At 38.3% G+C, this 72,089-nt stretch overlaps 3 protein-coding genes across 3 annotated transcripts; 1 reads left to right on the top strand and 2 right to left on the bottom strand.

Annotated features, from left to right (window-relative positions):
* Window positions 1-140: 140 nt before the first annotated feature.
* LOC140226580 (uncharacterized) lies at window positions 141-1,477 on the bottom strand. The gene has a single exon (XM_072307033.1). It carries the CDS (start codon window positions 1,475-1,477, stop codon window positions 158-160), a length of 1,320 nt encoding a protein of 439 aa, XP_072163134.1. The 3' UTR covers window positions 141-157.
* Window positions 1,478-31,407: 29,930 nt separating this feature from the next.
* LOC140226584 (sperm-activating peptides-like) lies at window positions 31,408-35,284 on the bottom strand. The gene is made up of 7 exons (XM_072307038.1): window positions 35,037-35,284; window positions 34,367-34,433; window positions 33,860-34,042; window positions 33,219-33,330; window positions 32,642-32,680; window positions 32,173-32,191; window positions 31,408-31,657 (listed from the first exon to the last, which is right to left on the bottom strand). The coding sequence occupies exons 1-7, from the start codon at window positions 35,208-35,210 to the stop codon at window positions 31,649-31,651; spliced, it is 603 nt and encodes a 200-aa protein (XP_072163139.1). The 5' UTR covers window positions 35,211-35,284; the 3' UTR covers window positions 31,408-31,648.
* A 4,385-nt stretch (window positions 35,285-39,669) lies between these two features.
* Window positions 39,670-44,267, top strand: LOC140226583 (sperm-activating peptides-like). Its single transcript, XM_072307037.1, has 7 exons — window positions 39,670-39,977; window positions 40,892-40,958; window positions 41,314-41,490; window positions 42,210-42,321; window positions 42,701-42,739; window positions 43,392-43,410; window positions 43,992-44,267. The coding sequence occupies exons 1-7, from the start codon at window positions 39,783-39,785 to the stop codon at window positions 43,998-44,000; spliced, it is 618 nt and encodes a 205-aa protein (XP_072163138.1). The 5' UTR covers window positions 39,670-39,782; the 3' UTR covers window positions 44,001-44,267.
* The last annotated feature ends 27,822 nt before the right edge of the window (window positions 44,268-72,089 follow it).

The raw sequence follows: 72,089 nt of genomic DNA, 5'->3' as shown, positions 1-72,089 counted from the left end.
ATGAATTGATCATGTGTCACTGTCCTCCAGTTATTTCTAAATAGCCTCAGTCGACCTCCAATAGGCCTATCATGTTTCAATGTACTACTAGATCTAGTGCCAAGTCTAGTGTGATTAGGTAAGCAGAGATTACTCACCGTTTCGGCGGTATCAGCTCCTACTTCCTCCGTTGGGAGTGCCCACCTCGCTGGGCTGTCTGTTGAGTTGCCTGGCTCGACGAGCTCAGCGTTTGTGTGTGAGGTGGCTGCCTGCCCCTCCTGTTGTAATTCTGGCCTAAAAAAGGTCCAGCAGTAGATCCAGCCACCGGTCTGTTATATGCAGCATGCTGGAAACCGCGTCCTCTCTGTGGGTACGGCCTACTGAGCGAGCGCTGATACGCCGCGATTGGTCTCGCCCTCCCTTGCGACTTCATGACTCCAGCTGCCGCTAGTTGTTGATCTTTTAAGTCCTTGACTTGCTTTCCTAGATCGTCTCCAAACAGTAGGCGGATAGCAGGGAGGGAAGGCTTACACAAATGTGCAAATCTGGAGTTAATGTCTGGTTTGATCAGCTCCTTACGGAGACAGTTGAGCTCGAAATTCGCGTTGCAAATCAGAGCGAGGGCATCTTGCTGCGTATCAGACATGCGACCTGCTGAGAGCGATCTTGTGAACGCATTTAATCCCTTTGTAAGTGATTTTTGCACCCGTTGTAGCTTTAGATCCCGACTCTTGGTCGCTGGTGGCAGAAAATCCCAGATAGGCGGATTCACTTTGGGCACATCGATGAGCTGACAATTGTTAGGAGAGGGATACTTTCCAACCACATCCTCCAGAACTTTCAGTTCGAGTTGGTGAGTCATGAGATAGGTAGTCGACTTTGCAACTTCATCGTCTATTGGATCCCCAATGTCAGTGGGCATCGCGAATTTAGCTGCTATGGTGGGGATCTCAAACTGTTCCACTTGGGACTGCGGGATCTGCTCTGCGTGGTCGAATCCGGACGCAGTATCATCGTCATGATCTATCATGTACATATCCAGTTGCCCAGTGGGCGAGTTATCCGGCAAGTTCATGTCCGCGTGTGGCGCGGTTGGATAGTATGCACCCCGGGTACTCATATCTTGCTCGCCACTGCCCGTTGCGGTCGCCATGTTGGCCGGCGAACGCGATGAAGTAGCGGTCGCTTGTGGGAGAGCTTCGATCACTTTGGAAAGCAAACTTTCCATCTTGTCAAGCCTTTCGGCGAATTCAGTCACATGAGCAGAAGTTTTTTGCTGTGAGGATCCCGCTACGGTTTTGGCAGTACCTTTCTTCACCTTCGTATTACTGACCGACGAAGCGATCGTCTTCTTCGCGGTGTTACTGATAGCTACTGCGGCCTTGCCGCTTGCGTGTTTTTCTACCGGGATACCGACCTTGCCGGTGCCCGGAACCAGCGAGCCAGCTTTAGCGGGCGCCGCTGGGGTTTTGGGAGAGGCAGCCGTGCTCGCCTCCATACCGATCGTTAATTTTTTGATAACAGAACGTGAAAAATAGTCTCTAAAGTGACTTACACTTCGACTGAGAGACTTTAAGTTTCAAAATTCCACTAAAGCGCTAACCTATTCTTGAGGATCGCGCCGATATTTTCAGGGGAAAAAACGGGCATCCGAAGCCGTGCTTCAGTGCAAGTGCGCCGTCAACGAATTGGGGAATCTGCGCATGCGTCAGCGGGTCTCTCTCTTGTCAGCGTAATCCCTGACGGAATTACGAAGTATAATTCTCCATGTGTTCAGATGGCTGGTGGACAATATGTAAACACGAAGCAGTGGGTATTAACAAACATAATAATTATGCTATCTCTCCACATATAATGTAAAGAAGATAATGTACATGATGTATATAAATGATAATGATAACTCTGAGTTTTGTAACAATATCAAAAAAGCATATCGTACATATGTATATTATATATATATATATATATATATATATATATATATACACTGAAGAGTATTTACTTGGGTGTGGTTTTATCATTTCCTGTCCAAAGGTAATCTGTCGCATTATGATGCCATAATGCTTTGAAGTTGTTTATGTTTCCCATAGATACTTTAGATTGCAGTTAATCAATATCGATAAACTCAATCTCATTTTAATATAATTAGAATATAAATGAAACAAAGCTATTTTTTATCACTAAAACAAAATGAATGCTGTTACTCACATTCATGTTCGTTGTGCTGTACTTTCAAAAGCTGTTAATAAATTTTATTCAGCGCCATTTGCTAAAATTGATATCTATACCTAGTTTTTACTATGTTTGTATTCCGGTATAGAGATATGAAGTAATACTATAATCGCAAACAAAGCAATTTCGCACTACCTAAGGAAAATACAAGACAACTCGAAACCGCTACTTACACGTTAGTCAACTTGTCGAGACATCTGAACACATTTTCCTCAATGCCTTCAATTTCGAAGTCGTTGTACTGAAAGTGTATCGTAGTCAGGCTTCTCAACGCACACAAATCCCCGTCGTTAATTCCTTTGATGTTGTTTTCTTGAAAGTACCTGTGACACAAAGGAAAAAAAATCGAAAAAGTCAACTGAAGGTCGCCGTAAACATGCCACACTGTGAATGACCGTCCTCTATAAGAAACAAACAAAACAACGCAATACTTCTAACATAATATCAGGATTGGTATTCATTTCTTCTTTATTTTCAATATGATATTAAGGTCAACAAACTATGCAAATTGATTTTAATGGAGGATATCATCTCATTAAGGGAAGACAAATAAGAAATATTGATCACAAAATAAGTTTGATGTCAAATGTAGAGACCCAAAACGGTTCATCTGTAGTACTTGTTTTAATTGATGGGTAATTGTTGTTGAGATTCTGCACATAACGGAGCTGACATTTAAACTGTTACCGTAAGATGAACGCAAATAAATACCGTAAACACTTCTCGAATGGCTGCTATCAATACGATCACGCAAAACAGCTTGGTCCTACTCACAAATATGTCACGTTGGCTAGTCCGGCGAATGGTACAAAGTGATCCTTTCGCCTGTTTATTTTCTCCGCGTTGAGGTTTACGTAGGAATCTCCGTCAAACTCCGTTAGATTTGTGATCATATTGTTACCCAGGTGCCTGTTTGTAATTTAAAATTGAAAAAAAAATCATTCTCGTCTTGTCAATCACGATTACTTATTTCCAAAGTCAGAAAGACAAAAAGAATGTGACAGTTCAGCACTGATGATTTCGACCTCAGTCTGTTACTGTTTAAATTCGATACCCCAGTCAATTTCCTGGGACACTCAAGAGTGTTCCCCTCCCCCCTTTTATTCGGAGGTTACGTACTGCTGCTGGCTGTTTCCCTGAACTATTTTCTTCTTTGTCTGTCCTCTTTTATTTTCATTCACTCAATATCTTCTTTTTTATTCTAATGAGCTCTCTCTCATTTCTCAATATCCCACTTTTTCTGACTAAGGTTGGAACTATTGAAAGTGTCATTTACCATTCGTAGCAGTGATCATAGTCTAGAAATACTTTTGTTATAATCTCTTATTCACCTTTTGTATATTCAACAATACTTATAAGGCTAACTTGGTTACACCGGTTAACTTGTTTTACATAAGTTACTTCTATCCCTAACTCATATTTCAGAACTATTTTAAAGCATTATAGTTGTTGTGTTTTTATAATTATGCAATTGGTAAATTATACCTTTTAGCACACAGGAAATTAAGCACTGCATACTACCCTAACTGACAAACATAATATGTGCAAATTAGGGTGCAGTGAGTGAATATAAAGGTTTGTTACACAATGGTATTATGAAGTGCAACATACGTTAACACGTGATATGACCTACTTCATACAAACATCTGCGTCTTGGTAATGTGATAATGTGTACAACGTTCCACAGCTGCAACCGTATTTGTTTGTTCTTTTCTTTATATACATCCTAACAGTGATTGACCTTTGATTGTCTGATTAGTTTCTTCTCCACTGATTTTTGTTTGAAATCTGTGCACATTCGACTCAGTGGCACAGAAAGGTTACAGAAATGAAATTGAATTGCGATGAGGGAACTCTAAAAAAGTGTGTTCTCACAGATAACGCAGGTTAGCACAATCCCCGTCTGAAAAGACTGCGTGTGGAAATGTGCGTAGCTGGTTCTTGCCGAGGAATCTATCGGAAATGTTCAAAAACACGCAATCGTAGTTGTTAGAACATGCGCTGGAAATGCAAAATGAAAAACAGTGGTCATGAAGATAATAATAAAGAGCAAAACGATCACGGATATACACTTTGGCCCGAATTCACGAAGGTGGTACAAATGAAACCATGGTTTAAACCATGGACTAAAACCATGGAGCGCCAAGTGTTGCATGGAATATTTCGTTAATGAAATGATTATTTTGTAACGAAATAACAACATGTTGTAACTAAATGAACATTTCGTTGACGAAACGATTATTTTGTCGACGAAATGACCATTTCGTAACGAAATATTCCGTGCGACACTTGGCGCTCCATGGTTTTTGTACATTGGTTTAAAAAAGGTTTCATTTATACCACCTTCGTGAATTCGGGCCTTTCTGATTACTTTCGGCTGGTGAGTCATGAATTACAATTTCGACGTAATTTGGATTGATGCTATTAGCGCCCTTTAAGACTTCGAGTTATATTTTTCTAGGTACCTGATCATGTTACTGCAATGAACATAAATAAGCTAAAAATCAAAGATTCCTGTGTCCATTAAAATAGATATTCACGCAAATCAAATAACTACCACTTCACTTCTTTATGTCTAACTAGTGTTAGTGAATATGGTGAAGACTTTGAGAGATAGGAACATCTAATTTCTGTACTTACATGCCTAAATACTTGTTTTGCTTGCTTGTGCACAAGTTTGTCAACCATATAAATGTCTATGATGAAATAAATGAAGGGTTTGTTTGCAAAAACCGATAAGTCCATTTTTGAAGATTTTGAAGTACGATCTCTGTCATAAAGTACAAAATAATACCTTTTAAATGATATATTGGTCACTACATATAAAGGTATATTTTTGAAGTTATGGTCAAAAGAAGCAAACATTTTCTTATTATTCTCTTTATTTTTCTTGACCTTTAATCGCAAATATCTCCATTTGGCAAATATTGACTTATCGGTTTTTGCAAACAAACTCTTCAAATATAGATCTATTATACTTTGGTAGAATTAACCATCCACAAGAAAAAAAAAACAACATTGACTTACTGAACTTTGGACAATTTTCAACTTTTGAAGTTAGACCTTACCCAACTGTTCATAGCACTGCACCTCCTATGTATTAAAGTCATAATACAATAAGCTGATACAGATCATTTAGCAAATGAGTATATGAATATAAGAACGACCCAAGTCCATGGAAGACCATTTCGAGTAAACTAAAAAAACAAACTTCATATTTTTTTTTTGTTTGTCCAATGATATTCTATTTAACTCTGATGGGAAGGCAACATTGTATATACAAATTAGAACATATATTATTATGACAATTAACATTAACATTAACTGTGGAGAGGCCATTTTGTGTGATGGACTTGGGTCGTTCTTTGATTCATATGGACTTGGGTCGTTCTTTGATTCATTATATGATATTCTGCTATAGAAATGAGAGAAGGACGAGAGAGGGCGCTATAATATGAATGTAAGAACGACTCAAGTCCTTCATTCTTACATTCATATAAGATTTAATTCATTTATTTCAGGCACTTCCGGGGTAGTTAGGATTTATCATCTATACACAAGATGAGTCCATGCATAAGCTACAATTTCCCATGTCAAACTGAATTTGGCCAAAAATTGGACTTGGATTGTTCTTATATTCATATACAGTCAAACCTGTCTATAGCGGCCACCCAAGGGATACGGAAAAAGTGGCCGTTATAGACAGGTGGCCGCTACAGACAGGTAATCCAACTGTGTGTGCATTGCCTACATGTACATGTATCATCGTTGTATATACATGTACATTTATGTGTGTACGTATGCACACGTGTGTATCATGCATAGAACAATGCCGGTGTTTATGAAATTGTTGCACAGTACACTAGATGTAGCATGTGCACAGTCATGAATTAGTGCATTATTGTGACTGAATAAGTGATGAATGCAACGGTGGCGATCACTGAATGTTGCCTAGAAATGACTGGCACAGCTAAAAAGCAGAAAAACACCCTGAATTATCAGCTCGGCTACGGCTCCATCGGGTTTTTGGCCGCTATAGACAGGTTAAAATCTACCGCGGGAAACAAAATTTGTGGCCGCTGGCCGCGTTAGACAGGTGGCCGCTATACACAGGGTCTTTAACATGGCTTTTCTCTCGGGGGATTTTTCAGTGGCCGCTATAGACAGGTGGCCGCTATAGAGAGGTGGCCGCTAAGGCAGGTTTGACTGTACTCAAATATATAATTGAGCACTACTTTTATGCTCATCAATGAAGGGTTGTTATTGAGTAATTTCTGACAATATTTCATCAAGTTCAGATTTCTAAACCTTTTTTTTTAATAAATTCATTTGAAAATGAATTCCTTTTGATCTTCTCTCTTTCAGTTTCATAATATCAAACCCTTAGCCACATTCATTGAAAATTCACTGAAATTATAAATAGAGGCGTGATATGAGTATGAACAAGTGGAAATATACAGATAAAGGCCTGCATAAGATTTTGTATAACAGAAAGAAAGCAACACAGGTCTGATCGGAACCTCATGTGAGGCAGAATTAATAGGCATTGAACATACAGCGATTTGAAATTTGGTCCAATGTTTTGAAATGCGTTGTACTCGATCACGGCCAAGGAATGGTGTTGCCTCTGGGACTGTAATACCCTTTTTAAAGGTAAACAAGAAAATCAAAACAAGTGGATTAATACATATGCAAATATCATAAAAAATACATTAAACGTAATCAAATAAAATATTTCCGTCCATTGTTAATCACGTACTTCACTGGACATGCCGTATTCCTTTCTGTTGATACTTTTCTGTCTCAATCTCTTTCACATGATTTCATTTCATACGCCTACCTATACGCGCAATGCACATATGGATGATAACATGAAAAATACAAATATGAGTATAGTTACTATTTAAAGAATGAGTGATGTAGGGCCTACCCTTTGAGAGCGCGTTGTTGGAATAAGCAGATTATTGTGTTATTTCTTATACCATAATTATGTCAGTCCTCCACGAGTGGTATATATGCATAAACAAAGTGAGATGAATTTTAACTGTTCTCAGTAAACTCACAGTGTCAGTAGTTTCGGCAGGTGGGTAAATGACTGTCCGGTTAGTCTTGACAATTTGTTGCCGCTGAGATCACTTGGAAAAAAAAATGAATCAGTGAAAGATAGAGGAAGATAAATGTTCAATTCGATTTCGATTTTGATTTACTTCCATACTGCTCGTAAGTCAATAATGTCACAAAATTGCCTAGAGCACCCCTCTCACTGTAATGGATCAGTCCAGGGCTGTGCACTGGAGTGTGCACTGGAGTGTGTACTGTACTGTAGGCATAGGTCATGTGTTAAAGTACACGGGTCATGAGTGTGTGTGTGCCTGACCCAGTGTCAGGTCAGTATAAAGTTTAGTGATGTGCACTTATCTTGGCAGTTGTTGATGAGTTTGTCCGGGGATTGCAGTGGGGTGAAGACTGAATCTTGCCACGGTGGTGCTGTTTTGGCTGCAAAACTCTGTTTACTGTACTTCTCTCTTGCTATGCTCTGTACTTGAATCCACATACACTGCAGCTGTAATGGAGTTGATCCTCCTCAATTAAACACATCGGAACGGTATGTACCCTGACTGTTGACTCATTTTGTGATGTCTTGGCCTACATAACAAGTGCATGTAGTGGGTGCTCATTGTTGGTGGTTGCTCTGATGAGCGAGGGTGTGAGGTGACCATGAATGAGTGAACGATGAGCTGAGGTGCCTGCCAGCCATATACTTTGGCGAGTATCCCGATTGAGTGGATGAAAATACTCAGTAATAACAAAGAGGCAAATTTGTTACATGGTGGCAGCGGTGGGATCTGGCCGGCATTTGAGTCGCTCTCACTCATGAGTCTATCCTCGCAATAAGAGCGGGCATATTTCAACTCAGATATGAAGCACTAGAACTAGTTGCTCAGAAGTGAAGTTGAAACGTAATTGAAAGCCTTCAATCAATGCATGTCATGATGTGATACAGGCTGTATAACAATGAGTTGCACTACGGTATAGTGAAAAGCAGGTGCTCAGAACTGATGTATCCAGAAATAGCTCAGACACTGAATGCTATACAAAATTCACAAGCAAGTGTGACCCGTAAGCATGTACCTGACAAGTACACGTAAAGCATAGCATATGCTCGTGTCGGTGAGTTAGTGTTGCTCATGAGTTAGTAATAGTATTGCTCATGAGTTAGTGTTGCTCATGAGTTATGAGTTACTAGTGTGCTCGTGAGTATAACCTGCTCGTGAGTTGGACTTGCTCGCAAGTTCGTTCGTGAGTGCACCATGCTCGTAGGCCTATGTGAGTCGTGAGCATGCACTGAATATGTTGTAGTACTTCAGGTGATACTGAGTAATTTAAAGGGAATGGTAGCCTGTATTGGGTTGTATCTGCAGAGATATCAGATCAGTTTACTGATACACAGATAGATGAAAAACAATGGCTCAATGAGGATGAACACATGAGAAAGTGTTGTTTGTGTTGAGTCTGGAAATAAGACCATAACAAATTCAGAGAACTGTGATAAGCTCAGACACTGATGCATTTCATCATGATTTATGGCTGTTTCCGCATGTAATAGTTTCTGACGAAATATTTCAATATTCTGACGATCTGCTGGTTTTGGGTTGAAATAAAGACTGACTCTGCAAACAACGAAAATGGAAAGTCCTGAAGAAAGGGTACTGGAGGTAGAGAGATTGCGAAACTGAGGGAGGCACTTAGCCGTTCTAGGATGGACAAGGAACTACTCGAGTGGGAAATGGCACAAGTAGAAGATCCAAGAATGGAACGACAGGAGGATGCTAGTAACTCTCAGGCAAATCTCTGCACAAGAGAAACTTCAACTCGAGCAAAGGAATTTCCACAGAAATTTCGTGAAGTCGATTCTGAAATTAGATTCAAGTTGCCTCAGCGTAAGCAGGTGAGTGAGACAGGCTACATGTCGATGGAACCACCAACCCAGACACCAATAAATCAGGGACCAAATTTTGCAACACACCCAAGGCCGAGCATGACATTTGGCATGTCGACACCGATAGTGGCAAACACAGTGAATGCAGGGCCCCTGATTCCAGGAAACAGGAACATGCCAGCTAACAATACAGCAGAACACACCCCAATGCAGAGACAGAGCAACCAGTCATCTCCAGTGGGTTATGGGCAAGCACATGGATACCATGTCAGTGATGTCGTCGTACCTCTACCCCACACAACATACCCAGGAGTGCATCAGAGACCATTACTAGTACCAGATAGATATAATGGTGAGTCATCATGGAACGAATGCAAGCAGCACTTTGAGGCTTGTATCAAAGTTAACGGCTGGAATGACTTCCAAGCGGCAACATTTCTGACAGCAAGTCTTCAAGGAAGGGCACTGAGAGCCAGCATGTAGTATATGACACCCTTCGTGTGCAGCATGACTCATACAGTGAGTTGGTAAGACTGCCGAGTAATCACTTCTTATTATGGAAGATTTGAAGAAAGACCTTACAAGAAAACGACAAGAATCCTGAAATAAATGCAACATAGCTGAGTATAACATTAGAGTGCAATTTTGACCTGGGAAGAACATGGCAATTTGGATGGGCTATCCAGTTAACACCAGAGACAGAGCGGCCAAGAGTAAATGGTAAAGCATACTAGAGATACTGACAGTCTTATATCACCGAGTAAAGGTGAGGAGGCAGATGGTCAGGGGTATAGCAGCCAAATTTTCTCTGTGGTGGCCGGATACAAGTGCTAAAGAGATGTTCAGGTAGAAGATGACATGGAGGGTGGCTTGTAGAAGCCAAGGAAGACAATCAGATGTGACCAGAGTGGTCAGGCATTTCGCACGTGTTGATGTCAGCCAAGACATATTGGTCCCGGCGGGAACAGTTGGAAGTGCATAAGGGCGTATTGCATGAGTAGACATTGGGAGGCAGAGTAAAGGAAATCTCTGTGGAGGCATGTTGTATTGCCATTGAAACTCCAGAACAATGCCTACATGTAGCCGAGGTGCATGCTGGTCCAAGGGATGGATAACAATATGGGCTTAAAAAGATGTTAGCTGAGTATATAGGCTAGGTTTTACTAGCCAGGAATTACAGCTGATGAGGTGCGTACAAGTATCGGAAGGTGTGAGCTGGGTGAGCAGAGCAAGTCTCCCCCAAAGAAGGAATTGGTACCTTTGGGGTATATCTCACAAGCTACATTCTGATCAAGGGACCAAGTTAAGTCACAGTTGTCTGCAGATAATTATGTCTCTTCTACTTTCAGCAAGAAGGCCAAGAGTGATGATTAATCCAAAGCCTCATTCTTCCCATCATGCCAAACAGATTTCCACCGGGCAAGAGGGCAAGGCACATCTGCTACATGGTCATGACAGAGGAGATCAGGAACATGATCTGAGTCAGCATGACCAGGTCGCAAACATGCAAATACAGATGGGCTATCACGCATGCAGTGTAAACAGTGTGGAAGAAAGGTAGAAGAGGTAGATACTGAAGTCCTGACTACGTCCCAAGTCACCTCTCCAAAAGATGACATAGATGGAAACGTCAGAGGTATTACTTCACAACCTGCCTTGACACTGTCAGACATACGAGACGCCCAGCTAGCAGATGAAGACTTCAGATGGATGATGCTCGGGAGACAGATGAGGATGCCTATTGACCTGACAACTTCATCACTAGACGACGAAGAAAATGTCGTAGACGACTACGCCCACATCTCGCCCCAGCGGAAAGCCTTTGGCTTTCCTACTACAAAGCTTGAATAACCAGTCGGCTAGCGGCAGCGACACAGATGAGGAAGATACACCCCCACCCCGATTGCGCCTACCACCCTTCTTGCAAGTGCGGTTGAGAAGAAGATTATCCGCTACTATTACAACGGACGCATCATCCGACAGTTCGATTCGACAATAACTTACACTGTAAAGGTCCCTAAGGACTGGGATAACAGTGTGGAGTGTAATCACGCTTTGTCGAAAAAATAATGGTTAATGCATGGTTTTGTTCGTATGTATGCATGTATCTATGTTTTATGACCGTTTATTTCTTTTCTGAACCTGTTTCTAACCTTACCTATTCTCCTCTTCTCTCTCTCTCTCTCTCTCTTGCTTGCTCTCTCTCTCTCCCAATCTCTTCCTCTCTCCCTCTCTGTATCTTTTCTGTTACAGGTTATATGCATTGATAAGGTTGATATGTTGTAAGTATTGTAAATATGGTACACCAGTATTCAAAAACATTTCTGTTTTGTTAAGTAATGCTGTAGTTATGCCTTGTGTTGACACATAGTAAAGGAAAACTTTACGAAAAGTTCGGTTTGTATGAGTTCTCTTTGCAGTAACAAAGAAATAGTTTGCCGATCATATAAATTTGTGTTTACATTTACGAAGCACACAGATCGAATGGAAATGATAATTGCCTTTACACCTTTTTTGTCTTTACACTAAAGTATACATGTGTTTTTATACAGACTTTCATTCTCTACTATGTGTTCATGTATTATTGTACACATAAAGGTGCACTTTTTGGCTGTTGGGTTGTGTACAAAGCTTATGCCAAAGCAGGTTTGCCAAAGGAGAAGTGTAGCTGACAGGTAACAGGTGCTTAAGAAATATTTTATATGTTACTTGTATGTTTTTAGAGGATCAAAGGGAACCGGATTTAAACTTAGCTTTTTACATGCCAGGTGTATGTTTATTATGGTTAAGTCTGTTTGTTGATAACACTGTTGGAGAACCTTGTCCGCGCTTCCTGGGCAAGTACTTGATTTTATGGTACTTTGTGATTTTTGTCTTAAGTTCGTTGTTGCTGGACTTTGGAAAGATTTGTGTACGTACCGTGTAAACATCTTGTTTCCTAATGATTACTAGAAGATTGAATGTATTCATGTTATGTCTTAACTTACCCTTCTCTACTTTCCTTCTCTATCGCCTGTCACTTTTGCTTTTTTCCTTTTTGACTATCCGTATAGGTTCTGCCTCACATTTCCCCCTCTCTTCAACTATTTCTGCTCACTTTCTCTGTTGTCTTTCTCTACCAGAACGATTTGACAGTTGTGCGTTGTTACCATTAGCGAGACATGATTTTGTTTTGTATTACATGTAAGATAACATCTGGAGTTAATTGCTGCAAGTTCCTCAGGTGTGAACATGACTTTTATGAAGAAAGTTTTATGATTGTATTCACATCCTATATTTTTGTGCCAAGTGATACAGGGTGTTTCAAGATGCAAAGTATGGAAGTGCCATACGCATTTTAAAGTTTTGATACCTCTTTCAGTGCTAGACAATTTTTTGCCAAACATTTAACAGTGTGTGACAAGAAATATTTTCGATACGCTACTGTATATGCTACGTGAGAAGGTATATTTTTGTATGTTATACTTGATGCCTTAATTGCCATACGTGTGTTGGTCAGTCGTACCTCAGAGTTTGTAAATAGTTTTCGTTTTGTTTTCTTTGAAAAAAAAAATAACGTTCTGTGAATTTTGTGGCGTTTTCAGATAATTTGAAACTGGGACGTTTCAATCTTGGTAGAGGGTTGTGTCACAAAATTGCCTAGAGCACCCCTCTCACTGTAATGGATCAGTTCAGGGCTGTGCACTGGAGTGTGCACTGGAGTGTGTACTGTACTGTAGGCATAGGTCATGTGTTAAAGTACACGGGTCATGAGTGTGTGTGTGCCTGACCCAGTGTCAGGTCAGTATAAAGTTTAGTGATGTGCACTTATCTTGGCAGTTGTTGATGAGTTTGTCCGGGGATTGCAGTGGGGTGAAGACTGAATCTTGCCACGGTGGTGCTGTTTTGGCTGCAATACTCTGTTTACTGTACTTCTCTCTTGCTATGCTCTGTACTTGAATCAACATACACTGCAGCTGTAATGGAGTTGATCCTCCTCAATTAAACACATCGGAACGGTATGTACCCTGACTGTTGACTCATTTTGTGATGTCTTGGCCTACATAACAAGTGCATGTAGTGGGTGCTCATTGTTGGTGGTTGCTCTGATGAGCGAGGGTGTGAGGTGACCATGAATGAGTGAACGATGAGCTGAGGTGCCTGCCAGCCATATACTTTGGCGAGTATCCGGATTGAGTGGATGAAAATACTCAGTAATAACAAAGAGGCAAATTTGTTACAATAAGACATGTAAGAGTAACAAGCACAATTTGTTTTTTCTTCAAGTTGTCAACAATATGATCATAACAAGCTAAGAAGGTTTAACCCCCCCCCCTTGGGGTTCCTTTGTGTGTATACGTGTGTGTTTGTGTGTGTGTGTGTGTTTGTGTGTTTCTTGTGGGTTATTGAGTTAAAAACCTTCCAATGACTTTTTTTTTTTGCATTTGATTTTTTATCTTATGTACTTCTCATTTAGAGAGGGTTGTGAAAGCAACAACAACAAAATTTTGTTTTGATTTTGTTTTTCATTTCACTTTGCCTTTTAGTTTGTTTGGTTTGTCATCACCAATAATCGATTGGTCACAACACCACCCCCCCCCCCTTTTTAGTAACGCGACGACGACAACAACAACAACAACTAGAAATGTCGCTTTGGCGACTGGTATGCCTCCGCCATAATGCATGATTTTCCCAATAGGTCTAGATAGTACATGTGGACAATGTTTGATTACATTTTCACAAAATTGGCAAAATATTGAAATGACACGTTTGTCACAAATGTGTTGAATGTTCACCTTCCTTGACCTAGGTTTAATTGGATGAATAGGAGAGCATGTATCTAGGGATTTAAGGACTTTAACTCGACTTTGACCCATTCATACATTTAGGCATTGAGTAATTTTCAAGGTACAGGTGTGGAGAAAAAGTGCAATTTCTGAATTGAATAGTAAATTGTTACCATTTTCATCTGGCCCTTGACCCTAAATTTCATAAGATAATCACTTTCAGGTAGAACATGCATAATATGTACTAAGTTTCAAGATAACTTGAGCCACTTCCGAGATATGGAGGAAAAAGTTAGTTCAGCTCTTGCACTTGATCTTTGACCTTTTGACCTTTGAGGCAAAAAAAGAAGAAAAAAAAAAACTTTCCAGAGAGTTTCTATTAGGTTACACATGTATGCATACACCAAGTGTAAAAAAAAAATAACCCTGCTGGCATTGCATGATAGGAGGGAAATAGTAAAATTTTGAAGTGTTGCACTTGACCTTTGACCCCTGACCTTTGACCCCATGAACCCTACATTCTCTAGCTAATCACTTCCAGTCAGTATATGTATATACTATGTTCCATGAAGATACCTTGAACAAATTTCCAAGGTATGGAGAAAAAAAAAGTTTTAATTCTTTACTTGACCTTTTGACCTTTGACCTTTGACCTCATGACCCAAACTTTCACCAGAGAATCTTAATTGGGTAATACATGTATACACTATGTTTCAAGAAAATATCTTCAGGCATTCAATAGATATGGTGGAAATAGTGAAATTTTATGTATTTGACCTTGATCTTTTGACCTTTGACCTTGAGCATGTGCACCCAAAAGCTGATAGGCACAACTTCACCCCTTAATACACATACATGCCAAGTTTCATTAGGATAACTCAACGGGTTTTGATAGTTACCTTGTCCACAAAATTCATTACGGACGGACGGAAGGACGGACGGACGGACGGACGGACAACTCGAAAACATAATGCCTCCGGCACCACTTCGTGGCGGAGGCATAACAATAATAAAGCTTTAATCTACCTCTGTTGATCCCCTACCGAACGGATTATTTGTGAATAGAAAATATTTGTTCAGGATTTACTAGCGTTCACCGTTTATCATGACAATATTCCCAATAATATGTCATTGCACTTACCCGATCGATATTACGTTCATGATAGAAGTGATTCCTGTAAATTGTCACTTGCCACATTTACTATATTCGCTAATAAAGTTGGAACATGATTCGAACGCTTTGGTCGTTATTCTCATAGCCCCACTTTCTACAATATGCAGGTCGACATTTAATAGAGAAATTCCGAGGATATAGGGTTTAGCTTTCTTGTTTAATGAAAGTGGCTCTGTTTTGCCTGATAGACACATGTTGTCTCTATGTAATCTTCCCTGGGAACAGATCGTCACTGGTATACATTCTGCTCTATAATACGGGAGAGCAATGTCAGGGATTATGAAATGACACAAACCATTAATAAGTTTTATGCATTTAAACTCAGTTGGAATAAGTGTCATTCAGGGAAAGAACAAATCAATGGAATTCACATTGCAGGGGTAAAATAAATTCATAAACACTACTTACATATGCAAGACATTGGGCATCTTATAACACGTTTTCGGAGGAATTCGCGAAATCTGATTCCCTTGGAGTTCCCTGCAACAAATGCAAATAACTTTGTTAGCTATAACAAATATTTATCCAAGTTATTTTGATCAACTATATCTTCAACTTTAGCATGACTTGTTTGTTACAACTTTTGATTTGTTTGTTTTCGTTTTTGTTTGTGTATTTTGATTGCAGGAATGCCAGGGTAAGCATTCTGCTTTTAATTTATGATGGCTTTATATCAAAATTATCTGCCTTTCTACCGCTGAAAATTGCAGTATTTCATACCGATTAGCAACCCTAACTTATAAGTAAAGCTAAAGCAGTTTCCATACTTTGTTAGCAATATGTTATGTGTGTTCAGGTACTCAGTAGACAGTAACACTTTGGAATGCTTGGAATGGATTGAATAGAAACTGTAAAAAAAAATAATAATAATAATAATGAAGAAAAAATGGACACGATTAAGGATGGTCAGAGGTAAGATATTTTACCTGAATGTATCTTTAATCTTTTTATTAAACGTAATACACACATGCTTGCTATTCAATTTCATTGAATATTGCCACCAACATAATCATTATCTATTTTCTCAACTCTCAAAATGAAGACTAGAGCATTTTGAATTGTATCATAGCTGTCATTTCAATGGAAAAGACCAAAGACTCGAAAGACTCCAAGGAGGATAATACTTACAGGATCTTAAGATTAGGTAGCTGACCCAGTGCATTTGGTGCAATGTACGAAACGTCATTAATGCTCAAATTGCTAAAAGGGGAAACAAAGAAATCCAGAGTTTGTTCGCAAAAATCGATAAGTCCATATTTGCCAAATTGACATATTTTCGATTAAAGGTCAAGAAAAATAAGGAGAATAATAAGAAAACTGTTGCTTCTTTTGACCATAACTCCAAAAATTTACCTTTATATGTAGTGACCAATATATCCTTTAAAAGGTACCATTTTGTACTTTATGACGGAGACCGTACTTCAAAATCTTCAAAAATGGACTTATCGGTTTTTGCGAACAAACTGTTCAAATGATGAACGATTTTTTTTTTAATGTCATGATTATCTTTGTTTAATTTTGCTCTAAAGCGTTCGTTACGAACCTGTGCTAATCATAAACAATATGTTGGTGCAAACATACATCTGCATTCTCCCTAAACCGTTTCCCAGTTTAATGGTAAGTATGTTTTTTATGCGTGTGGGCACAAAGTACACAAAACAAACAAAAAGTGTCAGAGTAACTTGTCACGCAAACAGCATTTCCGTGTTATACATCACCGTTGTTATAAATCACGATAAATGTTAGTTTGTTTGTTTGTTTGTTTTTTTAATCAGTGTACACACGAACACATTTCTGTGGCACAGAGTCATAGCATGAAAATACTTCAAAGCATGTGAAAAACAAATTAGACTTTTCTCCTTTTTCATGTTTTATATCTCGGATATTTTAGAAAGGAATTATATGTAATATATATACATATATACATATGAAGGGTTTGTTTGCAAAAACCGATAAGTCCATTTTTGAAGAATTTGAAGTACGATCTCTGTCATAAAGTACAAAATAATACCTTTTAAATTATATATTAGTCACTAAATATAAATGTATATTTTTGAAGTTATGGTCAAAAGAAGCAAAATTTTTCTTATTATTCTCTTTATTTTTCTTGACCTTTAATCGCAAATATCTCCATTTGGCAAATATGGACTTATCGGTTTTTGCAAACAAACTCTTCATATATATATATATATATATATATATATATGTGTGTGTGTGTGTGTGTGTGTGTGTGTTTGTGTGTTTGTATATCTATGTGGAAGTACGTAAGGGTAAAGATAAGTAAATTTTTTTTTTTTACAGATGTTGCAGTCGGCTGGGAGCCAAGGCCTTGACGTTACGTCTCGTTACCATGGAGATATGGTTTGAATCAAGCCCAAGATAGAACAGTCTGGCCATCATTGTGAGGGAATCTGATGGAAACGCCTTGATGTTGTTCTGACTGAGACCACTGTTCACGAAAAAAAAAGAAGAAGAAGGAGAGTAAACACTCTTCGTTTGTGTTTCTCACATCAGTTACCCTTTAGAGTTAAGACTGGCATACTATTTTGATTACGTTGGATTCATCCAGGTTGATTGTCAAATCGGTTCAGCTGTGTCGTTTTGATGCAATGTAGCTTTTATTCAACTGATGTCAGAGTATATTTGGGAGAATGGATGCGCGAGTTTAACGTTGGAATTGTTTAAACCAAGGCACAAGGAAGTTGAGCGAGAGCAGTCAATCATCACCGACCCACGAGAAACGTTTTGTGAATACAAGCCTGTGTTTCCTGAAATTCAGCCCCCCCCCCCCCCCACAACAACAACACTAGAACTACAGCACTATGCAAGGGTTGACCCTCGCGTTTGATTTTACCGGAAAGCATGGCTCAGTGGGATCAGTAAAAGTCAGTGCATGATTGATCAATCAAATTGCAGAGATTCTAAAGCCCATTTTTTTCATAATGTTTTGTGTGGGGTGTGTCTAACCCAGAACACTGGTTTTGATTCAAACTTTGTTTTATGTGGGGAAATTGCTCTCTCTTACGTTGACGAGCATACGCGTTGTTGTTGTTTGTTTGTTTTTTGTACATCGATTAAATCCAATGTAATAATAAGCAATAATTGTCATGTCTTAATCGTTCCCTGAAATACGCAGCATCAATGCAGTGCCCCTCACACTTACAGATATTCTATGTTGGATCCGGCGAAGAAATCCCTTGGCAACCAGTCAATGTTGTTTACAGCCAAGTTACTGCATACAGAATTAAAAAAAAACAAAAAAAAAAACATTTAGCCAATTAACCTGTTCCACACTGAATTCTGAAATCCCCATATAATACACAGACCATCAGGTTCCCGTACGGAACGGCTTAACGAACATTGAAGGATTTGTTGAATGCAACAAATCACCGAGAGAAAGACAAAGGAAAAATAGAATGCAAACCCGTTTCATGACAACATCAGATTTGTTAACATACAAATGCACATTACAGCGAAACTTGGACATTTTTAACAAAGGAAAAGGTGAACTCATGGTCAATTAGAGTCAAATTGTCATTATCAACAGGGGAAGTGCAGGGCATCATTGGATAGTAAGCATTAACATTGTTTACAACGTTACCTACTTATTTTCAAGATCTATAAAGAAATACATAAAGCATACAATGAGTTTACAATTTCTTAATTGGATTTTCTTAAAGGGCATAACCCACAACAGTATTCTTTTCAATAGTGGTGTTTAGGAAAAAAAAACACACGCTGTCAGTGAAATGACATGGCATACTTCTTTTTTTGTTCACTTTTCTCATGAAATAATAATACAAACAAAAATAAATGCATTACCGTGTGACTTTTTACTTACAGCATCTTTAACGAAGAAGGGAAAGCTGAATGCTTGGACTCCAATAACAGTCGGATTCTGTTATTTGATAAATCACTTTAAAAAAATCGGAATAATATGAAGGAAAAGATGCATAAAACTTCGAACGCTTTATTGCTGTGATATCTTACAAATTTTAATGTGGAATGATTACGGATTGTTAACACAACCTTACTCTTAATTTATATTCATTTTGTTAAATCATTATTCATGTTGCTTAAATTTTAGCTATATTATCATCAACACACATCTATCAGTCTCATAGCAAGATAATTCATCAGTGAGTTCAATGTTTCCAAATGTATATATATATATATATATATATATATATATATATATATATATATATATACAGTTGTATATATATATATATATATATGATTATATTAGGCAGTCTGTAATAGTTTGTTTATGTTTTGAATAACAAAACAAGGATAACATTTCATGTTCGTGTGCAAAATACATATAATACGATACATTTTATGTTTGCCCTTCCCCACCCATAAGCGAGAGATGATCCTACACAACCCTTTGAGTCCTTGCAAAGGGCAACTCTATGTAAAAGAATAAGTGAATAATCAAAAGTGAGGTAACATCATTATAATTAGTTGTCAGATACTACGTAGATCTTCACGATATTCGAAATCAAGTATATGTATACATAAGCAGAGACACTACAGTGGAAATACACTTTTTTTCATTTCATTTCATTTCATTTCATTTCATTTCATTTCATTCTTTCTTTTTTTTCGGCAAATATAAACACGAAATGAATCAGAAGATATAACCTAGGCATGTATTCGACTTTACATGGCAGATTATAGTTAACAAATACAAAATTATACATGCATACCGGCAAAATACAAAGTCATGTCTGGAAAAAAGAAGAAGAAAGAATCAATGCGATTACGAAAAATCAATGCGATTAAAACTTAATAGATTTTCGGTAGGCTATTATAGCCATAGACAGAAAGAGGACATGACATAAACGGATAAATAATGAAATAATGGCATTATGAGAGGAGCAACGAAATTCACTGAAATCTCTATCATGGTCTTAAAACTTGGCATGCCATAGACTAATCATGCTCTGCTCTGAGTGTAAGAAGTGTCACCAGACGTTACCACTTACAGCGAAGTCAGGCTTGTACACCGCGAAACATCTGGTAAGGAGTCTATGTTTGTATGCACAATCGACCTGGTGGCAAAAACAAACAAACAAACAAACAAGCAAAAGATAAAAATAATAACAGGAATAAAGAAACAAATAATGCTAATGATAATGATAATCACCATAAATAAAAGAGCATAATACAGGACAATATAAAACACAAAACATAAAAACACAAAAAACAATGAAAAAAAAAACCGAGACAGTTTTAACTTCACACGAAATTCGTGCTGTCTTTCAAAAAGAAGTAACTCCAAAACGCTTTTTTTTTAACAGAAAATATTTTATAGATATCATATTCCTTTTTTTCCCGCCAGGATACTAGCTTCAAAGCCCTTTCACTACGCAGCTTCCAAACACACATAAAAAACAATAATTTGAAAACCAATAACAGAAAAAAGAATTTCGCAGACATCAAACCCAATCGTGTTGATAACTATGTTGGGATTAAAGATGTGACCATGCATCACAAAACTAACAGAAAGTCTCCAGACATGACTTTTTAGTTAAGGACAGATTCTAAAACAACAGACTCTATTAAGATCTAGAATGATGTATAACTCATTCACATGAACCCTCATAAACTATTTAAATAATGGGGAAAAAAGAACACACTCTGGAAAGAAAGTTTGATCTGAGAAAAGAGGCTATGAAGTATAAGGTCTATTCAAGCGCTTAATCTTTACCAAGCTGTGCTAGCTGGGGTATAAATGGGTCAGAGACAGGATGTAAACCACTGGAGCAACAATAATGAAGGGATTATCAGATTGATCTGAGATAGACCATGCTGTATTAACACATTCTGTCCATGATTAATGCCAACTTTCAAATCAGTAGTCTTATCCATTCAAAAGTCATTAGAGTTGAAAGTGAAGAGTGAGCAAAGGATACGAAAAGGGACCTCTTAAGACATACCTGATCACACTATTCTACAAATAAAGGGTTGTAGAAAAACTGCTAAAGCACACATTCCCGTTCATTCTATGATCAAAAACCTAAGGATAATGTAAGAAGAATAGCTCTTTCAGGTAAAAATAAAAAACTAAAGATTGACATGGCAGAAGCCCTTCACCTTTTTTGAGTCCTTTTTGTTCGTTTTGTGAATAAGGATGCACGGGTACAGAGATTATCATGTTGGTGTTAACAATGATGATAGTCAAGTGGAGGTTATATTGTCGTTGGTAGAAAAGGTTTTTTTTTTTTTTTTTTTTTTTTTTTTAGTCATTTACTTGGGCAATGCATTGTTACTTTCTAGGGCGAGCCTTTTCTCGTAACCCGTTCCATAAGGAAACCTGGTGGCTTGCGCGGGGATTTCAGAATTCAGTATGGAACGGGTTAACATAATAATGGGCAGGGTGATTAATGTCGATAAGGTACTGTCAAAAATGATGTCACAGATGTAGGTATAGCTTTTGAAGCTGGAGTTATTTCAGTGATTTCAAATGTCGCTATACCATACAAGATCTCAAGTTTCCAAGTAAACAGTTTGAGCAGATGGATAACGAAGAATGCTTAGGGAACAGGATAGGCGTTTTCGTGTTGATTAAAAATATAAAAAGACATGCTTTGTGAAAAGCTATAGTGTTTAAGACGTTTCTTGCAAAAGAACCCTTATTCCTTTTTTATAGTAAAAGGGCATAAGTAACAAGATAAATCATAAATTAACATAAAATTGAAGAATTCTGAGTGACATTTCTGTCTTTTTTATGTCACTAATGATAATGACTCCTAAAAAAGACAGCATGAAAAAAAAAAAAGATAGCATTTTCAAAATTTGCTGGCAGATACCACAATCATATTAAATATACAACTTAAATTTGAGCAGTGTTGCACTTACAATGATGTCATATCCAGCGCATTCCAAAATGTATCCGCTTGAATGAACTGCAGGTAACCGATAATCTCACTCAAGAGAGCAAAGAAAGCACATAATACAGTCAGAAAAATATATCAATTCCGACTTTAATGTTGTTGATTCTGTCATCTTATGGCAAAGATCAATTTGATCTGTATTCCATCACTTTTTTTTTTCTACTCGCATTATTATTACAAACATGTATCATGTCTGCATTTGTAGAATGAACTTATGATACGTTCAAACTTCACTTTGGTCTTTCATACTAACGACTCTTTTTTAGCTTAGCACTTCTATTCTTCGCATAGAGATGTTTCATTGATACTTTCTTTCATTTAGACTAGTGAAAAAATGAACAATGTTTATATCAAAATGAATTCAACTACAAATCGTGTTCAACAAGCTTCACGATACGAATTGTGTTTTCCTTTCATTGTTTCTTTAAATATTCTTGTAGGCAATGATCATAAAAAATAAGAATTGCACAATAGTGTCAGATTATTAGGCCTAGAGGTTAAAAAAAAAACATGTTTCGCTTAACACGATATATATAAACACAAAGAAATCAATTGAGTTTTACCCTTATTCAAATGTAAATATTATCACTAAATAACACAATACCAAACACCAAGTCACCACCAAACTCGATTGCATTTATTTGTTCTCACTTTCTAGAAATTCCTTTCAGAAACTGTTATTTGAGTAAGGACGATGCCAATCAGTTATCAATGTAAAGATATCAAAAACAAATACAGAGAGAATTTTTTTTCGATATTGAAAACGTCACAGATAATACGACCAATATAAATGTTTTTGTTTTTTTAATTCCACAACGACATCGTTGATCGGTAAATCATGAAAAAACAACGACAACAGCAACAATGACGATACGAGCTGTATGAATGTTTCTATGTGATATACATAAACATTTTCAGCAGTACTAATTAGTATCATTATTGAACTTACACATTTCTAACACGTGGTGCAAACGAGCTCCCTGAAATATGAGTCAGACGTACGTGGTTGTGTATACATCTGAAAATCAGATTTACAGGAAAGATCCATCTTGCTTGTTATGACACGTCAAATTCAGAAGCAGTATAATTGCACATTGGGCTTGTACATATTGATGATGCTGAGAGTTTTTGATACATTTCTAGTAATCCTCTCCGTTTCAGATTTTAGGCTGCAGCTGTATTTGTTATGATCAATAAATCTTTAAAATGGAAAGGACAGAATGCTGTCACTGTTAAAAAAAACAAACAAAATTTTATCTCAACTTACCCCAAAGCACATATTTATTACGTGAATACGAGGGGAGAGATGTCAATATATATATATATATATATATATATATATATATATATATATATAATAATTGAAAAACAGTGGACACTGTACTTTGTTTTGAGTGATAAATAGATTAGCGGATAACTATTATTTATAAAGGTGTTGTGTGTTTATGTGTGTGTTTCTTAACAGTGGTAGTGACAAAAAGGTACCTGACACCCATCAGATCGTCTTGTATAACACAGGATATGAATTTAAATGGATATATGAAATAATTTAGATGTCCTCTCTCTCTCTCTCTCTCATTCTATCTATCTCCCTCTCTCTCGTTTGTTATTTCTGTGCCTGACTCAGTCAAGCGAGTGCCAAATTCACATGTTTTGCTCAAATGTACGATTCCGACCAAACAGATCCATAAATCGCCAAATGTCTTTGTACAATGAAATCGTCGACAATTATTCCACTTCTCACCAAGATAGCCAGAGGTTTGTGTTGCAAAGTGATTAAATAAAAGAAGAAAAAGAAGAAGAAGAACAGGAGGAGGAAGAAAGAATCTTCATGTACAATAATGATCTAACCTCACGGGCCGAAGGGTCAATTCTACTTACACGTCGTACAATTCCTTCAAACACTCTTCAAGTTCCACGCAGGGCGGCTTCGCGAAAAGACGAGAGCAATTCACCTGACCGGTTGCATTATTGCAGAGGCATCCCACACACTTCCACGCTTGGCTGCTCAGCTGGCTATAGCCCATTTCGGCGTCCCAGAAACCACTCCATGCTAATACCAATTAACGACGAAAAAGAACATACCATCCACCACGTACTATGGAAGTCTTAACCCATTCATCCCCTACCTCCTCACTACAAGACAGTTCACAATAGAGCAAGAACGATAACGATGAAAACATTGATGTGATTTTTGATGACATACAAAGGTAATGAACGTTTATGAGTGCAATGGACGGAATATCTCATGATGTGAAAGATGAAATGATCCATTCAACGAGGCGGAGCCGAGTTAATGGATCAATAATCTTATTTTGGAATGGGTGCATTCCAAGATGGAGCAAATCGCATCCATCCAAAATTGCACGGTAATTGGAGCCACAATTGCATGGATGATGACGTCATAGTAAAATGGGCACAATGATCAATGTCAAACAACCAATCAAATGACAACGATCTACTAAGATTTTGAAAATGCTGTGCTTTTCTGTTTTCCCCAATGCGTAATAGGGCTTCACCCATACAATTCTCAGAGACAGGACATGGTGTTTTCGATGAAAAAAAAAAACAGTTTCTTGTGTTGATTTTATTTAATGACCCACCACAACGCACGGATCCTAAATTCGCTGACAGCTAAGCTGAGAAAATCGAGTTTGATGTCAGATCGTCAACATTGGTTAAAACATCCCAATCTCTGTATTTGGCAAAATATTGTTGTATAATGTATCGTCTATCATCTTCTGACATTTCAAAGCTAAAATAAATGATCAAAGGGAGGGCAAGAAATTAACACCTCCTGGGCCATGGATTCCCGACTTTCAAAGGAACAGAAACGTGTCAAAAAAAGTTGGACTGCGCGCCGCAGCTACACTTTGCTCCTTGCAATCCTTGCAACGAGGGAGTGATCTTATTGGTCCGTGCATGGCATCCTGCTTTAATACTGACTGATCGTGCGTGTACCGCTGGCGCTGAGCTTGAATGATCATCGCGGAGGTTGCTAGGAGCATACCTTCTTAAGTGTTGTCAAGAGCTGTAATTTGTCTTATCTCCACATGATCATGATTGTGCCGGAATTCATTTAAGGAAAACTTTGAAGGCGGTTTTCTCGAAACACTGATTTCCTAAACCACCCAACTTTCCCCTAATAAAATCATCGATATCTCCGCAACCGAATATTCTTTTTAAGAGTTGTGTTACATAATCTAGACATGAAAATGGAAGATTAAGGAAATAATGGAATGTCATTATCAGAAAATTGTCCTCTCCCGACTTCCGGTTCCTTTTACCATAGCGGGTCATATACATGAAATCAAGTGTCAAAGGTAGATTTGGGATTTTTGATATTATACGTCTTAAGATTGATTTTTGTAATGAACCGCATTCCGATTCTACTCATGCCTTTCAGACAACATCCTTCTTGACAACCTTGTTGTTCGAGGTTGTGACGGCTTAGCAGCAACTTATGCGTATAATGTACCCAATTTTAAAGAAGATTGAAAAGGAGTTTTGGAAGTACATGTACAGGTTAACAAAATAATCGTTCAGTCAGTCAGGACGAAAGTGATATCTTTCGATCGGAATATTGTTTAATAGGTAATCATTGTAAGTGATTTGCATATCTTGAGTGCTTACTATAACTAGGCCTAGTCTCAATGCATTGTTTTCGTTCTTTGTTAATACACGCATGCGAACTGCGATTATACAGATGAAAACGCGTAAAATTGATTTTTTTTTATATTGTATGGAAATATATATTAAAAAAACCCTCTCTTTGCACACGTGATTTCCATTGTATTGTCGTAAAGACGAATGAAAATACATTCTTTGAAATACTAAATAAAAAAGACCTGAAGTCCTCGGTTCTTTTTTTTTTGAACCTTCAATTTGATACCGCATTAGATGGCCTTTGATTTTCATCTAAAAACAAATTGAATTTAATTTACATGATGATATGCAATTTAACTTGAGCAGATTGAATTGAAATTAACAATTCGGCAAACCAACCACAAACTAGGAATGCAATGGAATGTAATTAGAGATTGTTCATCGACATGAAAACAAAAAACAACAACAATGTACTGATAATTTTTCTAAGCTATGAAAATCTTTATTCATTACGATAGACGTATCAATAGAAAGATGCGAGTCCAAAAACCCGAAAGAAGTTGGAAATAATGCAATGACAATGACAACTGCTTCGTCTGATTATCAATAGCATAATGATGCACACACACACACACACACACACTCACACACACACACACATACGTAAGAGTTTGATTACACACAAACACAAAAATATGGATTATATCGTTTGCTTGGTTATGTTTCTTTAATGTCCATTGCATGAATTATACAGATTACCAACAGGGGAATATTCAAAACGAAAACACACTTATCATTTTAACGAAACGCTCAAAAACAAGGAAGTTCAGCTCACATTCATAACTGACTCCAAACTCAGAATACAGATGTTCGAAGTACTCCTCTCCGTCTCTCGCGGCCACAAAATAATAGGCAAGTGAGAGAAACACGAGGGAGATGAGAAGCCTTCGTTTAACGACCATCATGACTTCAGTTGTGGGGGGTTGGCACTTTTTTATTCCTGCTGTCATAAAAAATGTCGTAAGATGTCAATCGAAACGCCAAGTTAATTTTCTTGAATTGCATTTTTTTTTTGCTTTCGCTTATACATATAAATCAAACGATTATCCTCAAAAATATATCTAATTCGACATTTTCTTGTGGATGTAATTTTCTTTTCGAAAATCCCTCACAAAAGCATCGAAAGTGAAAGAGCCACAGGGCCGTAAGTTTGAAATCGACCAGAAATACATTTTACGGCAATTCTTCAGCATGGCAATATTAATGTTATACCTTTAAACGTGAATAGATGATATGCTACTGATGCTATTATTTCGGTTGGTGGGTAATTTAGATTGGTAACCAGGGCATAATTACTGTATGTTTACTAAAAACGTAGTAAACATGCTAGCCAGTGTTGGACGTCGCTGCATTTTAATTCCTTGTATAATGCAAAAGCTTTCCAGAAAGAGGAATATTTGAAGAGTTTGTTCGCAAAAACCGATAAGTCCATTTTTGAAGATTTTGAAGTACGGTCTCTGTCATAAAGTACAAAATAATACCTTTTAAATGATATATTGGTCAGTACATATAAAGGTTCATTTTTGAAGGTATGGTCAAAAGAAGCAAAGATTTTCTTATTATTCTCTTTATTTTTCTTGACCTTTAATTGCAAAAATCTTCATTTGGCAAATATGGACTTATTGGTTTCTGCAAACAAACTCTTCATTTTTTCTACATTGTTTTTACCTTGAAATCATAACATGAATGGAAAAGTGTGTTTTCACTAGATTAGCTGCCATCCCTTTTGGGGGAGTTTAATAATCAGGTATGTCTCAGAGGTCCCTTTTTCAGTTCTTGAAATCCTTTGCACACTTTTCATATTTTCAACTCTAACAATTTTGAAAGCGTAATGCTACTGCTTCGAAAGTTGGCATTAATTATCAACAGAATATTTTAATAGAGCATGCTCAATTTCAGCTTATTCTGATAATTTATTCATTCCTGTTGCTCCGGTGTATCCTGTGTTTTGTCTCTTTAATCGCATAGCTATCATAGCTTGGAAAAGACTAAACGCTTGAATACACCCTGTACTTAGAGTCTCTTTTCTCAGTTCACACTCTTGCAGAGTGTGTGATTTCTTTTCAGTATTTAGAGAAGTTAGGGGATTCCATTTGAATTAAGTTATAAAACATGTTATACATCTTTTTCCAGCTTATTGTCTTTTTATTCATGATCTGCGCTCAACTAAAAATCCATGTCTGGCGACTTTTTGTTGATTTTGTAATGCAGAGTCACATAATGTTATGACCTTCTAGTATTCGGATTTTGCTTTTCATGATTGCAACATTATTATTATCATTATTGTTATAATCATTATTAGTAGTAGTAGTGGTATTATTATTATTATTACTATTATTATTATATTTATCATCATGATAATTGTCATTATTATTATTATTCATTTACTCTTAAGTCTGCCAAAAAAAAGTGCATACATTCCTTTTTCTTCGTTTGCGTTATCTTGGTAGTTTCCTGTAAAAAAAATGTTGAATATGCTTAACAGATTTTGAAACGTTTTGAATAAAAACAAACAACAACCAAGAACAAAGGTATCAAAGAAGCTTCTCCAATGTGAAACTTACCTAGGTCATAACACCACCTCTCCTCTACCAGTTACTTGTCGTATAGGTACATGTGTAACTCATAATCCGAGGAGCATACCGGTTTTGTCAAACGTTTTTCGTTTTGTTTCTACTTCCAAAGAAGAGCGGCTGTCCTCACAACGTCAACTCCAGATGTTTAGTCGAGTCACTGAAGTTTCGCTAGATCTAGAATGAAAGCTAATTGCTACTGCAGTCCACCAGACATTCCGTGAGGTTGCAGGGAGTCGGTTCTGATTGGTTGCCGGTAACAATGCTGTCTGAATCCATAGTATCTTGTGCAGCGTCGACAAAGCTGAAACGCTGCATTACCAAGCCTTGAGCATCACCCCAGCATTTCGAAATATCCAAGTATACCCTTTGAGAGACAAGGCTTTGCTAGTACATTTTGTTGTTGTTTTTTCCAGGAAATTTGAAGGGGGGGGGGGGGTGGGATGGGGATGTAGCGCTGATATCGTTTCGAAAATTATAAAATCTTAATTACCACAATGGCACCACCCCTTCTGATCATCGGTCCCCATCTACACTGCATGTTCTTCTATTCGCAAAACTTCACCCTCTGCATTACGTAAACTCGAAGTCTAGAGACCATGCAGCTGCAGCTCCAGGGGCGTGTTTTGTCTTATCGATACACGTCAACTCCTCCAGCTAATCAATTATCACACCTGGATTTATTAGGCAATGAACTGACACGCATACCCTGAAAGCTGAGAGAAAAACGAACTCCTTACCTTGTTTGCTCGATTTTTCCCCCTTTGTCTTCCCTTAGATAATACACAAAGACTGCACCTACTAATTTTGTCTCTGTGATGCTTCATAATACATGAAAAGGGCGTCTGGTTTCCTGGGTAACGTTTACTTACTGCTCCCCTATAAAAGCTAATTACTTTCTAGAAACGTGAGGTGTCGTCGTACCTCTCGAGAATGATTGCGTGCTTGCGAGCGTAAGACTTTTTTTCGAATAAAACGCAATATTAAAGATTCAAATGATCTTGGGGTTCCATGACATTTGGTCCTTCGACAATATTGCTTCTAGAAACATATGCACGCTTAGCTGAATATACTAGATATTCCAAAAACATATTTCTCACTTTTGATCCTTGATAGTCCAAAATCTATGAGGGAGCACTGACACTGATATGAGCAGAAGCTAAATAGTGTACAATTTTGTTGGAGGCAATTTAAAGATGGAAACATAAATCAGTTTAATTAAACTCAAGAATAATTGAAAGATTCAGATTGTGCTATATTTTCAAACCTTCTTTTCAATATTGCTATTAGATATTTTTCAAGCGTCTGTACAAAACTTTAACTTTGCACGGGGGTCAATCGGTGTGTATGGGAGTGTGTGGTTAACACCCTGGAAAGCACCTCGACAATGTATCACTTTCGAAGCGCTTGGCTAATATATTTTGTCTCTGTGGGCTTTCGCCCTTGGTGATTGCATCAAAATTATTTAGGCTTTTGCTTTTCTTTCTCTCTATTCCCGACTTTCCCCAGTTTCCCGCACTCTTTGTAGTTGTAAGCTTTTCACCCCTTATTTCCCCTTTCCCTGAGAGGTACCCACATGATGCAAGCCTAGTCGTTTGAGTGGGTACCTCCACTTTTTTTTTCGCAGAGTGTATATAGAGTGTATGTATCTTTTTTGTACTGATCATGTAGACATGAACATGTTGTTAACCCTGTCTGGTTATGTATATTTTGTTACTCCCATGTCAAACTCATAATATTGTTTCTTGTACATTCTGTTGGAAAGAAAAAGTGAAAATAAAGTTTGAATTTGAAAAAAAAAAAATTATCCTGGACAACGAAAGGGTTTGAATGCTTTATTATTCATTGATGAGGAATGCCAATACAGCAACTAGTATTTACATATTTATGCAAGCACATTGAAACACGTACTTACTTTTTTTTGTAATAAAGTGCATGCATTTCACCAGAGACCATTAATTCAGACTAACAGTGCCCAGGTAATCCAATGGGAATTATCAATAAAGCATCCATGTGCCTTGGAGCTAGAAACCAGAAGCCTAGGTACACTGATCAGTTAATGCCACATACAATTATTAAAATGCAGACTTTTTATCATGTATTACAGTTGCATACACAGTGGTCTTATTTTGGCGTGCAGCTTATTGTACACTCGATCCATTCAAGAAATATATTTAGTGATGTCGGGAAGCAATATTTTCTAAGCAATTCATTGCAGTTGCTATCGTCACTGATCGTATAGGCCTACATGGCCATAGATTAGTTTCTGCAGTATAGAATGTACTTTTAACATTAAAGGGACGGAATAGTGATCAGGGTATAGAATATCAACAGGATTGGACAGTCAAGGTTGAGATGGGGCTAAAGTTTCCTACATTTGAATAATAGCAGTATTAGATAATGAAAGAAAAAAACATCTTGTGAAATACCAATAGGAATCGAGTTCATTTGAAACTTGCTTTTGTAATGAACGGGATATCAAAAACAGAGCCCAATAAAGGTGGGTCTATTGTTTATCAGGATCACTCGTTTCACATGTCTTTCAGATATCTCGGCCATATCAAAACCGATTTTCAAGTAATTATTTGAATTTCTCTTAAAACTGTATCGTCTTTTAGCATTTAAAGCGGTTCCAAGCACCTCACACACACACGCAAAAATCAAACTGAATTTACATCTCAACCAATACTATACCATCCTTCTAATCTTTTTTTTGGCATTAATATTTTATTCGCTGTAGATCTTACCCCACCAACGCTGTTCTAGCTATGACGCAGGGTAAGCTCTTTTTGAGTATTGACCAATATATCAAGCGGACTAGTGTATTCCCAAGATCTATTCGAAAATTTATGTGCATCACTGTATCTTGTTCTCAAAAAGGTCTAAATGTTGTCGATATTGTGTTCTTGAAAAATCATTGAATGTTGATTGCAACGTGGTCCGATGACAGTCCTCGTATCACCGTTCCATGTAACGTGCAGTCTCCCCTCTCTAACCTCTTCATGTTCATTGGTCACCAACAGCATAAACTGGCACGCACACACAAAATCACACACACACACACACACACACACACACACACACACAGAAGTACACCCTAAATACAAACACAAAACTTGCATCCCCTCTTGAACAGTTATTTGAACTGAAGAGTCCACTATGCAAGACAATCGAATTAGCAATACGATTTCAAAAGATCGTTTATTCAAACGATATCTTCCATGAACGAAGAAGATCAGAGATCAAGCACAGACAAATCCTCAAAAACTACCGTCAACATAAAAAAGACGCCAATGTTCGACAATAAAACAACAAGTCGTCACCCAAGTATCACCCCTCCCCTGCATAGACAAGGTGGTCGCATTCAGGAAAATGTTTCCTCACTAGGGACAGCCACCAGTCGTCTCCTTGAGGGATCAGCAGACCTAGAAAGAGAAACAAGTGAACAAAAAACGATGCTTACAAACACAAACATGTACAGATATGTTAACTTAGTGTAAAGTGGCAAGATTAAGTGTTGAAGAGACAGAGGTACGAAATAACATCAGGATCAAAATGCTCCAAATTGTGACTGGCATCGAACATTTAGGTTCATTTTCTCCTCCCCCCCCCCCCCACCCCCACAAAAAAAAAGGAAAATTTAATCTTATGAATCCAGTTGGATATGTCGAAACGCCTAGTTGTAAAATGCTAACCCCAGTGAACCATTTCCCCGGCAGGGATTTGTTCCGAGTCTCGTGGCCACTAAGAATCCTCCATTTTGAGATGAGTATCAGAAGAAGGTAGTTATTTTGGCAGACATTTTGCTCTTAAGAATTATACCCGTCATGTTTACAAATAAGTTGTGATTGATATAGCTATAGCTAGACCATTTAAGAAATGGCAACTGATATCATTCTTTGGCTATATGTTACTATGGACGAGTAGCAAAGATACTCACCGCTCCTCCCCAGGGGCACCTGCGAAAAGAAAAAAAAAGAGCAAAACTATTGTCAACTATTCAAGGTTTTAAATTATTTGTCGATTCCAGGGTTTAACCCAGAGTTCTCAAAGATCATGCACAGAAATCCGATGCTAGTGCAAAATAGCTTATGATAAACTTATCTTGAACTACAACGTGCAACAAGGACAATTGACATGCGTCTTTTCTCCAATCCTATCAGTAACTAATGTAATAGAACCTGCCAATTTGAAGAGATGTGTTTGGACGAAATGGTAATCGACCAATTTATACGATTTTTCCAACGAGGGTAGGTTACTTTGCTGTACCTTGTATTTTCCGTTCTTTGGCTGGCAATAGCAAAAGAAAAGAGTCTATCACTAATAGCATTTTTAGGTAAAGGCAATGCATCATTTGTTTCATTATACCCAGAAACATTTGTACAGTAATCATTAGAAAAAAAACTTACCCTCTGTAAAAGACTGACAGTGGAGAGTCCATGTCGCTCCTGTGGAGGAAGAAAGCAAAGATATCCATTACGATTCACAGGAATTGAGGTAACGGATTGAGGAAGCCCAGCACTAAACGAGCCTTGCTTAGAGTGCATCTACCCCCATTCATAGAACTGTTGATACAATACGACGCTCTTAAAAGTGTATCCTCTATAGATCATGACTTCCAACCAACGTGCGACTAATATTCCCCCCCCCCCCCAAAAAAAAAAAAATGACTAACCTAATGGACTTAGTTTTTGCCGAGTGATAAATGGAGATTCACTCCATGCAATGAGAAAGCCGAAAAATGTATTTCTTGCATCGTCATGCATAATCTCATAGCACCATCATCTAGTCTGTAAGATCTCCTTTAATACCTTCTGAACCTGTTCAGTACTCCCAAGTGACTTGCCTTTCTGTGCACAGAAATTGCAATTTTAAAAACCTACTAAGCATACAACCCACAAGATTGCTTAGACCCAATTCAATCGACCACAGCTCAGAGGGCCCATTATATAAACAAGTTCCTATTTGATCTGGCTTGGAACTTACTGGGTTTGTTGAATTTGGCTGGTATTGCAGATGGCGTTCACGGCCTCCGAGAGAATGGAGGCGTAGCTACCGAGGAACTGGTTAAGCTTGGAAGCCACGGCTTGCAGGGTGTCTGACAGACGGAAAAAAAAAAACACAGATCTTTGTGTACAATCCACTAGACACTGTCGGCAAAGTGCTACAAAAATTGTGCGGCCATTATGAATTGAAAAAGATTTCGGGCAGGAATTTGGGGAAATCATTTGCATTGCAATTTGACCCAAATAAGTCACTTGGCGATGACCGTGACACTTACATTTTTAACGTTTCCGCTCGATTATGTGGAACTTAAAAGGGGATGCAAAGGCAAGTGCAATGTAGACAGTACATTCGGTATATCAACTGCCAAAATCCTAAGGGTACATTAAGTTGTTACAATGCTTCAAAAACTGACTTGAAAAGATTAGACATTCGTTGCGAATTTTTCGATATCTGAAGCCAGTACGGAAACCCCCTTTTTTGCCAATATTTGAAGACAAAATTAGGAGAATCGCCAAAACTTAACCGTTCAACTTCAAGAATTGATCGGAAATGTATACCACACCTGCTCAAACAGCAATCTAGTTGGGGAAACCAAATTCTGGCCTCAAATATAAACTTACCGTTGTCGATGTCCTTTTGGTTGACCTTCTGGATGACGTAGTCAAGCCCGCTGGCCAGACGCATGGCCTGTTGTTGCTTGGCCCGCAGGTCGGTGCTCTTCTGGGCCATGTACTGGAGGGCGATAGTGAACTTGGGGATGGCCTGGCTCTGGCTTTGACAGGTGAACACGTGGCTCAGTTCAACTACAATATAAGGAGACGAAGCAGAAGTGACTCTACTACACTGCCATACATATAAAAAAAACTGCAGATTTCTCAAAGTCACAATTCATATTTATGGGAAAATATTGCTTTTTCTTATCTTTCAATATTTTTTTTTTGTGAAGTCCAGTTTCTTAAAAGGGGGCACAATCACACGATGTAAATATCACATGCACATGTACAAATGTAAGGGGCACAATGATAAATTGCCTGGTCTGACGTGAAATTAAAAATGAATCGCCAAACCCAATGCTTATCTTGATTTCATTCAAAACGAATGGGCAACGCGTTAAAGAAACCGCTTACCTTGGGGCACGTCAATTTGAGGAAGCTGGATTTGTTGCTGGGATGCGGCATTCTGCAGTTTGTCGATCTGTAACGGCAATGATCAACACGTTATACAGAATCGTGTGTAACTAGACTGCTACATATGAAAAACGCAAGGCCATTTTCAACACGTCTGTAAATTATGCGATAGGAAAACATGAAAAATCTCGGACGAGTTCCGATATTGGAAATCCCTTCAAAGCAAATCATAGCTGGGAAATCGCAACAGTTATGCTAAGAAAAAAAAAATCTACTTCTGACATGTTTCGTTACTTCATGTTGGATCGTCCAATAGAAACTAGATCTATTCAAGCTTGTAAAAAAAAAAAAAAAAAAAAAAATCGGTTTTAAACCACATTTTCATGACTTGAATAGACGGGTCTCAAATTGGATCTGATGTTGGGTTCTACCCACAATTCCATTTTAGTCTAGTACGATGCAATGTTCCAACCATCGAGGGCGATACTTCATACTCGACTTGGAATTCAGTTGCAGTCAAAATGTGAGCAGAAACAATTCTCTACAATTGCCATGCTTCCAAGAAAACTTTCGCTGTAATGCATGGATTAAAAACTTGTCTCTCTGCAAAGGGAAACAAAACAAGATTAAAATGTTATCAGCTGGTTATTGGAAGACTTATCACCCTCACCTTCGACACCAGGGTAGAGATAGCAACATGGAGAGGGGAGATGGTGTCCACCACGGCCATGTGCCCGATGCTCTGCAGCTGCCTGGCTGTTTTGGCGATGTCCACTTGTTGCTGGTCGCTTGGGGCTGCCGAAGCCACGGCGACGAGAAGAAGAACTGCAGCGATGACCTTCATTGTTGAGGTATGAACAAGCGTTGATTCAAAGTGGACGGACAGAGTGACAACTCAGCTTCGCCGAGGACCTGGGTTCTCCTGGTGCAGTACTCAAAGAGATCTACGAACTCTGGTCTACCTCCACCTTCCTTTATGTGGTAATTGCAGAGTGGGCGTGGCGTACGAGTAGGCGGGCCAAACCGAACATTCATGTGAATGGGTGAGGTGGTTCGTTCAATTGCAAAAGACGGCGCTCCCTCACAGCAAGTGACTGGTTTCAGCCCTGTTAATGATAATTATGCATATTTCTCATATTCAGATTCCGTGCCACGTTCTTGAAATGCGTAATGGCCGCCAGTAGGATAAAAAAAAAGAAAATCCCTGGCCCATTATTAAAGGGACTTCAAATACAAAAGCACCATTCACATATTGAACGATTATGTGGGTAAATTCATGTTCAGTAAAACAGTGAAAGCTCCCTGACCAGTGTGTTTAGAATAAATAACTTAAATAAGAACATTAAAAGCACCAGAAACAGTTTATCTGAAATGTAAGTGATCATTTCCACAGAATAAACCCAGAAATAGCCATTTATTTGCGATTCATTGGCACCCATGGCATACTAAACCTACATTGCACAAATGTTGCTACATGTTTTCTGATAATCAATCTTCATTTCAACCTTCAGCTAAAATCTGTTTGCATGTAGTGTGAGACATCCAGGGAATAAAAGCAAAAAGTAAACGCTGTGGTAGGAAGAAAAAAAGTGCATTAAGCCTTTGTTTCTCTGTCCCGAAAAAAAAAAAGCAAGAAAACGCAAGTCGGTGTACAGAACGAATCCTTCCATTGTATAGTACATTAGTTCTGGTAATCATTTGGACTTTTCTTTTTCTTTCTTTCTTTCTTCTCCTTCTTCTCCTTAATTGTCAAATGTATGTGATTTACAACAGCCAATACATTGATAAGCAAGCACGAAATAAAGAAGTAATATCCAATGCCAGGAACAGAAATGACGCTTGCATGCAATATGTGTAACATGTAAAGCGGGAAGCCGCGCCAGTTACAGGAGTTTGTGACTGCTTTTAAGGTGAAAGCAATTAAATGCGTGTCGATGGTTTTGGCAGACATTTTAACTGTTGTCATATTTGTTTAGTTTTATTCTTTGCTTTAAGATCGATAGGAAGCATAATCTCACAAACCCAGTTTCCGCGCCATAAATAGATTTTCATTGGCATCTCTCTGAAGGGTAATTAGTGTGTGTCACGTTAAACATCAACCAAAATTCATACAGGGTGTCTACAGCACGCTCCAAAAGCGTGCATGCTCAATATCGTGAAGGCATGACACGAAAGAGCATCAAAAATTCATCCGTCATGCCCCACCTTTCCTGAGGAATACTCTAGTGCACCTGTGCAGGCTTGAAATGACTGTCTGTCGCTGCATAATTATATTAGACTTATGAACAAAGGGGTTGCCTGGCGCCTATAGCAGTAGGATGCCGTAGCTGTAGGAATTTCGGGGTTTATCTTTTTTCTTTCCACTTGTCGTGTATCAGAAAGAAGCTGCTCCAGATCTTATGCTTGATGCATTGATGTTATGCTTTTGGCATTGCTGTCGTTATTAAAGAGGTATACTGCGGAAGACGTCAGAGCTAATGCAGTGAATATGACTTTAGCCTGCAATAAAGACAAAAAACAACAAACAAGCCAACAAACAAACCAACATGATCACGGAATAATGAAGAACATAATTATTATCATCCATGGTCCCTGTTCTCTGATATCTTGACAATTATTCGACAACTTTGCCATTAACTTCCGAAAGAGTCTTGTTTTGGAATGAATTACAATGCATCACATTGAACAGGCACGGGGGGGGGGTGTATTAAAGTAAACCAGTTCTATCGCAATTATGAAATGATTTTAGTTTCTTGCTTGTCTGTTGCACGAGTTTTAGTCCCTTACGATCATTCATTCTTGTGATTTGCTTCATGTTTTCCCCTGATTCGGGGGCTAATAAACACCTACAAAATCATAATTAGAAAGCCTTGTTAAAAGATAATGCAAGCTACATTGTACCTTCAAATAGTAGCTGCAGATACAACGCCAAAAACTCTGAACTATTAAAGCGCAACGCACACAATTTCCCCATTTCTGTCATTGGACGGCATTGGTGAACCACCTCTCTGGGCGAAAAATGTTTCCAGTTTTGAAAGATCTGAGCTGCAAGGTCCTACGCTCTACAAGTGTATAGGATATAGGAGGATAAGAAATGCCTTTTGCCTGCAAATGACATTTGATTGTTAAGAGTTATTGTTAAGAGAATTACCGAATTATTTTTCCAGTCACACATGTCTACGCTTACCTTGGTAGTAATTGCATATATTGTGCATAGCTTTTGCATGCGCTTGTATTTCTTCCTCCACTTGAGATATCCATGAATAAAGGGAAATTCCATTGCATCAATGAAAATTCGATCAAAATTGGATGGAAAATAAAGAAGTTTTGACTTTCTGAAGCGTCGCTTATTTTTATAGGAACAAACCTTGAACAGTAACTGGTAATACGATTATAAAAATAGTGAAATGATGATGCTATTTCCCAACTTGCCGTGTAGTTTTTACGTGAAATTTCCATTTTTTCATTCAAACACAATTACGCCCAGGTTTCAAATCCTGATACAGGACCTATCTATCTAATCATCGTTGTGAATTTATTCTAGCAGGAATAAAGTTATGTTTTACAGTCATATCAACAGAAATACTGACATTATCAGCTCACTGGTTTGCATATTCACATTCTACTATGCAGAAATCACCTAAACCTCACAATTTCACAACCTCCCTAGATTTTCACTAACTAAGATCAAATTTTCACTGTTGTGCTCGCAAGTTTTTACTCCTTTCAGAGTAACTTCACTAGAATTCCACTTTTAGGCCTTTACAGCTCTTCCAACAACCTTCGAATTTATTTTTCTTAACTAATATCCAGACACCAGAATGTGGAAGGCTTTCTCAAGCTTGCTATTATTTTGCAAACATGTTTCACAACAAAGAAAGTCGGTGACGGCCTGCAAAAATGAACAAACAAAATACGGATAGACCATAATGTATAATGTATGTTCTACGGTGTGTCTTTCCGGCAGTCCAGTAACGAACTATTTTATTCACCTGCTCTATCAATTACGTTTCTAGGCAAAAGGAGCTTAGTTCTTGCTAGGTAGGGCAAGCCTTCGGGAAACTTCTTAGTTATTACAGGCAAAGTCTGTGAGCAAAATATGCACAAAATTCAACAGCGTTACCGAAACGGTCTATTATGGTTGTAAGGTAAGCGGGAGGCTAGCGAAGTATTTGCGATTACATCATGTACATACAGCAGTTCCACCAATTAAGAATGATGAGAAGAAGGCGTGTACGCTATGTTCTGTATTGACTATCCCGCAACGAAGGGCGGAGCTTCCCATGTACAATACTATGTTATGAAGATAGCTAGTTTGTTTGAACTTAAGGGGGGCATTCTGGGTTAAAGAGACTTTCCACTCTTTTTTACAAGTTGAGGGAAATAACCTGAGTGATTATGGGAAAGACAGAACAAACGAATTTCAGCCTTTCATCACATTTCGACAAGCATTTAGAAAGTGATGTGACATTCAAGTTCCCATGTATCTTTATTCTAAGAAACAGCAGTATAGTAATACTCATGAGCTTTCAAAGTAATTGGTGGTGTTCTCAACTCATTAGACTCCCAGAGACCTGTACACGAATCTATACAAGCTCAAGCATACCAGCAAACACAAACACACACACTAAATGACAAATCGTCCAGTCTTTCTGACGTGGTAAAAACGGCGTCTTGCCGCCACTTACATCTATGTACCACATAGTTGTGGGAAGCCATCTTGTTTCATTCTATGATCTTGTTCAGTTTCACGCTTTAAATCTACATCCCCACTAGCTCTCATCTCATTATGCCACTTCAGGAGTGTGATTTGTGTGTGTGCAAAAATGAATGTAATCTGAGAAAGTTTGTGGACTTGCCATTGACTGTTAAACAGAAAGTATCTTCGTGCTAATGCCATTAACGTCATGTGGTTCGCTTATGTTGGAATGCACAGGTGAAAGTGCTTAACAAAAGTTCCGCACGCATTTCTGTTTATCAGTGACTGAAAACATACATATACATTGTCACATCACATGATCTTTTCACGCTTGAAATTGTGTAATGCAGGTGCCGTTCAAGGCATGCACTTAACTGAGTCGCTGAATATTCATTTGCCTACGTTGTGATTGACGCCTTCTTATTTGAAATGTAGAAAACACTTAACCACGCTCTGATTGGACATGTATCCCTGCTGCCTCGCAATTCTGTGTCATACACCCATACACACACATACACGCGCACATTTTCTTCCATCGGAACTTGCCATACAAAATGCTATAAAATCCTAAAGCAAGCTGACCTTTGGTATAACTCTGTTGTCAGCAGCGCCGTCCGGAGGAAGACTTCTTCAACTACCCGTCTCAGCTCCTGAAGCAGCATCAGCCAATTTTGCCTAACACTTTTTTTCGGATCTCGAGAAGTACAATTTGCCAACATGAAGTCCATCGTCGCAGTCCTTTTCATCGTCTCTATGGCAGCTGCCGCGCCCACGCACCAGACGGATGACCAGCACCAGCAGCAGGCAAGTCGCGTGGCCGAGTCCGTCCCGATGCTGCAGAGTATCGGCCACATGGCAGTGGTCGAAACGCTTTCCCCGCTCTACCTGGCAATCTCTACTCTCCAGGCAAAGGTACGTCTTCCACGCACTCGTATTTTCTTTGAATGTGTATTATGCTATGAGCGGTTTTTTTTTTCTACTGTAAAATTAAACCACTGAAAAAAAAAATGCTCCAAAGACGTCAAGATTAATGAAACTGTGTCTGATTTCAATGACATGCTTCCATCCTGCCGTTATTTATAAACATGTTCTGTTATCAAAAAAAAAAAATAGACCAATAGACATATCCTTATGCCTGATTTGCCATTCTCAACTTCAGTTTTCACTACTTTATCATAGATCTATAGCTTAACATAAAGAGCTCGTTAACTATCTGGGATATATTTTTTTTCCTACGGACTTGCTTCCACTGCCAGGATTGGGAATATCCTTGATACTAGAATCAGATGGAGTACATTGCTACTAAAATTATAATTTACGATTTTACAAATGAACTGAAATTTAAAGTTGATCTTCGTTGTAATGATGAGATTTTTAGTGAAACTTTAAAAGATTAAAGTTTATATGAACGTGCCGATGAATGGGGCATTCCAACCATAGGTATCAATCTTTTTCTAAACTAATTGATTCAGTGTTCATTTGTCTTGCATCAGTATTCACAATTTCGTGCAGATTTTTTTTTCTATGAAATAATTCGATAAAGTGGCGTTCAGCTAAGTCTAGCAAATTGAAAACGAAGCAAAGGTTTAATGGCCTGGGACAATCTGAAGGGGAAGAAAACGGTATGTTTTGATTTTGTATCATGCAATAAATTCAAATTGATTTTTGTGATTGAAAGCCAATTACATGATTTTAACGAAAATATACAAGTAATAATAATAATATGGTTAACAAGTTTCAAGACAATACTATGCTGCTCTGAATAAGGGGAAACGCACCGGGCCAAATGTGACATCTCCAAATTTGACACGATTTCCTTTTTACAGATCAACATCCTTCACTCGTCCGCTGCTAAGCAACAGATCGACATCCCACAAATTGCTGTACCCCAAGGTGTGTATCGATTCCTAATCGGAACTTGAATGCAGCATTTTGTTTTCGAGTGTAAGAATGTCTAATGAAAACGCGACTCGGTAAAATGATATTCGTTATGTAAGATTTCATGCAGATTATTTCCGGCTCGCAAAGTCTATGATATCTTAATTCTTGCATCTTTAGTCAACGGAAACTGCATCGACACTAGCAAATTGCTGAATACATATCACTCTAAATTTTGCTCACGCATACAGTGCGATAGGATTGTGGACGCAAACCAAAGCGTACATGGATTGCACTTCCTCTTTTTACCTATTGAAGGTTAAGCTATAGGTGGTAGAGTAACATTGCACTTCACATTTTCATCCTCCAGTTGACCTTAGCCACGTGTTCACCTGCCAGAGCCAAGCGGAGCCAAAGTTCGCCATCGCCCTCCAGTACATTGCCCAGAAGAGCACTGACCTGCAGGCCAAGCAACAACAGGCCATGCGACTGGCCATCGGGCTCGACTACATCATTCAGAAGGTCAACCAGAAGGACATCGATAACGGTAAGAAAGGTTTCATATCCGGGTCCTATTGGAGCTGGGTTAACATGGTTGTGGACTGAGAATTTCTGATATCGTCGACCTGTGTAGTGCCTTGAACAATTATTTTTCCCAAAAATAATGTAATTCTAACGTAATGATCCATTCCCACAAACTGAATTAAAATATTCACGGTTTGGCAATACGTGTCGACACATAGGCATTATTCTTTGTAATGCGTCAAAACGACGCACTCGATCGAGCTAGGTTGTATAAAGCTAACCCGTCGAATCAAATGTACTTAATACGTTTCCCAAATCAGACCCGAAATGAAGCAGGCTTTTGAACATTCAAATCGTTAACGGCAACTACATAATGATGTAAACTAGTTGGGGAGTGATAATCTTTCACATTGCCTCTTTGACCTGTGCTCGGGACGTCTTTGAAAAGTGGGCAAAATTATCCACCTCGAATGCAATTTTGTCTTGCATCCGAAATTGAAAACTGAAAATTGAAGAAAACTGAAAGTGAAGGCCGTTTAAAACTTTCTTCACAGGGGTGAATTGTTGGGTAAAGTGGGAGGTTGCGGTTCGTTTTTTTATTACACGACAGTTTTGCTCATTACCAAAGACTGAAACCACATCTTTCACACTAAGATGAAAGCTTGCAAGTTGAAAGGTCATTGAGAAAAGGAGGGTATCGTACCCGTTCATGTTTTCTAACCACTTCTCCCTCTCCCACAGACACCCTGCAAGCCGTGGCTACCAAACTGAACCAGTTCCTCGACAGCTACGCCTCCATCCTCTCGGACGCTGTGAACGCAATCTGCAATGCTAGCCAAATTCAACAAACCCAGTGAGTTGTCGTGTTCGAGGCGATTATAGTTAAAGCAGGAATTGACGTTAGCTAGTGGTCCGGGGCCACTAAAAGATCGTGTGCGACAAACAATTTCCCAAATGGATTTCGCTGTCCTTAAGTTTCAATCCGTATTGGATTGATAACGCTAACTTTTTTTTTTTTTTTGCCAGAAATGTCATCTCATAGATATGTTGGTAGCAACAACAAGCCAACAGGAAAGTATCGGCTTTATCTTTAGGCCTTTGCTCGTCAAATCTACCAATAAGGGTTTCATTACTTGCACACCAAAAGATGGCTTTTTGATTTATCTCCACCACTTAAACCTCTCTCATAATTATTTACCCCTTTGGCTTTGGAACTGTTTTTCTTTTTACAGGAGCGGCATGGAATCGCCACTATCCGTCTTCTACAGAGGGTGAGCCCTTCCATTATTTCTTGAGAAAATTATTTTCTCGCAAAACATTTCGATCGTCAGTTGGGCATTTAAAATTACGAGGTCCCGTTGCATAACACTAAATTTTGAATTGTGATTAGTAAAAAAGAAAAATCACTTATTTCGGATGTGAGCAGCTATGATCACTAATATCTGTATTTCTAATAAACTCTCAGCTCGTTTTGCAATAAAATTCATTAGTTGTAACTCGAAAGACTGACGCAGGCAGTGTACGGCCGATTCAAAGTATAAGAGGTTTTCGATTGGCTAAAATGGAATTGTCCGACTTTGCTCTGTCGACATGTTCGATGTTTAGATTCATTGAAAACAGTGTAACCTAGGAAATGTACTTAAACAAAAAACAAAACACCTTGACAAGAATCTGCCATATATGATCAAATTTCGGCCACAAAATTTGTATTTGCAGCAACCGACATGGTCGGCATGAAAGACAAGTGGCATTTTGAAAGCCGGTTTATAGCTTTTCCTAAACAAACCGTGATAGAAATATTGTACAAACCGAGTGTTCAGTCGTGGAAAAAATGCTCGACAATAACCTTGAAGGACAATGCAGACTACAAAGACCTAGAATTATTTGATTGATTAAATGCATTTTTTTTTTCGTCATGTGCAGGTGCCCATGGGGAGGAGCGGTGAGTACAATTATCTTTTTCTCGCCATTTGTTCATGTCGGCTAATGGGTCGAGTGTCCAAATGGTCCAATCAAACTGCTGGTGCTTCAATATTTTGTTGACGTAGAAGCAAAATGTTGTTCGATGCTGCAGCAAAACTTCAATAACTGAAATTACTTTATTTATAGGCAAAGCTATATGTTAATTTATTCTTGAATTTGATATGGAAACTATATAATTTTTTGGCGCTATCGGCACACGGGAGAGTCTGTAGATTATGAAACATCTCCTCAATGCTAATCTAAATAACTGTAGATTACAGACGATATGTATGTTATCGAAGTATCACTGCCTAAAAACCCCTCTTTGTGTTGAACATAGCATGACTTGTTTTTTGTTTGTGTGTGTATGTGTGTGTTTGCTTCCTTCATCCACCTCCAATCAAGCTTGCATTTCATGGATCAATCCTTTGACTTCTGTGCAAAAACCTTGTCAAAACTGTTTACTTCTGGGGTTATTTTTTCCGTCACTTGATATGAGTGTAGGATGTTATAAACTTTGACGTCTCCTAAACTCATTTGCCATTTCTCATTGCTTCGTAGGTCTGCTGATTTGGGTAGAATTGGCGGGGTGTTCATTCTGAAGTGATGCACTCTTGGTGCCAACCGCGACCTATCTGCACTCGCCACCCTGCTGAGGTCAGACCTTTGCCGGTTTGTTTTAACGGATGCCGACCACGTCGAATCGTGGCACCAGTTTTATTTGTGTTCAACATAGATTAGTGAATGTCTACCAGTTTCTTACTTGAGGAGGTCCCCTCCCCGTCTCTTCCACATGGAATATTTCGTTTAATAAACGAAGTTCTTGAAAGAATTTGCTCTAAATCCTGTGCTCTTGTTTTGGTACTAAATACAGCAGTGGTCATGTAGTTCAGTTTTGATCCTGAAGAATTGCGTGGTGGTGGTGCGTGTGCGTGCGTGTGTGCGTGTGTGCGTGTGTGCGTGAGGGGAGGAATGGCGACATCTTCCGGTAGTACTAATGCATGAATGGTGCACAGGCAGACTTTGGTTTCAAACGAAGAACAGTTTTGACCAACTCTTTTTATGTGGCCGGGCGTAACCCATCTCCCCCCCCCCCCCCCCCCCCGTGTGCCACATTATTCTGAAACGGTACCGTAGTCATACTTTTCGAAATCCTCTGTTTTCTCAAGTCAAAGCAACTTTAGATTTGTGTTACCCTGGAAATAATATAATTCGCAAAGTTGTAGAAAAAAAAATGAAGCTTTGCTTTGATGTAGGTAGACGGGTCGGATTTTTCTTTCATCACTAGTGGCTTCATTATTGTAGGGCATGACTTTTGCACACAACAGTGGAAGACACTGGAAATTTACTTGCAATTCTAGTAGTAAACCCGCTCGATGGTCAATTACCACATAAAATACTTTCTCTAGGCAGGAATAGAATCGATATAAATGTTTGTTGTAGGCAATTGGCGATTTATTGATCATTTTAGTCGGGTTTGTGTTTTTGAATAGAATATGCGAACGTGACATATAAAGAGGTTGATACAGGAAGTTGGTGCCTGCTTCCAAGTTTAGCTGTACCGTAAATGTTAGATAACATTAAAAACACACACAAATCCGTACATGCAAAGAAAGATTAATACAATTCGTAGAGAGAAAAAAAAAAGTAAACCTGTGAAACCATACAGAAGCCCCCCATTCAACCTGATCGGACTCGTGCTACTTAATCGCACTTAAAAAAGTGTATAAATATTTGAATAGCTTGCTTCTAAAAGATGACAAATCTATTAGCCCCTTTTGGAAGCAAGCTCTTCACACACACACACACACACTTTATGGCCCGAATTCACGAGGGTGGTACAAATGAAACCATGGTTTAAACCATGGACAAAAACCATGGAACGCCAAGTGTCGCACGGAATATTTCGCTACGAAATTGGCCATTTCGTCGACAAAATGACCGCTTCGTTAACGAAATTATCATTTCGTGGACGAAATGTTCATTTAGTTACAAAATGTTGCTATTTCGTTACAAAATCATTTCATCGACGAAATGACTGATTTCGTAACGAAATATTCCATGCGACACCTGGCGCTCCATGGTTTTTGTCCATGGTTTAAACCATGGTTTCATTTGTACCACCTTCGTGAATTCGGGCCATGGTGTTTTTAAACTCTTCTTATAACAAGTCCCTGGGATCGACAGTTTCTAAATTTCGTTATAACGGACCAATTAAAGAATAAAAATACGAAGTGTTGAATTTTTACTTCGTTGTAACAGGAACTTCGGTATATTATGTGTTCGTTATAACTGGACTGCACTGTTGAGTGCGTGTGCGTGTGTGTGCGTGTGTGTGTGTTAAGCAAAAACGCCTGCTGTCGCCTAAATCTTCATACATTCACATTCCATCGGATAAAAGGGATTCTTTGTGTGTGTGCGTGTGTGTGGGATCACGTACTAGTACCTCCCGCCCCTATAGTTTTGTATTATGCAAAATAAAATCGCATTGTTTACTAACCCACCGAATTATCTATATCCCTCTTTAAAAAAATACTTTGTGGACGAAAAACCACAAAGACACACACGCACTAAAACACACACATACAAACAACTATTTCTCCCTCTCTCTCCATCTCATTCATTATACACACAGCAAAGAGATACGATACCAAAGGGGGGGGGGGGGGAGGGAATTGCACAAATTGAATGAAATGAGTGATTGATCTTGACACTATTAATTGACAGTGCTGGTAGCCGTGTGTTTATACCGATTGACGGTAATATGGCCTACACATAGTGTATGGGGTACGTCCGTCACAAAGAGATAAATCTACACTCTATCTCTGAATGGGAAAACTGAATATCAGTTCTGGTTAAAAAAAAAAAAAAAACGGAAAAACCAAAAGAAAAGGAAACGAGCATTTTCCCCTTGTAATGGTAATCGCCTTTATTTTTCAATAATTATGTATTCATGATAAGTGAATCTGCGGTACTATAATCTATTCTTCTTCTTTTTTTTTCAAATCACACACATACAAAATGATTAATACTAGACACACTCGAAAAAATATGAAGAGATTGTTCGCAAAAAAAAATTTGCCCAATGGAGATATTTGCGATTAAAGGTCAAGAAAAATAAAGAGAATAATAAAATTTTTGCTTCTTCTGACCATAACTTCAAAAATGTACCTTTATATGTAATGACCAATATATTATTTAAAGGGACTGTACAGTACTCGTTGAGGTGGGGATTCATGTTTTGAACATTCCTAAGTGAGATAATGAAAAGCCTCTTATGAAATATGAAAGAGCATACTTAAGAAGGATTCAACGTTTATTTGATGAAAATTGGTTTTCAAATGGCTGAGATATCCCAAAAAGTGCTAATAATAAAAGGCGACATGCCACAACTTTATTAGGATCTCTTTGTTTCACCTTGTTTTTTGATATCTCAGCCATTTCAAAACCGATTTTCATCGAATAAACTTTTGATACCCTTTAAAACTGCATTCTCTTTGACATCTCAAAGACCCCGTTTACAGTGCGGGGCCGGGCTCGGCCGCGGCTCGGCTGCGGCCGAGCCCGGCCTCAATTGCGCGGCCGAGCCTCGCAATTTTGTCCGTTTACACTGCTGGGCTCGGCCGCGCTTTCGATTCAAACCTTTCATTATTTGGTCGTAGTGGCGCTATGCTTGTAAACTAACGCAATTTGGTATTGTCTGGTTTTCAGACCCTTTGCCAACTGAATTCCGTGGCGATGAAGTCGCCGTTCGGGCAAAGGCCTTTGCCGAAGGAAAAAAATCCTTTGCAGGACAAAACCACCTTAAACTATACTAGTTTTCGACGTTGAGGGGGTTAATATCCTGAACAGCGAAAGATGCAGGCAGAGGGTTTGGAAGCCAGACTAAGACTGGCCGCGCAATTGGCCGCGCATTTGGCCCAGTTTGCGTTTACACCAAGAAAAGGCCGGGCTCGGCCGCGGCCGAGACCACCTCCAGAGCGAGGCCAAATGCGAGGCCAATTTTGGCCTCGCATTTGGCCTTTTGCGCGTTTACACTGAAGCAGGGCTGGGCTCGGCCGCGGCTCGGCCGCGGCCGAGACCACCTCCAGAGCGAGGCCAAATGCGAGGCCAATTTTGGCCTCGCATTTGGCCTTTTGCGCGTTTACACTGAAGCAGGGCTGGGCTCGGCCGCGGCTCGGCCGCGGCCGAGCCTCGCACTGTAAACGGGGTCATAGAGTGGTTTCTGAATATCTCCCAAAACGTTAAAAGCTAAATCCTCACCTCGACCAGAACTGTACACACCCTAGTCCGGCAGCCAAGGGGGGTAAGGTTGCATTGGAATGTTAAAGTTTTTTTTTTTTTTTTTAATTGATATGGACTGTTAAGACCTTCTCTTCTAACAATCCACATGCTGGAGCTCTGTCAGCATTGAGCAATTATGAGATATACGCGGAAATCCAAAATGGCCGCCGGCGGCCATCTTGAAAATGCTATTTACTTTCTTTTAACCCCCCTAGTACATCAAAAATGGGCATTGAATGTTTTTAGGGGATGGAGAATTCAAATCTGAGGTTAGTTTCAGGATATTACTATGTTTTGATGTCTTAAAATAAAATGGCGGCCATTTTTCAAGATTGCCGCCATATAAACATACTGTAATGTAGACTACGTAGAATCGCGCAAAGACCTGACTTATCATTTAAGTTTTCCCTCTTTTTTTTTTTTGGACAAGGGAGGTGCATAATGTAACAAATTTATGAAGATTAAGGCCTGTAAAGCTTAGATTCATTGATAAAAATAATACAGGTTACCTGTTATAACGAAGTCGCTTATAACGAATGACCGCTTACAACAAAAGCAATGCTAGCTGAAGTCCCAGTTCTCTGTACATACAAACCTATAGCACAGCGATTCGCATACAACGAAATTCGCTTATAACGAAGTATTTTATGTGATCCCAAGCATTTTGTTGTATCAGGATTCGACTGCAGTATTACAGGGGCCGCGGAACCAGGGGGGGGGGGCGGGGCTGCAGCCCTCCCTCTCCCCCCCCCCCCCCCCCACACACACACACACACACTTTTGGTTCGTGAAAAAAAAAGAAAAAACAATCGGGGAAAAATCAAAATACCCATGAATATGAATATCCCAAGATTCCGCCCTTACATAAAGTTCCCGTCTAAGCACCAGCATAGCAAAATCGGGGGAGGGGGATGGGGGGGGGGGGGTGTGGCAGTCGCCCCCTTAAGATTCTGAATAATTCTGAGTGCACAAGACTTATCACTTACATTCCGAAAAAAATCAAAAGTTCCGTCATGTACAAGGGGAATATCCCCTTTTAATCAACCCTTTCCTCTCGGTTCCCCTGATCATTTTTTTTTAAATACTTTCCCAAATATTCCATCAAATATGCGTATATGAAATATAGATCTCAATTTCAATTTTAAAAAGGCAAAAGCTCCCTGTACGGGGAGGGTGAGGATAGCACTCTCCCACGCTTTCTCCCCATCTCCCCCCGCCCCCCTCCCGTGCAAACAAGTAGACTATGGCTACACTTCGAGTTTTCCAAACATATACGTGTACCACAAAATGTGTACACAAAAACGTTTAACTGCAATCAGAAAATACAGAATCTCCCTCATGTAGAAGGGAGAATAGGGCTTATCCCCTCCCACATCATCCTGCTATGTCTCCTTCTGCAGACTTGCACTTCTCTATTTGACAAATTTTCAGATATGCCAACAGAAGTGTGCGCCAGATTGTTGAATTTCAGTTCTAAAAATGAAAAAAAAAAAAAAAAAAGCCTCCCTCGAATATGGGAGAGGTATCTTGCCACCCTCCCGTTGATTGGTCCCCTTTATAGACTAAGTACACTTTGGGGAATGGCAATTTCCGAATTTCCCACAAAAAGTGTGCTTCAGATCGCTTTATTTCAGTTTTAAAAACTCAATAGCTCCGTCGAGTGCGAGGGGGCATCCCCTTCCCACACCCTCCCCCTCTAGACTTTGTACATACACACAGGTGATGCACATGTGGAATAATAGCTAAATCCCGTGATTTTGCTATTAACACTTCCCTGAAAAAAGCCCTAATTGTTTCCATTATTTTTTCTTTTTTTTGGGGGGGGGGGAGCTAGAAAAAACTCCAAGTATTGCAACAAAAGTTTGCACCAGATCGCTGAATTTCAGTTCTTAAAATGTAAAATCACCTTAGTGGAAGGAGAAATATCCCTTATGTACACCCTCGACGTGTGCATGCCTTTTCTGTTTGATTGCTTTACAAGAGACAGCGTTCATGAAATTCATTAATTAATACAAGAAGTTTATTCAAATGCTACCACTAATGTCTTGAGAGGCAAGTTGTTCAATAATAATCGACATCTAAATATCCTGCTACCTTGATTAAACAAGTGTGGCCGTTTCAAGTCCATAAGACGCGCAAAAACACGCATCAAATTGCGCCATTTACAACATAAAAATGCAAAAAGTTCTCACCCTGGGAGGGGGACACACCCTCCCCCTCTTTTCGCTCGGCTCGCTCGGCTCGGTCGCTTCGCTCCCTCATAATACAGCCGCCCCCCCCCCCCCAAGAAGGGGGGGGGGGGGGTGGTATGACCTTGACCCCCCAAACTGAAAAACGTTTTCAAGGTATCTTTTTGATATGATTTTTTTTAATACTTCTTGATTGTTTTGAAAGTTATCTCTTTTGAGTGATACAATATAATGATCAAACTGGAACCCTAATGACGGTTGAAGATTTTTTTTTTTTTTTTTTACATCACCCTGCTGTTGGAGGATCTGTCCTTGCTGAAGAGTAGTGTGAAACAATTCAACAATCCTACCTGAATGAAGTGCTTGTTCCCTTGTAGTGTCACCATTAGTTATACTGCTACAGGCAGAGGTGATAAAACAGATCTTCTGTTCTAGCAAGAACCAAATATTTAAGTTTGTTTACTACTTTATTTGGTTCAGATGTATGGATCATGTTCCTGAATATCAGTCTTTTTCCTGAAGATTCTGTTTATGCATCTATTTCATCTGTTTCTTCTGGATGGCTGGTAATATCTCTTGCCTCTCTCGTTTGGTCATTGTGACAAGAATAATGAGCCGTTACTTACAGAACAGAAGTATTCAAAAAAATCATATCAAAAAGATACCTTGAAATTATGTGTATACCAATGTATACAGAAAAGCAACATGACTGTTTTGAAATACTTCTGATAATACTACAGTCGAATCCTGTTATAACGAAATGCTTGGGATCACATAAAATACTTCGTTATAAGCGAATTTCATTGTATGCGAATCGGTTGTATTTACAGAGAATCAGGACTCAGCTAGCATTGCTTCGTTGTAAGCGGTCATTCGTTATAAGCGACTTCGTTATAACAGGATTAACCTGTATTGTTTTTATCAATGAATCTAAGCTTTAGGCCTTACTCTTCATATTTTTTTTTTTACTTTATGCACCTCCCTTGTCCAAAAAAAAGGTGAAAACTTAAATGATAAGTCAGGTCTTTGCGCGATTCTACATATAAAGTCTACACTACAGCATGTTGATGGCGGCCATCTTGAAAATGGACGCCAGTTTATTTTAAGATATCAACACACAGTGATATCCTGAAACTAACCTCAGATTTGAATTCTCCATCCCTAAAAACCTTTAATGCTCACTTTGGATGTGCTAGGGTGGTTAAAAGTAAGTAATAGCATTTTCAAGATGGCCGCCGGCGGCCATCTTGGATTTCCGCGTATATCTCAAATTGCTCAATGCTGACAGAGCTCCAGCATGTGGATTGATAAAATAGAAGGTCTAAACATTCAATTCACTTTAAAAAAAAAAAAAAACTATAACATTCCAATGCAACCTTAGTCCCAAAATCAGGGTTTGGCTGCCGGACTACCCTTTTAAAGGTATTATTTTGTACTATATGACAGAGACCGTACTTCAAAATCTTTAAAAAAAAAAAAAAATGACTTATCGGTTCTTGCGAACAAACTCTTCATAATGTGAACAATAACAGCATTTGCTGAATTGTTTCGGGTTAATTATTTTGGGACGTGTTTGAGAATTCACAAATGTGGTAATTATTGAAAAAGATGCTTCCATATCCTATGAAACCTACAGCAAAAACTCACGCACTTATACTTTACAGAATGATGGATAACAAACGCAGTACAGATTCACATCATTATACGAACACTTTGGTTGCTATACAAACATTTGTGTACAGAAACTTAAGATTTAAAGACGCTGACTATGATATTTGCTTGGAATCTTAGAGGAGAATTGAATTTAGTCAACAATTTATACTATCAGAACTACTAATTCTATTAAAGACAAAAAGTCAATCGGTTAGCGATAAGGGCATACAGCGTACTTTGAGGTTATGTATTTTCCTCACTGCAAAGTCGGTGCATATACCTGCGACGCGTCCTACCCTCAAAGAAGAATTAGTGTCCAATGTGCCAGATCTATGTCAACTGATTTTGAAGGGGTGAACCTCTTAAAATATTAGGAGGTGCTAAAGTCTTTTCTTTCCCTCTAAATGATGCTGTTTTGTGTTTTCAGCTATAAAGGTGTGGATATGAGGAATCTGTGAAGTGCAGGAGATTCGGAAGACACGTAATAAGCACAAATTGGTGAAGAGATAATCCCTAGGTGCAAGTGGCTAACTAGATATATCGTTCGTTTCAAACACTAATGACCAATATAATGCACGGACATTTAAGAATCGGTAATGATGATGGTTTAGAGTTGATTTCATCAGTCAACATCGAGCTCAGGTCGTGGTGAGTAATCCGCGGGCTTCCATTACGGCGCTTCATCATGTACATGTAGGATAAAATACCCAAATTCGTCTACGTCACCGCCGGCTGCTACCGCGCCTTCACGACTCACTACTGGCACCACCTGTAAATCGCTCCTCGGAAAGCCTTTCCGCTATTTCCTCATTCGAAGCAACGGACAAATTCTGGGCACTTGCCGCGTGAGAGTGCGGTAGAAATATCTTGGGCTCAATTTCCCTCTGAACTGAAGGGACTGTCGGGTTCGGTATCAAACGCCCAAAGTCATCATTTAGGACCAAGTACCCAAATTCGTCAACTCCACCGTCGGTTGCTGCTGTATCTGCAGATTCACTCCTCGCTATATGCATACTCTGCGAGCTGTTCCTCGGAAAGCTGTCCTGATCCTCACCATACGAGACCCCAGACAAAACATTGTCACTGTTCTGATGGGAGTGCAACTGATGTATCTGGAGCTCAACTTCATCCTCAACTCTAGAGTCTGCGTTTGGTATCAAAAATACCCAAATCCGTCAACGTCACCATCAGCTGCTCCGTTATCTACAAATTCACCTCTCGCTACTGGCGTATCATGCGAGCTGTTCCCCGGAGGGCAGTCCTGTACCTCCTCATACAAATCCTCGAACAAAACTTGGACACTCGCCTGCTGAAAGTGTGGTGTGCATGTCTGGGACTCCACTTCTCCCTGAACTGCAGGCATGGAAATCACGGACCGGGTGAGATCACACGCATTATTTTGAAGACCTGGGATTGTAGAGTACAACGCTCCATCGGCGCTCCAAACAGGAGATGGCCTGCGGCTGTGCCCCCTGTTTTGCTGAATAGCTCCGGAACGACGTCCAAAGTGTGGGCAATCACATTATCGTTAGCCTTGAATTTGACATTGTTATGGATGAAACACAAAACAAACATATATTACATACATATTCAAAGATAAACATTTAAAAACAGGTATAATTTGTGGCAAGCAGTAATGAAGACGAATTATTCAAAATTGAAAGAAAATGATTATTACGATAGTGAAAACATGTGGAATCAGTTACATATTAGTTAAAGCAAATGCAATCTAGAGAGACATTCAAATCCAAACTTAAAACGTATCTGTTCCTCTCACACTGAGGACTGTAATTCCTGCCCTTGGTGTTCGGAACAATATTGTATTCTTTATTTGGTATGATATGTTTGTTTGTTTGTTTTTTTATTTGTTTTTGGTTGCCATTGTCTTTTTTTTTTTGGACATGCTATAACATGTATAATTATGCATGTAGGCCTATATTTATCTTGTCATTTTTGAAGCGCCATGAGCAATGAAAGGTGGACCTGTGCGCTATACAGATAGCTACTATCATTATTGTTACCATTATATTATAGGTTTTCCCATCCATTTTCGCACTTTTGTCATTCAATTTCAAAGATTTACTATTCATTTTCGTCCCAAGAAGCAGGTGGAAAGCAAATCCTAACTTCAGTTTCGTCAATTGTCATTGTAATTCGTTTTTCGTCAAACATTTTCGAAGACATATCATTCAGAATCGTCAATTGTCATTCAAATTCGTCCCTCCCGCTGACGGATCGCAGAATGTGAAGATCAATTTCGTCTTTGTTCACACAATTTCACGAATTTTTCATTCAAATTACTCAGATATTGTCGATTCTTTATTTTGATGGTTAACAAACTTTAAGCCGACATATTTTTACTTTCTCTCGTAAACTGTATCGTTGCACAATTCCCTAACCATTTGCTTTAACGATACACACGAAAAACAAGACTGCCAACGAAAATGATTGAAGGATAAACGACAGTCAAAAGTCATAACCCAGGACAGTATGTCAGTGTCACATTTTGAACTTTAACTCGTAATGTTCAGGTTTTCGCATCATAATGCATGAAGCAAAGTTTAAATTTGGTACCCTGGAAAGCAGCAAACATAGTTATGTTATCCATTCTTTGACATGAAACAGGCGACAATTCTACACTTAAATTTTGTCTTTAATCACGTTTGCCTAGAAATCGTTTGTCAGTGTTTTCGTTTGCGAGACGGTATACGTCTGTTTGTATCAGTGTGTACTCGGATTGCTTGTGTGTGTGTCTGTATCTGTGGTTCTGTGTGTGTGTGTGGGGGGGGGGGGGGCACTTGTGTGTATGTTAACTCCTGAATGTAAAATGTGAACGGTTACAGAAAAAAAAAAACAATACCTGAATGACTGGAAAATCACACCGGGTAGAGATATGAGACGAATATGAATGAATGAACGAAAATGATTGACAAAAGACCAGATCGATTCTGCTGTTTTGAGGGCTGCGAATGAGACTGACGAATTTGAACTGTAAATTACGAAGATGTATGCCAAATAACTACATTGAATGGACTTTATTTGGAAATGAACGACGAAAGACGAATTTGAAAGTAAGATTGGCCTACTCCCGACATTCCGCGACGAAATTGAAGTAAAAATTTGTGAAATGGAATGAAAAAATTTTGAAAATGAATGGAAAACCTATATTATTATTATTATTATTATTATTAGTAGTAGTAGTAGTAGTAGTACTATTATTATGAAAATATTAAAAACACATGAACATCACAAGAATTGCCAGCTAGCACAACGGCATTCTCTCTCTCTCTCTTTTTCTTCTTTTTTTTTTTTTTTTTTGCCCTGAAGTACAAAATGAAACTTCTAGTGGCTCCCGCTCTCTCTCTCTCTCTCTCTCTCTCTGTGTTTCTGTTTCTGATGACAATAGAGTGTTCACACAGGCAAATTGGTGCATTTGATTGGTTATCACACACTCAAGGATATAATGTCATATTGTGGTTGTTGTTATTGTCATTTCTGTTTTTATTTTAGTATAGCTTTACCTATTGTTGGCAATCTACTCCAGAAAAAGAAGGAAACTGTTATTCATATATCTGATTTATCTATGAAAGTAATCTATTCCAATGCACTGTTTACGGTATAGAGCAATAATATTCAAGATGACCGTACTGAGCCAAGTGTGGTTATAGTCCGAGACAATGCAAATTCCTCGTGGGTGGAAAAAAATGTTTTCTTTATTCGGAGTTTACCCAGTGTGTTATCACATTTTGTGCGGAAATACCAAGAAGTAAATTGTATAGACTAGAGGTCTAGACTGATCAGGAGTCTTCCACAGTGCTATCATAACTGGAGATAATTATATATCCCTATACTTCTCGCGATTATATATCCCTATACTTCTCGCGAGCTGAACATGCAGGGGGCGCCTCTGCCGCATTTCATGCATGAACTGCAGCCAGTCCGATCATGCTCCATCCGTGCATTACATTGACCTAGGCCTATTCGTAGGCCTACCGCAGTACATTTTTATTTGTGATTTACAGATTTGAGACGTATATACAACATGTAGGTTGACAATGTTCGATATCATTGAACATGACCTGAATTGATTCTTCCCCGACTCTGTGATCTCTGGAGCGATCTGCTGTTAGTAGAATGTATGTCATATCTTTATACATGCATTATAAATTTATATATCAAGTTCTTCACTGAAATTACAGAAATACGTAATATCTTATTTCCAATCACTCTTGTAAGTATGAACCAAGTAGGTTATCAGGAATTGTCGATATCGACGGCGAATTGTCGTCGCTCCTTGCAATTCGCACTTAAAGGTAGGGACTACCTTTTACAGACCTCCCAAAATGCAGCAAAACATTAAATATGAACCTAAGGGGACTTGTTTAGGCCACTGCTGAGAAATTTGGAAGTCAACAGTTATCTACAATTTGAATAATGCACAAAACTCAACTACTCAGTAGTTGTGTGTGTCAGCCACACTTAAGCCTTTTTGTTGCAGTCTTCTGTATTTTTTATCTATAAACACAAATCTAAAAGTATAAGAGCTGATGTAATAACATAGAGTGTGTGAACTTTCTTCACAAAATATACATGATGGACACACATGCAGTGCACGGGTCTGCAAAGGTAGCCTAGTAATGTACTGGAATTTACGGTGAGCCCCGAAAAAACAAAATTCAATTTAAAATCTAACGGTCAATAAAAATGTACTAAATGTTACCTTCCACTTTCAATACTTTATGGGAGTTTCTAAAATGATACTCTCTTCAACATACCACTGCAAATGGGATTCCCTACCTTTAACAACTTCGTGAGCTGTCTACGCTGCGGTCACATTCTCAATGTGAAGGTAGCTATCCAATCTTACGCGACATTGCGTGTGTGCGAGTGTCTGAATGTGTGTGCCTGTTTATGTATCTGTGCGCCCTCTTCAAACTGCGGAAAATGAGGAAGGGGGGTGGGGTCGCTCCCCCCCCCCCACATATTTTCGCACCATACATAGGAATACATAGTGTGTCACCACTTTGATAGCCATCTTTTTTTTTACCCCGAAAGTGACCCTAAAGATAGAATAAAACCCTGAAGTGTGAGCGGGGAAAATCGTTGGTTTGGTTTTGTGCTGAAGAAGTTAGTTTTGTTGTTGTTGTGGTTGTTGTTGTTGTGATTGTTGTTGTTTTTGTTGTTGTTTGTTTGTTTGTTTTTGTTTTTACTTGTCAGCTGAAGAAACCCGGAAGTGCACCATAAGTTGCGCTGAAGGATTTTCTTTTTTTGTGCTTAGCTGATGAAACCGGGAAGTGCCCCCCCCCCCCCCCCCCCCCCACTTTTGAAAACGTAGCTCCGGCGGTGCTAGTAGATGACTAACTTCCGTAATTTGAAGATGCGTAGGCGGCATTCGCTGCAAAGCTCTCGAAGAACTAGTTGTGTTGGATGAAAACAGGCAAATCGACTTAGATATCAACGTTTCAATGATAACCAATTTCGTCCAGATTTTTGGGTGTGATTGAAAATACGATAATAAGTACAACTTGTGACGTTAGTACACTTTGGTTATGTGGACTTTGAAATATCTGTATTGATATGAGAGTAGGCCTACCTTCTCGACACGAATAATTATGTGTAGAATGTCGCCGAACTCATAATACGTAACATGTAAGATAATCTATATTTTGATCAAAGTATTCAGCCACTGTTGAGCATTATCAACCAGTGCGCCCATATCAAAAAAAAAAAAAAATAAAATAAAATAATAATAATGATAATAATAATGTGAAATTCGCGAAGACAGTGATATAGTAATGCCGTTCGTTGTCTTTGAGTTTGAGTATTAAAAAAAAGAAGAAGAAAAAAAAAGAAAAAAAGTACACACTACATACACCGTAATACGCGTGGCCCATTGGGACACCTCGGCAGCGCCCAGTCATGGCAAATTGTCTGCTGCCCTCAACGAAGCCGAATCGGTCGACACTATCGTGGGCTACAAGAAAAAAAAAGTCTTTCTCCGAAAATGTTCAATGGTTATTTTACGCCAGCGAAAATGGTCCTAGATGGCCAAATTTAAGATATTGCATTTTTAGGACATTTACAATTTTCACATCTTCCAGCTGAAAAGCCGTAGCCCTGTGGTATTTGCATAGGGGGTCAAAGTCCTAACTTGTTTCCCTCCGTAAAGGGAACATTTTTAGGAATCTGGAACAAGCATATTATGTGTACATGGTTGACCGCCTGAGTTGGGGTGGAGGGGGGGGGGGGGGGGTGAGTTATTGGGAAGAGACATCGAGTTCATCAACCATCGATACAAAATAGTGTTGAAGTATTACTGTGATTTTTACATTACCCGACAGCGTTTTAGAATTTCCTTCAAAATTGAACGCGTACAATTAAATCCCCGCCAGACGTTTGTACGCTTCCCGTTGATGCATTTTTCGAGAGTGGTATCCGGCATTTGTGCAAATCCCGTTTCCACATTATGCGCGCTTTGTAGATCCTCACTAGGAGTGATCTGGTATAGGTTTCCTCGCTCAATTTCATCAGAATCGCACTCGATTTAACAATGCGATCATTCAAGTTCGAGTGAATTTGAATGATCACCGAAATTAACATTCAAAAACGGTAACTAGTTCATTCAATTCAATTTTATCAGCATGCGATTGCATGGGTTTCTCAAATAAACATGTAAAAAGGACGTTCGAATAAAAAAAAAAAAAAAATGCACGTGCAACGCATTCAAATTCCCATCAGTCCGGCCGTGAAGAACCTTAAGGAATTCAAATTCACGATAAGTCAAACATTTATATCATAATGAACAGTGTTTTTCGTAGCTGCTTATAATAATTCTTTGTAGTTACTCATAATTACGTTAGAATATGGAAACTCGACGTACCTTGAAATGGGACTTTTCCCTGATAAAAGCTAATAGCTAGAATAACTCTACTTTTAAATATGTACATGTACATGTTGCATACACGGCTTAAGCTGCTGCTAGAGCAGTCATGAACATCTCGAATAAGGACAGAGTTAGAGAGTGAAGCATTTGACATCCAGCAAGACAGTATCACTGGCGATACCCCTGGGGGGGAACAGGTCTACGCAGCTGAGCCGATTGTGGTAACTTATGAAATATGGACACGGGGAAGGCAGGCATGGAATCCAAAATTTAGATATAAATGTGGACATAAAGAACAGATTCTGAGATATGGTCATTCCATACAAAATAATGTTAAATCCATACTGATCAAAAAGGGGATAAATTGAAAGTGGAATAAAAGTTGACCGGAAAGAAATACACACAATACAATTAGAATCAACTGTAATGAAACTCTGAAATGAAAATGAAATTATATAGGTTTTCCCATCCATTTTCGCACTTTTGTCATTCAATTCCAAAGATTTATTATTCAATTTCGTCCCGAGAAGCACGTGGAACGCAAATCCCAACTTCAATTTCGTTAATTGTCATTGTAATTCGTTTTTCGTCAAAAATTTTCGAAGACATAGCATTCAAAATCGTCAATTGTCATTCAAATTCATCCCTCTCGCTGACGGATCGCAGAATGTGAAGATCAAATTCGTTTTTGTTCACACAATTTCATGATTTCTTTCATTCAAATTAGCCAGATGTTGTCGTATGTGAGACGGTACGTCTGTTTGTATCAGTGTGTACTCGGATGCTTGTGTGTGTGTTTGTATCAGTGGTTCTGTGTGTGTTTGTGGGGGGGGGGGGGGGACACTTGTGTGTATGCTAACTCCTGAATGTAAAATGTGAACGATCACAGAAAAAAAAATTACATGAATGACTGGAAAATCACACCCGATAGAGGCGAATATGAATGAAAATTTAACGAAAATGATTGAGAAAAGACGAAATCGATCCTCCTGTTTTGAATGCTGCAAGTGAGACTGACGAATTTGAACTGTAAATGACGAAAATGTATGCCAAATGACTAAATTGAATGGACTTTATTTGAAAATGAACGACGAAAGACGAATTTGAAAGTAAGAATCGCCTTTTCCCGATACCCCGCGACGAAATTGAAGTCAAAATTTGTGAAATTGAATGAAAAAAGTTTGAAAATGAATGGGAAAACCTAAAAAATCCCAGGATGTCACAGAGGAAAAAAAGTACCGGTGAAAACGCATTTTGTATACTTGTTTATGTTCGAAGTGCGAAGTTGTGTTCCTATAGATAAAATTGAAATTCGTACTTGGGACGAAATTGAACGTCTATCCAGCAGCCATAAAATTGAATGGCAATTTTGAGTCCTTAAATTGAATGAACTTCCTTCTGAATTGAATGAAATAAAATCTAAAAGGATTGACAATTACCGAATTTGAATGCTCACAGAATGAAAATGAATCGTGGTATCAGATCAGTGACTAACATCGTTTGAAATGGAGAATAACACTTGTGTGTCCTCAAAAATGCAATTACAGATGTTATTTATTTATTTATTTATTTATTTATTTATTTATTTATTCATTTATTTATTTATTTGTTTATTTAATTATTTATTTATTTCAACATATTTTGACAGGATAACAAGATTAGCAAGTGAATGCTGTTTTACATCAAGGTTCTGTACAATCTAACTATACAATCATGTTACATAAATATAAGCATAAAAACCACTACAAGCAAGCAATCAGAGATGAAAGGAGCAATACGTTCAATTGAAATCAGTAGTAACCACATCTACACTTGTATGTATGATATAACGAAACAATATGATAAAAAAGGATATATTAAAACAGTGAATAAAATGATGCAAGATTATATACACAATCAGACCATTTGGTGTACAAAAGGAATGTAACAACTCTGCCAGAAAGGACTTGAATCAACAAGCCCACGATCATAAAAATCAGATAGAAATTCTATATAAAAATCTACACTAATAAATAGATTACATACAATCTGGCAGTCATGCCCGTTTAACCTAAACAGTCGAATGCATGTATACCCATAACACACATTCAAGGATTCACGCACCCATAATTTGCACCAGGCAAGTTTGGGTAACAGTGTGACAAAAAAATAATATGGTACATATCATGTAAAAAACAGGCCGTTTGATAAAATCAGTGAAAATACATTTTCTTATATAACAATTTAAAAGCTGATAATGACTTTGAATTCTTTAAAACATTTGGTAGTGAGTTCCATACCTTTCCTCCTGCATATCTAAAGCAGCTTTTAAAACACTCTACATTCGGTTTAGGTGGTACCACATTCAAAGAATCAGCTGCTCTTGTATTAAACCCATGCCTGTCAAAAATCATCTCAATATTAATGCACATTCGGGTGGGGGCAAGTCCATGGATGCATTTATACATGAGCGTTGACAAAAAATAATTCCTTCTATTTTCAAATGCTTGTAAATTCAAAACCTTGATAATGTCATTCCCATTTGCAGTTTCGTAATCAAAATTTGATGCGATAATTCGTGCTGCCGTCTTTTGTAATCGATAAAGAATATTTCTATTTTTAACAGAGCAATTTCCCCAAACGGAGCATGAATAATCACTACACGGTTGAATAACGGCAGTATACAAAAGTTTAAGTGCATCTTTATCCAAAAACTGATTCATTTTGCGTAACATAAATAATTTCATAGACATAGATTTGGCTAAATTTTGTACGTGTGCATCCAACTGAAGATGGTCGTCTATTATAACACCCAAATACCTAAAATCATGAACCTGTTCAATCCTTTTTCCATCAAGAAAAATGTTCAAACTTTTGGAGCACCTTGGACTTAATAACATTACCTTAGTCTTATCTAAGTTAATACTTAATCTGTTTCTCTTATACCATCTATATATTGAGTTCAGATCATTTTGCAACATTGATGTAACTCTATCAGTATCTTTATGCGAACAATAAATTACTACATCATCTGCGAATACATTACAGGAACATGAATATACAGATTCTGAAATATCATTAATAAATATGAGGAAAAGTATAGGCCCAAGTACACTCCCTTGTGGTACCCCTCTTGTGATACTTTTGGATGTTGAGAGATGGCCATGGCAAAAAACATTTTGACTCCTACCAGTTAAATAATCAGAAAACCATTTCAATTGTTTGCCCTTGATGCCATAACATTCCAGCTTATGCAATAATAACGTATGATCAATTGAATCAAAACACTTAGAAATATCAAGAAAACATGCAGCAACTACTTCACGATCGTTAAAAGACTCCAACCAATCATCAACAGCTCGATGGAGACAAGTGTTAGTTGAGTGATGGGGCAAGAATGCGGCTTGATCTATGTTAATCAAATCATTTTGCTGAAGATATGCCAATAACTGATCTTTAATCTGCTTTTCAAAAATGTTTGATACATGACAAGCGACAGAAATTGGTCTATAATTTCGAGGGTCATTTTTACTTCCTTTGCCCTTGTATATAGGCGTCGTTTTAGCCCTTTTCCAATCAGTGGGAACAATTCCATTAGTCAAACTCTTATTATATATAATATAAAGTGTTTCAGAAATGACAGGAGCAGCTATACATAACAACTCGGAATCAAAATTCAGAATGTCAAGGTTGCTATCTTTACCAAGATTTGTGAGAGAATTACGAATGCTATCAACAGAAACACAATAAAAAATAAACTCATAAATACATTCAGAATGATTCCATTGAAAAGTACTTTTACCACCATCTACTATTTGTTTACCGACATTAACAAAGCATTCATTCAATTTATCAACAGTCAATTCCATCGGAACGTTATCTTCTTTACGTTTTCTACCCGTGACTCTATTCAGTTCTCTCCACACTCTCTTACTGTCATTTTTACATTTATCTAACATAACATTCATATACTTTTTTACTATTGCGTCTAAGTTTTGTAATACTGTTTCTGACTCTTTGATATTCCTTCTTAAGAAGAGGTTGAGATTCACATTTTTTTCTTTAAATAATTTCTTTTATAAATCAGCTTTACAATATCTCTTGTGATCCATGGACAACATCTCTGTTTAACTCTTACATTTTTTTTAAAGGGGCGTGCATATCACATACTTGTAAAAATATAGTTTTCCATTTTATCTATTTTTCATTTACTCCTTCTGCCTCATCCGTGAAATCATTCATTGAAAAAAACTCTCTTAAAATCATCCAAAAAGCTAATCTTATCAAACGCTTTAAAATCACGGAAGACAATTTCTTTATGTTTCCTATTAGTACTTATCATCATGTCAACACATGTATATAATATAAGATAATGATCGCTGATTGAAATCTTAGCTACATTACAGACAGTATGTTTATGAGGGAAACTGGTAAGTATGATCTAAACACTTTCATGATTTATCTGTTACCCTCGTCGGCTTGTGAACAATTTGTGTTAACAAAAACAGATTTTCAATCAAATTGATAGGATTATTACACAAATTTTCATCAAACTTATAGTCATAATTCAAATCTCCCAAAATCACATTCTCTTTATTTTCATCTGTTATTTTCTCAAGAATATCCAAAAAACAATCAAAATACAACCTATTTGCATTAGGTGGTCTATGTATGCAACCAACGATTAAATTTCCATCCTAGTTTGAAACAATTCAATCCATACAGCTTCCAGAGAATCTGAAAAAAGGTCCTGTCTTATAATAAAACTCCTCCACCACGTCTTTTTTCTACTCTATCTTTGCGTACAGGTACATAATCATTAATTGAAATCAAATCATCACTAATCAATTCGTGAAGCCATGTTTCAGATAAACATAATAAATCAAAGTGAATCCTGTTCAGTAATAATCGAATTTCATCAATCTTATCAACAAGACTCCTGACATTAAGATGAGCGATTTTTAAACCTTTAACACGTGATAATAATAATAGAAGAACATTTCGAATACTCATTTCTTGGCAAAATATTAGCAGGAGGGTTTACTGAACTTACTTCTGTGTCTTTGGCACACTCTTCGTGGCCAGCTACCTAATAGGGGCAAACTTTTGCTTTGTGACCGTATTGAGAGCAACGTCTGCATTGAAGTTGGATACCATGACGGCATGATCGCGCCCGATGATTAGGCTCACCACACAGTTCGCAGACGTTGGGATAGGGGGACATAGCATTATTTGTTCCGCGAACTACTGAAGCAAAGGATGGACGTAACATGGGTTGAGGCGTGATGGTGGGGGTATTCCATAGTGTGACGGATGAGTGAACTGGGTATATCGGGGAGGGCGGACTCGCATATTGAATGAATGGGTTGTTGCTGCAGGTTGTTGAAAAGTTGGGCGTTGTCGTGATGGAGGGGCTGCGAAATTGGGAGGGGGTACGTTGAACATTGCAAAACCAGACATGGGTTGTTGGGTATGAAGGCTAGGTTGACTCACATTTGTTGTGTCAGGACGGTATACAGGCCAGTACTGATGACGCGGAGGTGGTCGCTGTGGAGGAGGGGGTGGAGCGTTGGAGTATGTGGGTGGTTGCGTATCTAGACGAAATTGTTGTGGAGGGGGTCGAGTAGATTGTTGGGTAGGAGGTGATGAGTTTGGGCGCGGACTTCTCGCTGTGCCGGGAGGTGTGTTGTCTAAATCTCAATAGAATAGATCAAGAGGCTCTATACCTTCCCCGTATTACTGTACAGTTGTGTTTTTACCTGTAGTAAAATGGGGCTTTCAGTTGAGACCGCTTGCCTTTAGGATTACGTGAAGTTGGGATGAAAAGTATCGACTATACCGGCCGATGCACGTCCGAGATACAGATATGGCGCGCCGTTTGACCAATAATGCCTATAAACACTGTTTATCGGCGATAAACAGTGTTTATCGAGCGAAAAACACTGTTTATCAAGTGATAAACAGTGTTAATCAAGAAAAACACTGTTAATTAAGTGATAAGCAGTGTTTATCGAGCGAAAAACACTGTTTATCAAGTGATAAAAAGTGATTATCGAGAAAAACTCTTTTTTTCGTGATAGTTTTTCTTGATAAACACTGTTTATCGCCGATAAACAATGTTTATGGACCGATTAACAGAGTTTTTCGTGATAAACATTGTTTATCGAGAAAAACTCTGTCTATCAGTTGATAAACAGATCAGTTTCTCGATAAACAGTGTTTATCGAGAAAAACTCTGTTTAACAGGTGAGAAACAGAGTTTCATCTTGATAAACCTTGTTTATCACTTGATAAACAGAGTTTTTCTCGATAAACACTGTTTATCACTTGATAAACAGAGTTTTTCTCAATAAACGCTGTTTATCGGCGATAAACAGTGTTTATTAGCATTACTGTTCGATCGGCGCGCCATTGGTCGAACGGCCATTGGTCGAACGGCCACTCTGAACTCTGTTTATTGGTCGTTGAACCGATAAACAGAGTTTTTCTTAATTAACACTGTTTATCGGCGGTAAACAGTGTTTATCGTCCATAAACAGTGTTTATCACGAAAAACTAACTCGAAAAAACGAGTTTTTTTCTCGATAAACACTGATTATCGCCGATAAACAGTATTTATCGGCATTGTTGGTCAAACGGCGCGCCATATACAGATGCCTGTTCTGTGCTTCATACACACTGTGCCTATACCATGTATACGCCTTCCTAAATACGCCGTGTGGCTGCAGCGTATGAGGCGCACTGTGTAATCACAAATCGTGACCTAAACCAAATGATTTTCCTTTTACCTCGCAGAAAATTGGAGCTTTTGCTATTGAACATGTCATAATCATAATATATCTCCATGACCGTTTCGAACGCCTCGATTGTTTTGGCCAGGGACATATTAATCCACTCTAGGCCTAGTTTGTTTGTTTGTTTGTTTTTCTGTTTGTTTGTTTGTTTGTAATGTGGCGTACTTCGAGGTTTTAAACCCTGGATACTATCCATATAGCTCTCATACATTACCGCTTAAAAAAATGAAATGTCTATCACACTCCTATCAACAGATATATTAATGTATAAACGTACACGTAGCTTCCCTCATTGTTACACGAGAAATAATTATGAACACAAATCCAACTTTTCGCTTGTTTAAATACTATCCCATCAGGCGTAACACTGCTTTTACTCAAAACTCAAACAAAATGTTATTGACCCGAGCTCTTGAACAACTTTAGACATGTACCATTGATCGTTTTCCAACTCGCTGGCAAGCGGACCCCCCCCCCCCACCCCACACACACACATTGAATAATCTAACAATTTATCTTATTTCACTTGCAAAAATAAGATGTGCAGAAATTCAAAGGATCTAAAGTACCTTTTATAATAACCAACATATTTATACATTAAGCTATCATCTATCATTTATTATTAACTCTTTATGTGCCACGTTCCAAAGTCCGGCTCGACAGTCGACAGCGTGCCAACTTCGCATATTCTGCACAAAGCCGCCAAAAGCCGATAAATCGCTAATCCCCCGGTACAATCAAAGCGTTTCTCGCCCTTTTGTTCCTCTTACATACGGATTGCATTCTATGTGGTGATTGACTATCAAGCGGTGTGCCCAACTAGATTTGGGTGGACATTCTAAGTTTCTGTAACTATTTTATGTTCAAAAGTCATGCCTTTACAGTAATGTAGCAACTGGTAATCAAAAGAAAAATTGACAATGGAATTGTTATACATTGTATATGGGAGCAAAAGTTTGGCATATCTCTTTAACTTTGCTCACTATTATGTCCAGCTTAACAGAAATTTGTAGAAGTAATACAAATTGGAAAAACAGAATTCTTTCTTAAAGCATCACTACCTTCTTGTCTCAGAATAACGAGGCACATAGGGGGTTTCCATCATGGCACATAAAGATTCAAGTATCATGCATGTAATATTGTTTATTGGACAATTCATCCGTTGACTTAATCATGATTCAATCATTTACAAAATCAAAATCAACCATAGATGAAGGTGCATGAATATTTTCTAACAAGCAGACAGAAACAAACAAAAACAAAACAAAAACGAAAGAACACCTAACACAGAAAGCAGCTCAATACAACTTGACAATCTACTGGTAACTTCTTTTCTCAGGAAGTATAGCTCCCTTTTCTCTTTGCCTTGATATGCCATGTTTTAGGTCTTTAATTCTTTGTTTAAATCAGGTAGGGATGTATACTACGATGCGGCCCAACGATGATGTTACCAGATCAATCAAGAATAAAAAGAAAATAAGAAAGGAATAGTATACAAGAATATACATAACAAAAGAGCGGAAGAAATGGAAGAAAAAGGAAGAAGGAAAGAGTAACTTAGAAAAACAAAAGTTCAATGTACATTGATCCTTTTCATTGCCAACGAGTTAAATGTGCAGAAATTTCACACACGAACTTATGGACAAAAATAAACGTGGCACACAGAGGGTTAAAGGGATGGTATAGTATTGGTGTAGATGAGAATTGGGTTTTTAACTTTTTGTGAGGTACCGGGAAAACCACTTTTGAAGTTGCACAGAGTATGCCATTCTAAGAGGAATTCAAAGTTAGTTTGATGAAAATCGGTTTAGCAATGGCTGAGACATCCAAAAACAAAATAAAACAAAGCAATTTTAATAAGCTGGGGTCCCACCTTTTATGAGAATTGCTGTATTTATTTTTGGGTATCTCAGCCAATTCGAATTCCTCTTGGAATTGCATGCTCTTTCTCTATCATTTCAAAAGAGGTTTCTTAATATCTCATCCCAAAATGTTAGGAATATGAAGTATAAGGTCAAGTAACAAACAAAACTATACGCTCCCTTTAACGTTAAATGGCACATGATATAATCAGGCGCGGTGGAGCACCCCAATTTGCATCTCATTATCGCCCCGTTCTATTTGAATTTCCAACGGGCATCCACGTCTGCCCGAAACTGTGTGCATGAAAAAGTCAAATCTTTACCTTCTCCTTGTGCCGCTATGCGTGCCGCTAGTAAACTCAAACTTCTCACACTATCTAAGTTTTTAAAAACCTTCCTTATGATGAAAAAATTATGAAATTTGCTGCACTAGAACTTGAGATATTAAAGCGTTTTGAAAATCACCTCTCGCAAAACATGCTCTCTGTTTTTTACCGACTGGACTATGGCCGGGCTCCAATGTGTCCGAAATTGACAACATAAGTTTATCAGGCCTCACTCCATATATGGTGAAAGTTTTCGCTTGGTTCCACCTGTACTTTTTGAGAAATCAACATGTTTCTACAGGGTTTGGAATAGAAAATTGTAGTAAGCGAAACAATTGAAAATTATGTCATTTCTTTTCCCGTAATATTGGGCATGCGTGGTACGTGAGATTCAGAGTTTCGTGCTCATTGTTGGTTTGCATATGACGCAGTCAATTTTGCTGAGTGTCGCACGGCGGTGACTGCTGAGCTGCTGCCGCGCACGCTGCATGCAGCAAAGCGTTGTGAGCTGTGACATGCAACGCTACAGTCACGCGATTATATATACATGGGACCGACCTGTACGCTTTGCGTTCGTGTCATTTTTGACATCACCTTCTGTTTTTTTTTTTCCGACACAACCATGGCCGGGAATATTACGGTATGACATTTAAAATGCAAGCAGATAAATAAATTTCGGTGTACTTTGATTGAATGGCGCTTTGGTTCCACAATCACACTTCGTGAATTTTAGGACGATTTTCGAGGCATATTTTTGGTAATTTTGCTCGCCAGGTTTTCGCTAAAATTTCACATTTGTGACCGTGCACCTCAAAACGAACATAAAGTCGCACACACTGATTTTACGTGAGGACTGAAAATAAGTGAAATGGGTCAACCTAGCTGAACTTGACTTTTTCATATTTTCTAAAAGAGCGGGTCTTTTTTTACATTATCCTAAAATTTGGTATCATAAAATGGGCAGGAACGTGTGTTTTTTTCGCAGTTTATCTCGACCATTTTTGGTAGAATAGTGTGATTAGGTGTGTCTTTAAAATCCCCTTTTCATTTCTGAAAAACCTTGTCCACACTCTTCACTTTCAACTCTAATAACTTTTGAAAGGACAGTGCTACTGCTTCGAAAGTTGGCATTAATTATGGACAGTATGTGTTAATGAGGCATGCTTAATTTCAGTTTAATCTGATAATCTCTTCATTGCTGTTACTCTGGTGGTTTACTTCCTGTTTTTTGTCCCATTCATCGCACAGCCAGCACGGTTTGGTAGAGATTAAGCGCTTGAATAGACACTGTACTTCAGAGCTTCTTTTCTCAGTTCACACTTTTCCTGAGTTTGTGCTTTCTTTCCAATATTTAGATAGGTTAGGAGAGTCCATCTGATTTGAGTTATACATCACTTTAAAGCTTAAACTCTGCTCTTTCAGAATATGGTCTCAACTAAAAATTCATGTCTGGCGACTTTTTGTTTGTTTTGAGGTGCAGGGTCACATTTTTATCATTGTCAAATCCTTTAATATGTTATATGTGCATATTCGGACATGTTTTCAAATTCAAACTAACTCAATTTTAATCCGAAAATAGGTTTCCTTAAATTGTTATTAGCTTGAGAAGTTGTTCACTTTTTCTCAACTACGCGAGTACATGTTGTTTACTTTATGCAAATGAGGCTCGGCTGCCGATGGATTTCTGCGAGTACGTTTATTGGGGTGCTCCACCGCGCCTGTAATGAGAAAGAAAATGGATGTAATCATTTTAGAAGGTCTCGCAAGCAAGCTTAGTGTTTGAATGGCTTTGGATAATAATGGGGAAAATACGATCAATCATTATAAATTAAAGCACTATGACAAGGCCTCATTTTCCTATGAATAAGCATGGGATGAGCAAACAATGAGAGCTTTTTAATCTATCAAATGGATGCAGATATCACTGACAATTAACGTGTCTGTGTGTGGAAATTGTTGTGAATGTGTGTGATCCTTTTTGTGTGTGCGGGGGTATTTGTTTTGGACCTCGCTCTTCTTTTCCCGAATCATCACCGTAAAAGGGTAACCTGCATACTCTCACACCCATACAGGAACAAATTTCACAAGAAAAAAAGAAAACTTGCCTATATCAGATTTCACAGTCTTGCAATGTTACACTTGCACACACACACATACTCTCATATGAAGTCCACGATATCTGAATATAAGAACGACCCAAGTCCATGGAAGGTCCTTTTGAGTAAACTTAAAAAAAAAAAAAAAATCATATCTTTTTTATTTGTCCAAGAATATTCTATTCAACTCTAATGGGAAGGCAGCATTGTATATACAAATTAGTACATTGTATTATTATCACAATTAACATTTACATTAATTGTGGAGAGGTCATTTTGTGTGATGGACTTAGGTCGTTCTTTGAATCATACAGGATAGGCTGCTATATTAATGGTACGGTAACAGCAATAGATAAGAGAGTTTTGTTACTTTTTTTCAGCTTTTAGTCCGTATGGCCTAAACAAATGTAGTTGTCTACCATAGTATAATGTCCCTCATCCCTATACTAATTCATCATGAGTGTGTATCTGTGTGTGTGCACGTTTGTGTGTATACATGATGTGCATATTATGTGTATGTGTTAAATGCGTGGAAACGTCTTCCATCTGTCTCTTAAAAGCAATAATAATATGTGGAAAATATATCTAGGAACCGATAGAGGTACCCAACTGAAACTTTGCACATGCATAAATAAGTGGATAAAGCTGTCCCCATCAACTCATGGTTGCACATACCAAAGGGCAAGGGTCAAAGGTCATTGGTCAAGTTTAAAGTGCAAAATGTCACAATTTTCCCCGTGCCTGCAGTGCGGGAAAGTATCTTCATAAAGTTATAATACACACGTACTGCAAGCCATCAATTCACTGAATCTATTTGGCCATTTGTTCAAAGGTAAGGTAAAAATGCTGTCATTTCACTAGTTTCTCCATCTTCTAAAAAAAGTTTGATTGCTACATTTCTAGTTAGTCCTAAATTCATACCATAAATAGGCCTATTATTAACAAGGGCACTGAAAATTTGAATTTCTCCACATGACTCCACAATAATCTTGTGTCATTCAAATGGCAGGAACTTAGTTCTTTTGAAATTTTTGTACCTTTCCCCGCTGCTCTAAAGCATTTTGCTCTCGTTTTACTTCCATTCTAAACTAATTCCTTTGTTTTCCCCTACATAACTCCTCATCACTGTCCAGCAAGTCATGTTCATTTTTTTTTTGTATATACATGAATAGGCCTGGACAAGGAGTGCTGAGAGATGGTGCTAGAATATGAAAGTAAATATGACCCAAGTCCTGGACTTGGGTAATTCTTACATTCATATAAGATTTCACTCATTCATTCAAATTTAAATTCAAACTTTATTTTCATTTTCTTCCTTCAACAGAATGTACAAGAAACATTATTGTGAATTTGACATGCGAATCGTTGAAAATGTATAATATACATTTTCAACGATTCGCATGTCAAATTCACAATAATGTTTCCTGTTTGGTTATATTATAACCAAACAGGATTAACAACATGTTCATGTCTACATGATCAGTACAATAAAGATACATACACTCTATATACACCCTGAGAGAGAGAAAAAAAAGTGGAGGTACCCACTCAAAAGACTAAGCTTGTAACATGTGGATACCTCTGAGGGAAAGGGGGGAAATGGGGTGAAAACTTACAACTGGGGTGAAAACTTACAACTACAAAGAGTGCGGGAAACTGGGGAAGCTTCATTTCAGGCACTTCAAGGGGTAATTAGAGTTTATCATTTATACACGAGATGAGTCTATGCATAAGCTACAATTTCCCATGTCAAACTGAATTTGGCCAAAAACTCGAAGTGGGTCGTTCTTATATGCAGGTCCTCATAATATAACTTATATATATCGATTTCATCTAAGGCACATTGAACTGAAAAAACACCTCAACTGCTTCTTTACACACGCAAACAAGAAAATATTATTTCACAATTTGTCATCGCCACATACTGCGATTGATTCGTAATATGTACAGTACAATAGTGCGAACGTACAGAAAGGGCCTATTATGTAGTGGTATAGTCACGTAGTCACTAGAGAAGATGGCACCCACCGAAGTCAACCTCCGTTTATAATTATGTAGCTAACCCTTTATGATGTTTTCGCCCTTGTTACCGTATGATTACAGTATATGTACTGCCGCATCTATAACGTTTTGTTTAGGGACAGTGTTGTTACGATATTTACAATTCTAATACAAAGCAACTTAAATCTTTTACTTTTATGTTATCCTTTCCTGATCTGTATAGTATATTTTGCAGAAAAAAAAAATCTACTTTTCGTCTTGTCAAATCTTCATTGATCCGGCAATCATTTGTTTTATCTATCATTTATCTATATATATATATATATATCTGTCTAATTATCTAGTCTTGCAAGAGATCATTCAATATGACCAGGACATGCAGGTTTTCCGCGTATATGGCCAGGAATACCCATTAAGGAATGGAAAATTGGGATAACGGCAATGAGGGCCGCCTTTCCTGATCATTTAGCATGCAATGAATTGTGACAACAGCATTTTAATTCTGAAAAAAAAGTCACAAAATTACGGACAAAATGGGCGAACATGGCACAAGAGATATATCTGTGCATGTGTGTGTGTGCGTATTTGTTCG

This window comes from Diadema setosum, chromosome 3, assembly GCF_964275005.1.
Source record: "Diadema setosum chromosome 3, eeDiaSeto1, whole genome shotgun sequence".
In the NCBI taxonomy this organism is placed as follows: domain Eukaryota; kingdom Metazoa; phylum Echinodermata; class Echinoidea; order Diadematoida; family Diadematidae; genus Diadema; species Diadema setosum.
The sequence above is the reverse complement of the archived record's forward strand: the minus strand, read 5'-3'. Positions and strand labels throughout refer to the sequence as shown.

What these genes read in the sequence shown, in the direction of transcription:
- LOC140226580 (XM_072307033.1), bottom strand. Translation starts at nt 1,477, where the DNA reads ATGGAGGCGAGCACGGCTGCCTCTCCCAAAACCCCAGCGGCGCCCGCT.
- LOC140226584 (XM_072307038.1), bottom strand. Translation starts at nt 35,210, where the DNA reads ATGAAGGTCATCGCTGCAGTTCTTCTTCTCGTCGCCGTGGCTTCGGCA. An exon ending in TCAAATTGACGTGCCCCAAG is followed by an intron (nt 34,043 to 34,366) that starts GTAAGCGGTTTC and finishes CTTATATTGTAG; the next exon opens with TTGAACTGAGCCACGTGTTC. An exon ending in CCAAAAGGACATCGACAACG is followed by an intron (nt 33,331 to 33,859) that starts GTAAGTTTATAT and finishes TCCGTCTGTCAG; the next exon opens with ACACCCTGCAAGCCGTGGCT.
- LOC140226583 (XM_072307037.1), top strand. Translation starts at nt 39,783, where the DNA reads ATGAAGTCCATCGTCGCAGTCCTTTTCATCGTCTCTATGGCAGCTGCC. An exon ending in CCAGAAGGACATCGATAACG is followed by an intron (nt 41,491 to 42,209) that starts GTAAGAAAGGTT and finishes CCTCTCCCACAG; the next exon opens with ACACCCTGCAAGCCGTGGCT. An exon ending in AGCCAAATTCAACAAACCCA is followed by an intron (nt 42,322 to 42,700) that starts GTGAGTTGTCGT and finishes TTCTTTTTACAG; the next exon opens with GAGCGGCATGGAATCGCCAC.